General features: G+C 43.8%; 4 protein-coding genes and 1 pseudogene across 6 annotated transcripts; 4 read left to right on the forward strand and 1 right to left on the reverse strand.

Annotated features, from left to right (window-relative positions):
• Positions 1-22,644: 22,644 nt before the first annotated feature.
• Positions 22,645-24,041, forward strand: LOC123447476 (BTB/POZ and MATH domain-containing protein 2-like). The gene has a single exon (XM_045124082.1). It carries the CDS (start codon positions 22,734-22,736, stop codon positions 23,793-23,795), a length of 1,062 nt encoding a protein of 353 aa, XP_044980017.1. The 5' UTR covers positions 22,645-22,733; the 3' UTR covers positions 23,796-24,041.
• Positions 24,042-29,925: 5,884 nt separating this feature from the next.
• On the forward strand, positions 29,926-33,691 carry LOC123449939 (disease resistance protein Pik-2-like). The gene has a single exon (XM_045127311.1). It carries the CDS (start codon positions 30,210-30,212, stop codon positions 32,988-32,990), a length of 2,781 nt encoding a protein of 926 aa, XP_044983246.1. The 5' UTR covers positions 29,926-30,209; the 3' UTR covers positions 32,991-33,691.
• A 379-nt stretch (positions 33,692-34,070) lies between these two features.
• On the forward strand, positions 34,071-35,748 carry LOC123449941 (BTB/POZ and MATH domain-containing protein 2-like). Its single transcript, XM_045127313.1, has one exon. It carries the CDS (start codon positions 34,550-34,552, stop codon positions 35,594-35,596), a length of 1,047 nt encoding a protein of 348 aa, XP_044983248.1. The 5' UTR covers positions 34,071-34,549; the 3' UTR covers positions 35,597-35,748.
• Positions 35,749-36,840: 1,092 nt separating this feature from the next.
• On the forward strand, positions 36,841-39,712 carry LOC123449940 (annotated as a pseudogene). Its single transcript, XR_006632053.1, has one exon. The product of XR_006632053.1 is annotated as a BTB/POZ and MATH domain-containing protein 1-like (transcript).
• On the reverse strand, positions 39,560-46,958 carry LOC123449938 (paramyosin-like). 2 transcript variants are annotated; one of them, XM_045127310.1, is made up of 9 exons: positions 46,528-46,958; positions 45,489-45,686; positions 45,230-45,352; positions 45,040-45,077; positions 44,708-44,876; positions 41,412-44,540; positions 41,211-41,314; positions 40,377-40,602; positions 39,560-40,216 (listed from the first exon to the last, which is right to left on the reverse strand). In XM_045127310.1, exons 1-8 carry the CDS (start codon positions 46,612-46,614, stop codon positions 40,425-40,427), a joined length of 4,026 nt encoding a protein of 1,341 aa, XP_044983245.1. In that variant the 5' UTR covers positions 46,615-46,958; the 3' UTR covers positions 39,560-40,216; positions 40,377-40,424. The 2 variants fall into 2 exon arrangements, with proteins under 2 accessions (XP_044983245.1, XP_044983244.1); XM_045127309.1 differs by having other exon boundaries at positions 39,560-40,200; positions 46,528-46,957.
• Between the last annotated feature and the right edge of the window lie 25,131 nt (positions 46,959-72,089).

Here is a 72,089-nt window from a genome sequence, read left to right on the forward strand (position 1 = left end):
CAAGCACAAACATTAGTTTAAAGACAACCCTATGGCTCCTGCCGGTTGCCGTACCATCGACGTGCAAGTCAATATTAACTATTACAACATGATCATCTCATACATCCAATATATCACATCACATCGTTGGCCATATCACATCACAAGCATACCCTGCAAAAACAAGTTAGACGTCCTCTAATTGTTGTTGCATGTTTTATAAGCGTACGAGTAATGTCGGTCCGAGCCGCTTCGATCCAACAATACGGCGGAATCAAGAAAAGACTAAGGAGGGCAGCAAAACGCACATCACCGCCCACAAAAACTTTTGTGTTCTACTCGAGATTACATCTACGCATGAACCTAGCTCATGATGCCACTGTTGGGGAACGTTGCATGGGAAACAAAAAATTTCGTACGCGCACGAAGACCTATCATGGTGATGTTCATCTACGAGAGGGGATTTCCGATCTACGTACCCTTGTAGATCGCACAGCAAAAGCGTTAGTGAACGCGATTTATGTAGTGGAACGTCCTCACGTCCCTCGATCCGCCCCGCGAACCGTCCCACGAACCGTCCCGCGATCTAGTGCCGAACGGACGGCATCTCCGCGTTCAGCACACGTACAGCTCGACGATGATCTCGGCCTTCTTGATCCAGCAAGAGAGACGGAGAGGTAGATGAGTTCTCCGGCAGCGTGATGGCGCTCCAGAGGTTGGTGGTGATCTAATCTCGGCAGGGCTCCGCCCGAGCTCCGCAGAAACGCGATCTAGAGGAAAAACCGTGGAGGTATGTGGTCGGGCTGCCGTGGCAAAAGTTGTCTCAAATCAGCCCTAAAACCCCACTATATATAGGAGGGAGGGAGGGGAGGAGGCAGCCTAAAAACCTAAAGGTTTGGCCGAAATTGGAGGTGGAGGAGTCCTACTCCAATCCTACTTGGAGTAGGATTCCACCTTCCCACTTGGAAACTCTTTCCACCTTATGTTTTTTCCTTCTCAAACCTTATAGGGCTTAGTGGGAACTTATTCCAGCCCACTAGGGGCTGGTTTATTTCTTCCCATATCTCATGAGACCCCTTGGGGCGTGACACCCCTCCTGATGGTCCCGGGCACCCCTCCCGGCACTCCCAGTACACTACCAATGAGCCTGAAACTTTTCCGGTAATGCACGAAAACCTTCCGGTAACCAAATGAGGTCATCCTATATATCAATCTTCGTTTCCTGACCATTCCGGAAACCCTCATGACGTCCGTGATCTCATCCGGGACTCCGAACAACATTCGGTAACCAACCATATAACTCAAATACGCATAAAACAACGTCGAACCTTAAGTGTGCAGACCCTGCGGGCTCGAGAACTATGTAGACATGACCCGAGTGACTCCTCGGTCAATATCCAATAGGGGACCTGGATGCCCATATTGGATCCTACATATTCTACGAAGATCTTATCGTTTGAACCTCAGTGCCAAGGATTCATATAATCCCGTATGTCATTCCCTTTGTCCTTCGGTATGTTACTTGCCCGAGATTCGATCGTTAGTATCCGCATACCTATTTCAATATCGTTTACCGGCAAGTCTCTTTACTCATTCCGTAATACAAGATCCCGCAACTTACACTAAGTCAGATTGCTTGCAAGGCTTGTGTGTGATGTTGTATTACCGAGTGGCCCCCGAGATACCTCTCCGTCACACGGAGTGACAAATCCCAGTCTCGATCCATACTAACTCAACGAACACCTTCGGAGATACCTGTAGAGAATCTTTATAGTCACCCATTTACGTTGCGACGTTTGATACACACAAAGCATTCCTCCAGTGTTAGTGAGTTATATGATCTCATGGTCATAGGAACAAATACTTGACACGCAGAAAACAATAGCAACAAAATGACACGATCAACATGCTACGTCTATTAGTTTGGGTCTAGTCCATCACATGATTCTCCTAATGATGTGATCCCGTTATCAAGTAACAACACTTGCCTATGGCCAGGAAACCTTGACCATCTTTGATCAACGAGCTAGTCAACTAGAGGCTTACTAGGGACAGTGTTTTGTCTATGTATCCACACAAGTATTGTGTTTCCAATCAATACAATTATAGCATGGATAATCAACAATTATCATGAACAAAGAAATATAATAATAACTAATTATTATTGCCTCTAGGGCATATTTCCAACAGTATGACTCACACGAGCCATCCAAAACTAGAATTTTTGTGCTTCATCTTGCTTATTGTGAGGGAACTCCCAAATCTATTGTCGCTTACCACGCGAGGACCCTTTGATATTTGATGCTTCCAATTCTACGTTGTTCTGCAACTTCTACTGGTGTCACACTATTTTTTGATCATCGGATTGCATATCAATATGGCTTGGTTTGAAGTTGTCATATATCTTCACATGTTGCTCCTCAAATGTATCTGAATTCTCAACATTAGAAATGTTGGAACTTGAAGTTGAAACAGTGTGCTTAAAAAGGGATTTGCCCCTCTAGATGTTGGTCTCTTTCGCTTCATCCTTAACTTTGAGTATAACAGAGAGCACATAATTAGTAGACTAATCCATTATTTTTATACATAACTATACTAATTAACTGAACTAAGATCATAATTCATAAAAAGACTAGAAGGGTTTGATGCGCTTTGCTGCGCTATTGACGTTGTTGGTTTTCTTAAAAAAAATACTCATTGTGTTTTCAAAATATAAGGTGTATTTGTTTTTTGAAAAATCAAATCTTTTAAGCTTGGTGAAATTTGTAAAGAAATATATTAAAATCCTTAATATCAAACTGGTATGATTTGATTCATTATGAAATGAATTTCCATACTTTTTTTAATATTATGGATGTTGATAGTGATGGAATATTTAGTTTCGCAGGTGGGAGTGATGATATAGTTAGCTTATTTTTATTTATAGTGTGGTGATTTGGTGGATCTTCATGGTGTGGTTCTGTGTTATCTGCTAACCAACTTATATTTACGTGGGAAAGTTTCCGTGTCGATGGCGTACTACATTGGTGCTACAGTATCACATGATGGTCATTCTTTCTTCTAGGTTGTGGGTGCGTACACGACATTGATATGTTTTTATAGGCCTGTTGTTGCTGCATATAGATTTTAAAAATCGTCGGCCAGGTGAAAATTTTATAACAAATCAAATATTGAATACTTCAATTAAATAAAAGAGCTTCAAAACTGAAAAATATTGTGAATTAAAATAATAGAATGAGACAGCTCCTTGATAAATTGTTGACCCGGCCAAAATCAAGCGACCCAATTTTAAATTAAAGACCTTAATTAATTATGAGACTTTAAAAATTAGGTAGCATGGTATATAGTGTAAAAAATGGATGAAAGAACTTTGACAAATTGTTGACCATGTTAAAATTAGGTGTCGCAATGTTAATTGAAGACCTCAATTAAATGTTCGCTCTTTAAAACTAAGAAGATTAATGTTATTGTAAATGTGTCCTTATATCCCACCATTTAGCCGGTGTTAGAGCATATATCTCCATATGTGGTTTTGGTAATTGATGACAATTCCTATGGACTTCATAGGATATTCAAAACAGTTGGGTACATCTCCTATCTCAGATCCGAAAGCAAAGTGTTTGTTTCTAGAAATGGATCCTTTCTCGAGGAAAGGTTTCTCTCGAAAGAATTGAGTGGGAGAGTGGTAGAACTTGAAGAGGTTATTGAACCATCACTTCAACTAGTGTGTAGCAGGGCGCAGGAAGTTGTTCCTGTGGCGCCTACACCAATTGAAGTGGAAGCTGATGATGGTGATCATCAAGCATCAGATCAAGTTACTACAAGCCTCGTAGGTTGACTAGGTCGCGTACTACTACAGAGTGGTACGGTAACCCTGTCTTGGAGGTCATGTTGTTGAGCAACAGTGAAACCTACGAGTTATGGAGAAAGCGTTGGTGGGCCCAGATTCCGACAAATGGCTGGAAGCCATGAAATCCGAGAGAGGATCCATGTATGAAAACAAAGTGTAGACTTTGGAAAGAACTACTTGATGGTCATAAGACTATTGAGTAAAAAATGGATCTTTAAAAGGAGGACAGACAATGATGGTGATAAGTCACTATTAAGAAAAGCTCGACTTGTCGCAAAGATGTTTTCGACAAGATCAAACTGTTGACTATGATGAGTCTTTCTCACTCGTAGCGATGCTAAAGGTCTGTTAGAATTATGTTAGTTGTTGATGCATTATTTATGAAATATTGCACATAGGATGTCAAAACATTGTTTTCTCAACGGTTTCTTTGAGCAAACATTGTATGTGATACAACCAGAAGGTTTTGTCGATCCTAAAGATACTAGCAAGTATGAAAGCTCCAGCGATCCTTCAATGGACTGGTGCAAGCATCTCGGAGTTGGAATATATATACTTTGATAAGATGATCAAAGATTTTGGGTTTGTACAAGGTTTATGAGAAACTTGTGTTTCCAAAGAAGTGAGTGGGAGCACTATAGAATTTCTGATAAGTATATGTGGTTGACATATTGTGGATCAGGAGTAATGTAGAATTTCTGTAAAGCATACAAGGTTGTTTGAAAGGAGTTTTTCAAAGGAATACCTAGATTGCGCTACTTGAACGTTGAGCATCAAAGATCTATGGAGATAGATCGAAAGCGCTTAATAGAAGTTTCAACAAGATGCATGCCTTGACAAGTTTTTGAAGGAGTTCAAAATAGATCAGTAAAGAAGGAGTTCTTGGTTGCGTTGTAAGGTGTGAATTTGAGTAAGACTCAAAACCCGACCCCGGCAGAATAAAGAGAATAGACGAAGGTCATCTTCTATGCCTTAGCCGTAGAAACTAAAGTATGCCATGCTGTGTACCGCACCTGATGTGTGCCTTGACTCAAAGTATGTTGAGAGGTACAGAGAGTGATCCATGATTGAATCACTAGCAGTGGTCGAAATTTATCTTTAGTAACTAAATAGACTAAGGAATTTTTCTCGATTATGGAGGTGGTTAAAGAGTTCGTCGTAAAGGGTTACGTCGATGCAAGCTTTGACACTAATCCGAATAACTATGAGTAGTGAAACGGATTCGTATAGTAGAGTAGATATTTGGAGCATTTCCGAATAGCACGTAGTAGCAGCATCTATAAGATGACATAAAGATTTGTAAAGAACGCACGGATCTGAAAGTTTCAGAACCGTTGACTAAAACCTCTCTCACGAGCAAGACGTGATCGGACCCCATAACTATATGGGTGTTGGATTCGTTGGAATCACATGGTGATGTGAACTAGATTATTGACTCTAGTGCAAGTGGGAGACTGTTGGAAATATGCCCTAGAGGCAATAATAAATTAGTTATTATTATATTTCTTAGTTCATGATAATCGTTTATTATCCATGCTATAATTGTATTGATTGGAAACACAATACTTGTGTGGATACATAGACAAAACACTGTCCCTAGTAAGCCTCTAGTTGACTAGCTCGTTGATCAAAGATGGTCAAGGTTTCCTGGCCATAGGCAAGTGTTGTCACTTGATAACGGGATCACATCATTAGGAGAATCATGTGATGGACTAGACCCAAACTAATAGACGTAGCATGTTGATCGTGTCATTTTGTTGCTACTGTTTTCTGCGTGTCAAGTATTTGTTCCTATGACCATGAGATCATATAACTCACGGACACCGGAGGAATGCTTTGTGTGTATCAAACGTCGCAACGTAACTGGGTGACTATAAAGATGCTCTACAGGTATCTCCGAAGGTGTTCGTTGAGTTAGTATGGATCGAGACTGGGATTTGTCACTCCGTGTGACGGAAAGGTATCTCGGGGCCCACTCGGTAATGCAACATCACACACAAGCCTTGCAAGCAATGTAACTTAGTGTAAGTTGCGGGATCTTGTATTACGAAACGAGTAAAGAGACTTGCCTGTAAACAAGATTGAAATAGGTATACGGATACTAACGATCGAATCTCGGGCAAGTAACATACCGAAGGACAAAGGGAATGACATACGGGATTATATGAATCCTTGGCAGTGAGGTTCAAACGATAAGATCTTCGTAGAATATGTAGGATCCAATATGGGCATCCAGGTCCCGCTATTGGATATTGACCGAGGAGTCTCTCGGGTCATGTCTACATAGTTCTCGAACCCGCAGGGTCTGCACACTTAAGGTTCGACGTTGTTTTATGCGTATTTGAGTTATATGGTTGGTTACCGAATGTTGTTCGGAGTCCCGGATGAGATCACGGACGTCACGAGGGTTTCCGGAATGGTCCGGAAACGAAGATTGATATATAGGATGACCTCATTTGATTACCGGAAGGTTTTCGGAGTTACCGGGAATGTACCGGGAATGACGAATGGGTTCCGGGAGTTCACCGGGGGGGGGGGGGGCAACCCACCCGGGGAAGCCCATAGGCCTTGGTGGTGACACACCAGCCCTTAGTGGGCTGGTGGGACAGCCCAAAAGGCTCTATGCGCCAAGGAGAAGAAAATCAAGAGAGAAAGAAAAAAAAAGGAGGAGGTGGGAAGGAAGGGGGACTCCCTCCCACCAAACCAAGTCCAACTCGGTTTGGGGGGGAAGAGTCCTCCCCCTTGGACTCGGCCAACCCCCTTGGGGCTCCTTGAGCCCCAAGGCAAGGTCCCCTCCCTCCCACCTATATATACGGAGGTTTTAGGGCTGATTTGAGACGACTTTTCCACGGCAGCCCGACCACATACCTCCACGGTTTTTCCTCTAGATCGCGTTTCTGCGGAGCTCGGGCGGAGCCCTGCTGAGACAAGGTCATCACCAACCTCCGGAGCGCCGTCACGCTGCCGGAGAACTCTTCTACCTCTCCGTCTCTCTTGCTGGATCAAGAAGGCCGAGATCATCGTCGAGCTGTACGTGTGCTGAAGCGGAGGTGCCGTCCGTTCGGTACTAGATCGTGGGACTGATCGCGGGATTGTTCGCGGGGCGGATCGAGGGACATGAGGACGTTCCACTACATCAACCGTGTTCTCTAACGCTTCTGTTGTACGGTCTACGAGGGTACGTAGATCACTCATCCCCTCTCGTAGATGGACATCACCATGATAGGTCTTCGTGCGCGTAGGAAAATTTTTGTTTCCCATGCGACGTTCCCCAACAGTGGCATCATGAGCTAGGTTCATGCGTAGATGTCTTCTTGAGTAGAACACAAAAGTTTTTGTGGGCGGTGATGTGCGTTTTGCTGCCCTCCTTAGTCTTTTCTTGATTCCGCGGTATTGTTGGATTGAAGCGGCTTGGACCGACATTACTCGTACGCTTACGAGAGACTGGTTTCATCGTTACGAGTAACCTCCTTTGCTCAAAGATGACTGGCAAATGACGGTTTCTCCAACTTTAGTTGAATCGGATTTGACCGAGGAGGTCCTTGGATGAGGTTAAATAGCAACTCATATATCTCCGTTGTGGTGTTTGCGTAAGTAAGATGCGATCCTACTAGATGCCCTTGGTCACCACGTAAAACATGCAACAACAAAATTAGAGGACGTCTAACTTGTTTTTGCAGGGTATGCTTGTGATGTGATATGGCCAATGATGTGATGTGATATATTGGATGTATGAGATGATCATGTTGTAATAGAAATATCGACTTGCACGTCGATGGTACGACAACCGGCAGGAGCCATAGGGTTGTCTTTATACTAACGTTTGTGCTTGCAGATGCGTTTACTATTTCGCTAGGATGTAGCTTTAGTAGTAATAGCATGAGTAGCACGACAACCCCGATGGCAACACGTTGATGGATGATCATGGTGTGGCGCCGGTGACAAGAAGATCGTGCCGGTGCTTTGGTGATCGAGATCAAGAAGCACGTGATGATGGCCATATCATGTCACTTATGAATTGCATGTGATGTTAATCCTTTTTTGCACCTTATTTTTCTTAGAACGACGGTAGCATTATGAGGTGATCTCTCACTAAAATTTCAAGACGAAATTGTGTTCTCCCCGACTGTGCACCGTTGCTATAGTTCGTCGTTTCGAGACACCACGTGATGATCGGGTGTGATAGACTCAACGTTCACATACAACGGGTGCAAAACAGTTGCACACGCTGAACACTCGGGTTAAGCTTGACGAGCCTAGCATGTGTAGACATGGCCTCGGAACACATGAGACCGAAAGGTCGAGCATGAATCGTATAGTTGATATGATTAGCATAGAGATGCTTACCACTAAAACTATTCTCGACTCACGTGATGATCGGACTTGAGATAGTGAATTTGGATCATGTACCACTCAAATGACTAGAGAGATGTACTTTTTGAGTGGGAGTTCTTAAGTAATATGATTAATTGAACTAATTGTCATGAACATAGTCTAATGGTTTTGCGAATTACGATGTAGCTTGCGCTATAGCTCTACTGTTTTTATATGTTCCTAGAGAAAATTTAGTTGAAAATTGATAGTAGCAAAACTTTGCAGACTGGGTCTGTAAAACCGAGGATTGTCCTCGTTGCTGCACAGAAGGATTATGTCCTTAATGCACCACTCGGTGTGCTGCACCTCGAACGTCGTCTGTGGATGCTATGAACATCCGACATACACGTTTCTGATGACTACACGATAGTTCAGTGCAAAATACTTAATGGCTTAGAAGCAAGGCGCCGAAAAACGTTGTAAAACGTCACGGAACATAAGTGATGTTCTAAAGAGATGAAATTGTGATTTCATGCTTGTGCCCTTGTTAAGAGGTACGAGACCTCCGACAAGATTCTTTGTCCACAAAGTAAAGGAGAAAGGCTCAATCGTTGAGCGTGTGCTCAGATTGTCTGAGTACGACAATCGCTTGAATCAAGTGGGAGTTAATCTTCCAGATGAGATAGTGATAGTTCTCCAAAGTCACTGCCACCAAGCTGTGAGAGCTTCGTGATGAACTATAACATATCAAGGATACATACAATGATCCTTGAGCGATTCGCGATGTTTGACACTACGAAAGTAGAAATCAAGAAGGAGCATCAGTAGTTGATGGTTTGTAAAACCACTAAGTTTCAAGAAAGGCAAGGGCTAGAAGGGATACTTCATGAAACGGCAAAACAGTTGCTGCACTAATGAAGAGACCCAAGATTAAACCCAAACCCGAGACTAAGTGCTTCTGTAATGAGGCGAACAGTCACTGAGGCGGAGCAACTCTAGATACTTGGTAGATAAGAAGGCTGGCAAAAGTCGAAAGAAGTGTATTTGATATACATGATGTTGATGTGTACTTTACTAGTACTCCTAGTAGCATGAGGGTATTGGATACCGGTTCGGTTGCTAAGTGATTAGTAACACGAAATGAAAGCTTCGGCATAAACGAAGACTAGCTAAAGGCGAGGTGACGATACGTGTTGGAAGTGTTTCCAAGGTTGATATGATCAAACGTCGCACGCTCCCTCTACCATCGGGATTGGTATTAAACCTAAATAATTGTTATTTGGTGCTTGCGTTAAGCATGAACATGATTGGATCGTGTTTATTGCAATACGATTATTCATTTAAGGAGAATAATGGTTACTCTGTTTTCTTGAATAAATCACCTTCAATGGTTTATTGAATCTCGATCGTAGTGTTACACATGTTCATGATATTGGTGCCAAAAGATACGAGTTGATGATGATAGTACCACTTACTTGTGGCATTGCCGCTTGAGTCATGTTAGTATAAATTGCATGAAGAGGCTCCATGCTGATGGATCTTTGTACTCACCTGATTTCGAACCACTAGTGACATGCAAATCATACCACATGAGCAAGGCCTTGTTTTCATTGAGATGAAATAAGATAGTAACTTGTTGGAAGTGATACATTTTGATGTATGCAGTCCAATGGGTGCTGAGGCACGCAGTGGATATCATTATGTTCTTACTTCACTCACGATTTGAGTAGATACTAGAGTATTTACTTAATGAATCACAAGTCTGAAATATTGAAAAGTTCAATTCTGTTTCGGAGTGAAGTTCGTCGTAACAAGAGGATAAACTGTCTATGATATGATCATAGAAATGAATATCTGAGTTACGAGTTTTGGTACGCAGTTAAGACAATGTGGAAATTGTTTCGCAGTTCATGCCACCTGGAACATCATAGTGTGATGATGTGTCTGAACGTCATAGCCACGCACTATTTTGGTATGGTGCATACTATGATGTCTCTTATCGAATTACCACTATCGTTTATGGGTTATGCATTAGAGACAACCGCACTCACTTTAAATAGGGCACCGCGTATTTCCGTTGAGATGACACAGTATAGAATGAGGTTTAGAGAAATCTAAACTGTCGTTTCTTGAAAGTTTGGGGCTTCGACACTTATGTGAAAAAGTTTCAGTCTGATAAGCTCGAACCCAAAGCGGATAAATGCATCTTCATAGGATATTCAAAACAGTTGGGTACATCTCCTATCTCAGATCCGAAAGCAAAGTGTTTGTTTCTAGAAATGGATCCTTTCTCGAGGAAAGGTTTCTCTCGAAAGAATTGAGTGGGAGAGTGGTAGAACTTGAAGAGGTTATTGAACCATCACTTCAACTAGTGTGTAGCAGGGCGCAGGAAGTTGTTCCTGTGGCGCCTACACCAATTAAAGTGGAAGCTGATGATGGTGATCATCAAGCATCAGATCAAGTTACTACAAGCCTCGTAGGTTGACTAGGTCGCGTACTACTACAGAGTGGTACGGTAACCCTGTCTTGGAGGTCATGTTGTTGAGCAACAGTGAAACCTACGAGTTATGGAGAAAGCGTTGGTGGGCCCAGATTCCGACAAATGGCTGGAAGCCATGAAATCCGAGAGAGGATCCATGTATGAAAACAAAGTGTAGACTTTGGAAAGAACTACTTGATGGTCATAAGACTATTGAGTAAAAAATGGATCTTTAAAAGGAGGACAGACAATGATGGTGATAAGTCACTATTAAGAAAAGCTCGACTTGTCGCAAAGATGTTTTCGACAAGATCAAACTGTTGACTATGATGAGTCTTTCTCACTCGTAGCGATGCTAAAGGTCTGTTAGAATTATGTTAGTTGTTGATGCATTATTTATGAAATATTGCACATAGGATGTCAAAACATTGTTTTCTCAACGGTTTCTTTGAGCAAACATTGTATGTGATACAACCAGAAGGTTTTGTCGATCCTAAAGATACTAGCAAGTATGAAAGCTCCAGCGATCCTTCAATGGACTGGTGCAAGCATCTCGGAGTTGGAATATATATACTTTGATAAGATGATCAAAGATTTTGGGTTTGTACAAGGTTTATGAGAAACTTGTGTTTCCAAAGAAGTGAGTGGGAGCACTATAGAATTTCTGATAAGTATATGTGGTTGACATATTGTGGATCAGGAGTAATGTAGAATTTCTGTAAAGCATACAAGGTTGTTTGAAAGGAGTTTTTCAAAGGAATACCTAGATTGCGCTACTTGAACGTTGAGCATCAAAGATCTATGGAGATAGATCGAAAGCGCTTAATAGAAGTTTCAACAAGATGCATGCCTTGACAAGTTTTTGAAGGAGTTCAAAATAGATCAGTAAAGAAGGAGTTCTTGGTTGCGTTGTAAGGTGTGAATTTGAGTAAGACTCAAAACCCGACCCCGGCAGAATAAAGAGAATAGACGAAGGTCATCTTCTATGCCTTAGCCGTAGAAACTAAAGTATGCCATGCTGTGTACCGCACCTGATGTGTGCCTTGACTCAAAGTATGTTGAGAGGTACAGAGAGTGATCCATGATTGAATCACTAGCAGTGGTCGAAATTTATCTTTAGTAACTAAATAGACTAAGGAATTTTTCTCGATTATGGAGGTGGTTAAAGAGTTCGTCGTAAAGGGTTACGTCGATGCAAGCTTTGACACTAATCCGAATAACTATGAGTAGTGAAACGGATTCGTATAGTAGAGTAGATATTTGGAGCATTTCCGAATAGCACGTAGTAGCAGCATCTATAAGATGACATAAAGATTTGTAAAGAACGCACGGATCTGAAAGTTTCAGAACCGTTGACTAAAACCTCTCTCACGAGCAAGACGTGATCGGACCCCATAACTATATGGGTGTTGGATTCGTTGGAATCACATGGTGATGTGAACTAGATTATTGACTCTAGTGCAAGTGGGAGACTGTTGGAAATATGCCCTAGAGGCAATAATAAATTAGTTATTATTATATTTCTTAGTTCATGATAATCGTTTATTATCCATGCTATAATTGTATTGATTGGAAACACAATACTTGTGTGGATACATAGACAAAACACTGTCCCTAGTAAGCCTCTAGTTGACTAGCTCGTTGATCAAAGATGGTCAAGGTTTCCTGGCCATAGGCAAGTGTTGTCACTTGATAACGGGATCACATCATTAGGAGAATCATGTGATGGACTAGACCCAAACTAATAGACGTAGCATGTTGATCGTGTCATTTTGTTGCTACTGTTTTCTGCGTGTCAAGTATTTGTTCCTATGACCATGAGATCATATAACTCACGGACACCGGAGGAATGCTTTGTGTGTATCAAACGTCGCAACGTAACTGGGTGACTATAAAGATGCTCTACAGGTATCTCCGAAGGTGTTCGTTGAGTTAGTATGGATCGAGACTGGGATTTGTCACTCCGTGTGACGGAGAGGTATCTCGGGGCCCACTCGGTAATGCAACATCACACACAAGCCTTGCAAGCAATGTAACTTAGTGTAAGTTGCGGGATCTTGTATTACGAAACGAGTAAAGAGACTTGCCGGTAAACGAGATTGAAATAGGTATACGGATACTAACGATCGAATCTCGGGCAAGTAACATACCGAAGGACAAAGGGAATGACATACGGGATTATATGAATCCTTGGCACTGAGGTTCAAACGATAAGATCTTCGTAGAATATGTAGGATCCAATATGGGCATCCAGGTCCCGCTATTGGATATTGACCGAGGAGTCTCTCGGGTCATGTCTACATAGTTCTCGAACCCGCAGGCTCTGCACACTTAAGGTTCGACGTTGTTTTATGCGTATTTGAGTTATATGGTTGGTTACCGAATGTTGTTCGGAGTCCCGGATGAGATCACGGACGTCACGAGGGTTTCCGGAATGGTCCGGAAACGAAGATTGATATATAGGATGACCTCATTTGATTACCGGAAGGTTTTCGGAGTTACCGGGAATGTACCGGGAATGACGAATGGGTTCCGGGAGTTCACCGGGGGGGGGGGGGCAACCCACCCCGGGGAAGCCCATAGGCCTTGGGGGTGACACACCAGCCCTTAGTGGGCTGGTGGGACAGCCCAAAAGGCTCTATGCGCCAAGGAGAAGAAAATCAAGAGAGAAAGAAAAAAAAAGGAGGAGGTGGGAAGGAAGGGGGACTCCCTCCCACCAAACCAAGTCCAACTCGGTTTGGGGGGGAAGAGTCCTCCCCCTTGGACTCGGCCGACCCCCTTGGGGCTCCTTGAGCCCCAAGGCAAGGTCCCCTCCCTCCCACCTATATATACGGAGGTTTTAGGGCTGATTTGAGACGACTTTTCCACGGCAGCCCGACCACATACCTCCACGGTTTTTCCTCTAGATCGCGTTTCTGCGGAGCTCGGGCGGAGCCCTGCTGAGACAAGGTCATCACCAACCTCCGGAGCGTCGTCACGCTGCCGGAGAACTCTTCTACCTCTCCGTCTCTCTTGCTGGATCAAGAAGGCCGAGATCATCGTCGAGCTGTACGTGTGCTGAAGCGGAGGTGCCGTCCGTTCGGTACTAGATCGTGGGACTGATCGCAGGATTGTTCGCGGGGCGGATCGAGGGACGTGAGGACGTTCCACTACATCAACCGCGTTCTCTAACGCTTCTGCTGTACGGTCTACGAGGGTACGTAGATCACTCATCCCCTCTCGTAGATGGACATCACCATGATAGGTCTTCGTGCGCGTAGGAAAATTTTTGTTTCCCATGCGACGTTCCCCAACAAGATTGTTGTACTATCAAGGGGGGCTCTCAAGTGAGTATCTTGATCGTATCTTTCGTTGAGAGCTCAAACCATTTGCATCCTTGCATCATACTTCTTGGTTCTTGTTTGGTGTTTCTCTTTGTGAGTTTTAGAGCTTATGGTCATCTTCGTGACAAGCTCGAGTTCATCGAAAACGGAGTCCATATGCATCTACTATGATGTTTTCGTTGTTGGAGTTTTTGCCGGTTCTTCAGTCATAGAGGACTCACATCTCTATATCATTGGCATTTTCATATCTGTTTGGATAGCTCTTGTCGTCCTGAATCCAACAAGCTTGGGTTTGCTCGATTCGGAGCTCGTATGCGAAAGTTATGGCTGTTTCAGTGGCGAGCGGTAGTACCGCTGGACCTAGCGGTAGTACCACTAGAGTTGGCGGTAGTACCGTTGGCCCTAGCGGTAGTACCGCTAGAGCTGGCGATAGTACCGCTGTCCCAGCGGTAGTACCACCCCTGGCCAGCGGTAATACCGCTCCAAGTTTTTAGTACCGTCATCTTTGCGGTTGTACTGCGTCGGACCTTTTTGCGAAGACTTTCTTGGCGGTGGTAGTGGCTTTGCACTACCAGGGGCCCAGCGGTGGTACCGCTGGAGTGCCAGCGGTAGTACCGCTGCAGCCAGCGGTAGTACCGCCCCTGGTCAACGGTAGTACCGCTGGAGTGCCAGCGGTAGTACCACTGCAGCCAGCGGTAGTACCGCTGGGCTCGGGCTGTAAGTGGGGGTAACGGTCTGATTCCTTCCCCCACTATATAAAGGGGGTCTTCTTCCCCCTTGGCCTAATCTATCCGTTGAGCTCTTGTTCTACCTCCATTGTTGACATTCTTAGAGCTTGCTAACTCTCAATCCCTCCAATGATTCTTGCTTGTTCTTGAGGGAAAAGAGAGAGGAGATCTAGATCCACATCTCCACCAATCACTTTCTCCTCTATGTGAGGGGAACCCCTTGGATCTTGATCTTGGAGTTTTTTGTGAGCTCCTTGTTCTTCCTCTCATATTTCTCCATAGCTTTCGTTGTTGTGGAGGGATTTGAGTGTGAGGGACTTGACCACTTCGTGTGTTCTTGCCATTGCATTGGTTGCATCGGTTTGAGTTCTCCACGGTGATACGTGGAAGTGAAGGTTGAGAAGCTTATTACCTTTGGTATTGTTCTTCGTGGATGCTTTGGCATCCTAGAAGCTTGGTGGTGTCTCGGAGCTCAATCATTGTGGTGTGAAGCTCCGGGCAAGCGTCGGGGCCTCCAATTAGGTTGTGGAGACAGCCCCGAGCAATTTGTCCGGGTACCGGTAACCGCCCCCAAGGGTTGCCACGTGTACGGGTTCGGTGACCGCCCCCAAGGTTTGCCATTTGTACGGGTTCGGTGACCGCCCTCAAGGGTCCCTTAGTGGAATCACGGCATCTTGCATTGTGCGAGGGCGTGAGGAGATTACGGTGGCCTTAATGGCATCTTGAGGAGCATTGTGCCTCCACACCGCTCTAACGGAGATTACATCCGCAAGGGTGTGAACTTCGGGATACATCATCGTCTCCCCGTGCCTCGGTTATCTCTTACCCGAACCCTTTACTTATGCACTTTACTTTGTGATAGACATATTGTTTATTGTAATATATCTTGCTATCACTTAGTTGTTTATCTTGCTTACATAAGTTGTTGGTGCACATAAGTGAGCCTAGTTGTTTGTAGGTTTTGTGCTTGACATATTAAACGTTAGTTTTATTCCGCATTTGTTCAAGCCTAAACCTTAATTATTTTAAAGCGCCTATTCACCCCCCCCCCCCCCCGCGCGCTCTAGGCGACATCCACGTCCTTTCAGCTGGCCACCTGCTTGTATCCTGCCGACGTCATCGTCAGAGGGAGCTCCTATGCAGCGTTGCACGCGCCCGTTAACGATCTGTCGCCTGCAGCGCTGCTAGCATGGGCCGGCCCATTAAAGCGTTTTTTTCCTGTTTTGAGTTTTTTTACGAAAAGAAAAATAAAAATCAAGTTTTACAGATTTAAAGAAAAATATTCATCCATTCAAAAAAGGTTCATCAATTTTAAAAAAATCATTGAAAATGAAAAAAAAACTTCATGAATTTAAAAAACTTCATCCATTTTTAAAAAGATGTTCATTAAATTTCAAAAAAGATCTTCAATATTCAAAAAAGTTTGTAAATCTTTAGAAGTATTCGTTGAAATTTTAAAAAGTACATCAATATTCAAATAACTCATAGAATTTGTTAAAAAATATCACAAGCCTCTAGATGGGCCGGCCCAATTCCAACGCCACAGAACGTCAGTTAACAAAAATGTACGTTACCTCGCCTGTCGCGCTAAAGAGGAAATGTCGTGGTCAGCTGCAAGCGGGAGCTCCTCCCGTTGGAGAAGTGGCCCCTACAGCGCCTAGCAGTGGGCCTCGCTCGTTATAGTAAAAATATCAAGTTCGAATTTTTAAAACTTTGAATATGTTGTCTAAATAAAACAATTCATAGATTCATTAAGAAAATAAAAAAAGGTTCACCTATTTTGCAAAAAAGTTTACAAACCTGAACAAAGTTTATCATTTTGAAAAAGGTTAATTGGATTTGAAAAAAAGATCACTGATTTTGAAAAACGTTCATCGAATTTCAAAAAAGTTAATGGATTTTGGCAAAAGTTTATCAGATTTCAAAAAATGTTCAATTATTTTGGAAAACGTTCATCGAATTTTAAAAAAGTGAATGGATTTTGTAAAACATTCATCGATTTTTAAAAATAATTAATTTATTTTTAGAAAAATTTCATGGAGTTTAGAACAAAATCAAAAAAAGTTCATCAAATTTGAAAAAAGTTCACCGCATTTAGAAAATGTTCATAATACTTTTAAAAATGTTCTTCAAATTTAAAAAAAATAATGGGATTTTAGAAAAAATCATCTAGATTGAGAAAGAAAATTAGCTATTTTAAATAAAAATTCATTATTTTCTAAAAACCAATCGATCTTTAAAAAAGTTCACCAGTTTTTCAAAAACCAAATTCATTGAATTTAGAGAAAGAAACGAAAAAAATCGCCCGACAAAGAAAAGAAAAATTAATTAATAGGAAAAAGGATATAAGAACAAAGGGATGAAAAGATGAAAGTGAACATGTGAGTTAACTGCAGCCAGTTGGTTAGTGTACTGAGCGCATCGGGCTATTGGTTACCAGGTCGCCACTTGTCGTAACCAGGGACTTTTCCTTTTTTTGTAGATCCGTATTTTAAAAAAAAATTATCTCTTAAACCGTGCGTTCAAATCTCGAACTTTTCCTTCGTTCGCTTCCTCGCGTCGAGATCTTTAAAACAAGATCCCATGTCGAACTTTTTCTTGATAGGTTTTGATGAACTTTTTTTATGAAAAAAAAGGAAGAAAAAATCGGACAAAAAACCGTGCCTTACGTGATAGAAAAAAAACAGAATACGCGGTTTTTTCTTTCCGAGAGGCATGGGTCTCTCAGAGAAGCAAAACCGTGCCTCTCGCGAAGGCAAAGCCGTGCCTCTCAGGGAAGCAAAACCGTGCCTCTCGCGAAAAAAAGCAGAAAACGTGTTTTTCCTTTTCGGGAGAGGCACGGGCGTGTCTCTCGCAAAGACAAAACCGTGCCTCTCCCAAAAAAAAACAGAAAACGCGTTTTCCTCTTTCGGAAGAGGCACGGACGTGCCTTTCGCGAAAGCAAAACCGTGCCTCTCGGCAAAAAAAACAGAAAACACGTTTTTTTCCTTTCCGAAAGGCACGGGCATGCCTCTTGCATAGGTAAAACCATACCTTTTGTGAAAGCAAAACCGTGCCTCTCGCAAAAAAATAAAAACGTGTTTTTTTTCCTTTCCGAAAGGCACGGTTGTGCCTTTCGCGAAGGCAAAACCGTGCCTCTTGCTGAAACAAAACCGTGCCTCTCGTAAAAAAACAGAAAACAAGTTTTTTCACGCAACAAGAAACGCGTTTTTTTCGCGAAAAAATAAAAAAAATCGTACAAAAGTTACGAAAGACAGGTGAAAAACCATAACTCCAAAAAAATTCGGGAAAAAAACACTCAAAAAACGCGAAAACGTGTGCGAAAAAAAAATCAAAGGAAACGCTCGAAACGCGACACGTGGCGGCGCGCGGAAGCGATCGCTGGAAGGCTCACGAGGGAGCGCTCACTGACTAGTTACTCTCGAAATGCCGTTGCAATCGCCCTATGCAAGTACGCGGCACGGATGCTACTATCTAGCGCTAACAGCGAGCACTAGCAGCACACTGCTCCCTTGGGTTCAGCCCACCATAAGCTCACACCATTGCCTACAAATGGGCCTCAATCGTTCGGGTCAGTGAAACTTAATATTTCTTTTATTTTTAGCAATTTCATTTCAAACTTAAATACAATAAAAAAAACTAATAAAAGGGGTAACAATATTTAAGGATTGTATATATTCGGAAAAATAAAAATAAACAGTTAGTATACATCTGAAAAAAATCATGTCTTCAAAAAATTTATTCACTTATTTTGAGAAACTAATATAGTGTCTATATATATACTTAAATTTTCGTGTAATTTCAAAAAGTGTTCACGTATTTTTTAATGAATATTTTCAAAAGTTTCACGCAATTGAAAAATATCCTTAAAATTTACTAAATTGTTCATGTAAATACTAAGTCCTCGTGTACTTAAAAAATTATTATTTTACTTAACATTAAAAATCTCTTTAAACAAGGAATAGGAAAACTTTCAAAAATAAAGGAAAAAAGAATAACCGAATGTGTTACATGGGTTACTAGGTTAGCCTTTCTCAGTTTGCTGAGCACTTATCCAATTCATCTTTTTCTAGGCTAATCCGATAGGTCAAGCACTAGTACAAATGCCCGTGCGTTGCACCGGGTGAAAATAATATGCAAACATTTATTTCTATATTAACTGGTGTCCCTGTTGGAACATGTCAAAAAATGAAGCTTTTTATGATGCCCTGTACTACTGGTAACACTGTTGGATTAGGCAAACTAACCTGGATGGTTAGAGGGAAAGTGGTACCCAGCCCATCAGGATTTAAATTCTGGTGCTTGCATTATTCATGAATTTATTTCAGGATTTCCGGTGATACATTTTCAGTGGAAGGAAACGTTTCCGTCGACGACGAGGCGCCTACGATGATTTCGTAAATCTCAAGATGACATGCCGGCTCAATCTCTCGGAGGTGCTCATATGGGTAGGGTGTGCGTGTGTGCGTTCATAGATATGAGTGTATACGCGTGTATATAAGCGCTTGCGTGTATATTGTGTTAAAAAACACTGATGGATTATGCAGAAGTGACACAAAAATGTACAGGTTTTCACTTGAAGAAATGCACATTTGAGGACCTATTCTTTTACTACAAAATCATTAGCACATCAAGAATTTTGCAGCCATATGGAAAAAAGGAAAAGAACATGTATGGAATTGTCGCTAAATTTTAGCTGAAGCTTAGCAGCTTAATTGAACCAAAGGTATCTACGAGTGAAACTGATTTTTTTGGTTGAACTGAAGACTTGGGATTGTGTAAGAATCACGTGGAGATATAGGTCTATTTGTAGCACCTGTAATACCTGCCTCCAAGTAGGTTTCGGGCTCTTGTGTGTATCTAAGTAGTATTCGGACTGCTGTATGTATTTAAGTAGGATTCAAACTTTTTTTAATTTAACTGGAGAGATGAGACTATGTAAGAATCACGTGGAGATATGAGTTGGAATTATGTGGGGTTCGGTTGGTTCTTAGATCGTGGTTTGTATGGGAAGGTCGTGGGTTCGAATCCCACTGGATGCACCCTTTATTTTGTCACTTATTGAAATCCATGGTTTGATTATTAAAATCTAAATCTTTTTTCCAACTAAAACAAGTACCACGGGTTATTTAAAAAATTAAGGATTTATTTTATCACTTATTAAAATCCGTAGTTGGATTATTAAAATCCGAATTCTTTTTTCCAAGTAAAACCAGTACCACGGGTTTATTTAAAAAAATGAGGGGGATCTTGCAAAATGCCACGACGGACTAAAAATACATATTTCCTTTATTAGTAGGTATAGATTATTAAAATCCGTGGTTTGATTATTAAAATCTGAATCGTTTTTTCCAAGTAAAACCAGTACCACGGGTTTATTTAAAAAAATTAAGGAGGATTTTGCAAAATGTTATGACGGACTAAGAATACCTATTTCCTTTATTAGTAGGTATAGATTATTAAAATCCGTGGTTTGATTATTAAAGTCTGAATCCTTTTTTTCCAAGTAAAACCAGTAGCACGGGTTTATTTAAAAAAAATAAGGAGGATTTTGAAAAATGTCACGGCGGCCTAAGAATACATATTTCCTTTATTAGTAGGTATAGATGACCTAAAAGTCGTACCACACCCAAACCTCGCCTGGAATAGGGGCTCATCCACAATAGTGCTCCCCCAAATGGGCCAGGCCTAGTACCATATGCTTTCCTCTTTCGTTTTTCTTTTCTTCCTTTCTACCCTTTTTATTATGGTTGAAATACACAAATATTTTAATGAAATAGATGGAATATTTAATTAACAAGTGAGAATTCTTATTAAAATTTTACTATATTCTCGAGATATATAAAACTTTAATTTTATATATATTCTCGAGGTTGTAATTGCATTAGTTTGTGCAATGGTATTCTTAGCTTTGCCAAACAAGACTGCAAGCAGCTAGCATCAAAAGTACAAGTTGAAGCTCAAATTTTTTGATATTCTTAGCTTGCCAATGAAGACTGGAATGGAAGCAGCTAGCATCAAAGGTACAAGCTAAAGCTCAATAACTTTGATATTCTTACTTGCCAATTAAAACTGGAACGGAAGCAGCTAGCATCAAAGGAACAAGCTAAAGCCCAACAACTTTGATATTGTTACCTTGAGAATTAAGACTGGAAGCAGCTAGCATTAGTTTGTGTAGTGATATTCTTAGCTTGCCAAATCTGTCTGGATTGGTTATGGCCAAAGATTACCTTACCTTTTTTTTTCATGACCAAAATTTTGATCCTTGTTTGGACGACAAGCACCAGTAATACCTGCCTCCAAGTAGGTTTTGGGCTCTTGTGTGTATCTAAGTAGTATTCGGACTGTTGTATGTATCTAAGTAGGATTCAGACTTTTTTTTAATTTAACTGGAGAGATGAGACTATGTAAGAATCACGTGGAGATATGAGTTGGAATTATGTGGGGTTCGGTTGGTTCTTAGATCGTGGTTTGTACGGGGAGGTCGCGGGTTCGAATCCCACTTGATGCACCCTTTATTTTGTCACTTATTAAAATCCATGGTTTGATTATTAAAATCTGAATCGTTTTTTCCAACTAAAACAACTACCACGGGTTTATTAAAAAAAAAGGATTTATTTATCACTTGTTAAAATATGTGGTTTGATTATTAAAATCTGAATCATTTTTTCCAAGTAAAACCAGTACCACGGGTTTATTTTAAAAAAAAGAGGGGGATTTTGTAAAATGCCACGACGGACTAAGAATACCTATTTCCATTATTAGTAGGTATAGATTATTAAAATTCGTGGTTTTTTATTAAAATCTGAATCGTTTTTTTCCAAGTAAAACCAGTACCATGGGTTTATTTTTAAAAATTAAGGGGGATTTTGTAAAATGTCACGACAGACTAAGAATACCTATTTCCTTTATTAGTAGGTATAGATTATTAAAATCCATGGTTTGATTATTAAAATCTGAATCGTTTTTTTCCAAGTAAAACCAGTACCAGGGTTTATTAAAAAATTAAGGAGGATTTTGCAAAATGTCACGACGGATTAAGAATACCTATTTCGTTTATTAGCAGGTATAGATGACCTAAAAGTAGTACCACCCGCAAACCTCGCCTGGAATAGGGGCTCATCCACAATAGTGCTCCCCCAAATGGGCCAAGCCTAGTACCATATGCTTTCCTCTTTCGTTTTTCTTTTCTTCCTTCCTACCCTTTTTATTCTGGGTGAAATACACAAATATTTTAATGAAATAGATGGAATATTTAATTAACAAGTGAGAATTCTTATTAAAAATTTACTGTATTCTCGAGGTTATAATTGCATTAGTTTGTGCAATGGTATTCTTAGCTTTGCCAAATAAGACTGCAAGCAGCTAGCATCAAAAGTACAAGCTGAAGCCCTAAAAAGAAAAAGTACAAGCTGAAGCTCAAAAACTTTGATATTCTTAGCTTGCCAATTAAGACTGGAATGGAAGCAGCTAGCATCAAAGGTACAAGGTAAAGCTCAATAACTTTGATATTCTTACTTGCCAATTAAGACTGGAACGGAAGCAGCTAGCATCAAAGGAACAAGCTAAAGCACAACAACTTTGATATTGTTACCTTGAGAATTATATGACCGGAAGCAGCTAGCATTAGTTTGTGTAGTGATATTCTTAGCTTGCCAAATCTGTCTGGATTAGTTATGGCCAAAGATTATCTTACCTTTTTTTTTTTGTCATGACCAAAATTTTGATCCTTGTTTGGACGGCAAGCAACCTGGTATCAGCTCTGGGATTAGCAGCAAGCAAGTATATACAAGATGTGCTTAATCGAAGCAAAGCAAAGGATCTATCGTAGAAACTTGCAAGTCTAATCTGAACATATTACCTTCCTTCCTTCCACCGGAGGATCCAAAAAATATATTATTTCATTAACTAACTTTGCATGTATATATTCCCACCATGGATCATTGCTGCCGCTGCCGCAGTTTGCATACCCATTGTATTCCCCTTGTATGAGATAGCCATAATAACCCAGTATCACTAGCCATCAAGCCGTGTGGGCACACGGGGTTCATATATACAAGATGTCATCCCGCTCTACCTCTGCCATCATCGCCAGAGCGGTGAGCGGGCGCCACTTGCTCAAGATCGACGGGTACTCTCACACCAAGGTGGTCACCAATGCTAGCTACATCCAATCCTGCACTTTTGACGTCGGAGGTCACAGCTGGCGCATCAACTATTACCCCAACGGCCTTCGATCAGATAGTACTGATTACATATCTGTCTTCATTCAGCTTGTCAGTATTAGCAGGGATTTGCCGGTCGTGCCAATCTTACAGGGCATCTCAGCACAAGGCTCGCTCAGTTTACTGGACCTGGATGGGAAACCAGTGCCATCATATACCAACACCTTCAATAGAAGTTTCACAACCTCTGAAGGAAGCTGGGGCTGGTACACTTACATCGCAAGGTCGGCGCTGGAGAACTCAGGTTACCTCAAGGACGATTGCTTCACTCTCATGTGCGACATCAACGTCACGGAGCTGCGCGCCAAGGAAACAAGGGATTCTGATTTCGCCGATCTCATGTGGAAGAAGGGGGAAACAGATGTGACCTTTGAGGTGCGCGGTGAGACATTCACCGCCCATCGATGGGTGCTGGCTTCCCGAATTCCCATCTTGAAGTTGAAGGCAGCAGAAGCAGAGCTCCTTGGCGTGCCAGAAAGGGAGAAGAAGAATACGCCCATGACCACCGTAAGGATCGACGACATGGAGGCAAAAGTGTTCAAGGCTTTGCTCCACTACATATACACCGATGCATTGCCTGATGAGATGAACAAGGTAGATGAGGCGGCAACAACAATGACGCACGGATTGCTTGAAGCGGCGGATAGGTACAAGATGGAGAGGCTGAAGATTATCTGCGAGGACATGATGTGCAAACATGTCTCCACGAGCACGGTGATAACCACGCTGGTGTTAGCGGAGCAGCACCGCTGCCCGAGGCTCAAGGCCGCGTGCATCAACTTCCTCATCTCTCCCAAGAATATGAGCGTCGTCTTGGAAAATGGCGGTTTCAAGCATTTACAGAGGAGCTGCCCCTTTGTCCTGATGGACCTCATAGAAAGGGCAGAAGCGGCCTGAGACTCGGAGAGGCAATGAGTACCACTCTTCTAGTTGTCAATGCAGTGTTGGTCAATGTCAGAAGTACTACTGGTGACAATCAACTATGCTCCATACTACTAATAATATACTGTTAGGTTGATCTCTTTCGTATGGGCCCAACGGCCCACCGGGCCCTTGATCCATGCGCCCTGATCGGGGACGCCCAACCCGTTATGGTTGGTGGGCTCCTGTGACAATCAACTATGCTCCATACTACTAATAATATACGAGTACACTATTATACATTTGTTTATGTCTGGAATTGTAGATGTATTTGGCTGTGTGCTGCTCCTACCGTTTTTCTTTGGTTTTGTTGGAACCAGGTGCGCTTTGTATTTTCTGTCTCACTGTCTTTAACTACACCTCAGCCAAGTCTAAAATAGAGGGGAAACACATCTAGGTTTTGAAAATTTTATCAATTTCTTCTATAGGTTTTTTTTTTTTGGAAAATGAGGTTAAACCTCCGGCCTCTGCATCAATCGATGCATGCAGCCATTTTTATTAATTATTCCACAGAGGTCTAACAAGAGTATACATCAATCCACCCAAAACCACCATTCACACCTACAAACTCGATAATGTGGAGTGCTCTCACTCCACATATCTAAGACCGGTGTTGTTGCCAATCCATCCACATAACGTACCGGGAGCAACAGCCAGTGCAGCACACCTAAAACGCACACCTCACGCACATGTTTTACAAGCCGCCATCATCATCGAACCACTGACCATCTTCAGGAAAGAGATCCGCATCATCCATGCCAGTCCAAACATCCGTCGACGCCACCACGGCGCCCAACGGCGCCACCGCCCTGCGCTCATCCGTCCAGATGCGAAGACTCCGGAAGATCTGTCGTGCGTAGCACCTGCCAACCAGGCATGACTCAGCGTAGCACCTGTCGGCCAGGCATGACTTGACAGCTCCACCGAAATTCCGTGCAAGACGAAGCCGCTCCACCTCCTGCCTCAGTCTGCCAGCGGTGCTCCACAAACGATGCTCCCAAGAGAGAAACGGCAACGCAGTACCGCCATCGTCCGATCTGGAAGACCGGATCCTAGGGTTTCCCCCGAAGCAGTGCCCACCACCAGCAACCGTTCACGACCCATGCAGTGCCCACCACCACTCAGCCCTCTAGGCGACGCCTTCAGGAAGGTCACGACGTCAAGGACGCCGCCGCCGCCCACCGGAGTTAGGGTTTTCACCCGAGAGGCAAGGAAGGGGAGCAGAGGAGCAGATGTATACCGACGTCTTCAAAAAGAATAACGACGCCCTTGAGTGTCGTCGGCGGCGCGGCCGGCCTGGGCCAACCAAGGGGTTTCCCCCAATCCGAATCTCCTTCGCCGGCTTCACCCGCAGGTAGGGCCCCGGCAACCACGCCGGCACCGCCAAGAATTCGCAGGAGAGAGGCCCACATCAGGGCCGAAGGACATTGTCGATATCTGGCGTCGCCGGCCGCCATAGCAGCCACGTGAAGGTTGACCAGCATTGAGGGGGTGAAATATGAACCTACAAATTTTGGTCAAAAAATATGTCCATTTGTGGGCTGTGCACTTACGGGCTCTATTTTAGACCATCCTCTCCCTTTTTTCTGTATATCCCACAAAAGGGCATATTTGTGGGCCAGAAGTTAAAAGTCTTAAACATTCACACTTTATCAGACAATGTACATGTAAAAGTAATTCAAACAATTAAAAATATCAACATGCATGCTTTTCTATTTTTCAGAAAAAAAAGGGGGCACAAGATTAACTGAATTAGTTTGTGCGATGATATTGATAGCTTTGAAACTCGAAGCAGCTAGCATCAAGGGAAAGGCCCAAAACCTCTTGCTAATTAAGTCTGGAAGCAGCTAGCATCAAGGGAACAAACTAAAGCCCAAAAACTTTGATATTGTTAACTCGCCCATTAAGACCGGAAGTAGCTAGCAACAAAGGAACAAGTAAACCTCCAAAACTTTGATATTCTTAGCTTGCCAATGGAGACTAGAAGCATCCAGCATTAGTTTGTGAGAAACTTAAGCTTGCCAATTATGTTTGAATTAGTTATGGCTAGATGACCTAAAAATAGTACCACCCGTAAACCTCGTCTGAAATAGGGGCTCATCCACAATAGTGCTCCCCCAAATGGGCTAAGCCTAGTACCATATACTTTCCTTTTTTGTTTTTTTTTCTTCCTTTCTAACCTTTTTATTCTGGGTGAAATACACAAATATTTTAATGAAATAGATGGAATATTTAATTAACAAGTGAGAATTCTTATTAAAAATTTACTATATTCTTGATATGTATAAACTTTAATTATATATATATATATAAAAAAGAATTGTTCTTACATATTTATGAAAAAGTTACACACGCATTTATTTTCACATGCATAAACAATTATTCTTGAAATATCCAAAACTTGTATCACACGCATTTTATAAAAAGATATGAATCTTCTATTTCTAAATAGCTGCTATCCACTAGCTATTTTTTCTAGACATGCACTATGCCACAAAAGTAAGTCATGCATGTAAGTCGTAAAATACATTGTTTTTGCATTACTCTATGGATGCAAGCACCATATCATGAATTCATGCATGTTACTCACAAGTTATTTTTTGCATTAGATATTTTATTGAAAATATATGTGTTTGTCACTTGCACCATACCTATGTAGTTTACATTTACATTGACGTTCTTTTAACAGTAATTCATTTTTATACCCTTTTTATTTTCTTCTTTCTTAAACTTGCATTTTCTTCACATTAGTTATAGATATTTTTTAGCAACTTTTATGCATTCTTTTAGCAATTTTTCCGCAACAACGCGTCGGGGCATCATCTAGTATTTCTAATACGTGTGAACATTTTTCCCATGCAATTTAAAAGACTATGATATAATAAAAAATACAGATAAATCCGCTAATTGTAGACTTTTTCTGAAAAATGGACTCAACTCTATTAAGAAGTTCACCATAAGTACAAAGCATCCAAAAATTATAACGAGCACTACCACTAAAGCGCCCGTGTCGCCGCTCCCACCGAAGCCAGCCTAGCCTTGTCGATGACGGACGGAAAGTCTCCGTGCACGTATCTCTAAGGGCCTGTTTGGGACTGCTTCAATTCACCAAAATCAGTTTCACTTCATCAAATTCATTTTGGAGCAGTTTCATACAGAAGCTATAGCATTATCAAGAGAATGTTTGGCTTCCATCTAGCTCCAGCTTCAAGAATAAAAAAATTGATGGAAAGAATCTATTTGATTGGTTGAGGGGAAAGAAATGGAGGGATATCCACTTACTGATGGTAGTGGTGGGTAATTTCCCCCAACTCCAGCTTCTAAAGTTTTTTGGAGCATCCTCTGAGAAGCTTCATAAATTTTTTGAAGTTGTACCCCAGATTCTAGTTTTTTTCGAAGCGGCATATCATGGAGTTACCCCATTTGGCTTGTCTTTTCTGAAGCGGAGCTTAATTTTAAATAGCAGAGCAGTCCCAAACTGGCTCTAAGAACCAGCGTCTCAGAGCCGTAGTCATTGTTGACTCGTTGTTGAACCTTTGAAACGGTCTAAAGAACCTGAAATCAAATCTTGCCATAGAGTACGCACGACAAGGAGAAACCATAACCTTGCTGCCCGGAGGAGCTGGCAGGGATCTATGTCTGAGTTCTGTCTAATCAGTGCAAATGGATGAACTTCAAGAGAATTAGAGTCCAGAAAACAAACTCAAAGAAGAAGCACCATCATCTGCCTAAAAGTCACATGTGCAAGGACTAAAAAAACCCTAACCTAAACTACTAGCCGAAATAGAGGCACATGGATTCTCCTCTTTGCCACCGTCCACAGGAGCGGCAGGAGAGGGGAGGCAAATCCTGGTCATGTTGACGAAGCATGGAGAAAAATGTTTGCCCTGGCCACTGAGAGAAGCAGAGTAAACCTTGCTAATTATAGACTCGAGAAAGCACAATACATTTGTCAAGGTCAGGTCCTCCTATGACAGCCCAACAATTCATCACAAGTGAATCTTGACCTGACTATAGATTTTGTAAGGGTAGTTAACAACTTAAGTTTTTTTTTTTTGGACTGAGATGGTTAGGTTTTGAGGTTGAATCAGTCCACCAGGGTTCAATTCCTAAAGATGGCACTGGTTCTCGAATTTTTTCTGGATTTATTTCAGGCTTTTCAACAATGTTCGTTCTGTGAGAGGAGACATTTCCGTTGACTATGAAGACATATGTTATGACTTTTTAAATCGTAAAGTTATGTGTTTGTATTGTATAAGAAAAATGAACCGGGGTTCTTTTGTTACATCCAACATCACGTTTCTGTGAATAATCCCATACAAGGATACCCATGGTAAAAAAATCAAAAGTATCTGGAAGTCACGCAAGCAATGTTGGCAAGACAGTTGCAAACCACCAAGAGTGATTTTGTCACCTACGCCCTCCGTAAAATTATACAAAAGTGTTTCGATCACTATTTTAGTGATCTAAATATTTTTATATTAATTTACAGAGGGATTTTTTTTTGGTTTAACTTTTAATTTGTATGAGCGTGTTTTGTCTCGTAGGTGTATATGCATCAATTGGCCAATTACACATTTTAGCAAGTTCAAAAATTTTGAGAAAAAATCTCACGTATAAATCCGGATATTATATGTGCGTACGCAAAGTTTCGATGAAAAGGGACATTTTATTGGCTTGTGTAAAAAAATATTTTTTTATGCTTGATTACAGCTATTCATTAGATAATTTTTTATCTTCTTTATACATGCCACCAAAAATGTTTTTTTTTCACCGAAATTTTGTGTGCGAACATAAGATGTCCGGATGTAAACATGGGGTTTTTATTGAATTTTTTTAACATTTTGAAATGTATTTTTATATATATTTCATAATAGGTGTATTTATACCTATGAGCCAAAACGCCACTCTTGTTTGTAAAGGCACTTTTGCTATTAGTATATGATCTTTTCTTCTTTTCATAAAAATGAAAACTAACCAAATGAACAATCTTTGCCTCTTTTATTTTGACAGAATCACAGAGTCTCGAAAGAAAGAAAAAACAGAGCAAAAACAAAGCTTCGGCTTTGCGGTCGTTGGGCTTTTCTCCTCCCCACCGCACTGCAGCGCCGCCACCAATATCCTCCCGCTCGCTCCTATTGCGGCAGCCCCAAACGGAGCAGCGCATGCATGGCACGATCCTCTCCTCTCCACCGATGAATCGGAGGGGACGAAGTCCTGGATCCTCACCGCGTCCACGTTTCTACCGGCGACTGGATGAGATGAGCCCTACTTCCTCCGTCCGAAAATACTTATCGCAAAAATGAATAAACATAGACATATCTAGAACTAAAACATGTCTACATACATCTATTTTTTGACAGGTATTTTCAGACGGACTGCCATATGTTCTTCCTTTTCAGGGGAATAGCATAATACCTCCCTTGTTCCAGACTAAAAATCATGCCTTGCTTCGAGCACGACGTTTGTTTTTCTGTCTTTCCAAGGTTCTGTGGCATCAGAAGCAGAAGAAGAAAGAAATCATCCAATGCGCAATGTCCAGTACCATATAGTTTTGCTAACGACGAGTAGTTTATCCTCTCAGGAGTCCCACTGCTGTTCTGCAATAATAAACCTACCGCGTGTCTTCTGCCGCCATTCGGGTAATAAATCTATCTTACTTGCTCCCTCCATCACAGTATATTGGGTGTATCACACAGGGTTCTGGGACCTAGATGTTTTTCTATTGATGAGAAAAACCGAGCCGACGAGCTGTAGAAGCGCCTAATTAATCGCAAAACTGACGCATTAGTAACTCTCCGTCCACTAAACGAATGCATTGGTGAAGACGGTTTTCAAAACACTTCAATTAATAGGCTAATTAATGCCATGCGCCTTATTTTCTTTGTCCGCAGACGATGAGGCCATCCCCGGTTGCTAGTCAGGTCGATCGCCCCGCCGATGAGATCGACGGGCGCCGTCAGGTTCACCTAACCCTAATCGCCAGAGGGGTTTTAGGGTTTAGAGGAAAACTTGCGCGCCGAGTGCTTTTCTCCCTACCCTAGCTTGCAAAGGTCACTGGAACTAGAGACATATGTATCCTACTAGTACACGAAACGAACAAGGGAATTAAAGAAAAATCGAACGAGAAGAAGTAGCTAGGCCCCTTGGCACAATCACAGTCCCGGCTTTTTTTCCTACATGCACACTAAACTAACAGCTTGCAAGGACTAGAGACATACTATATGCACCCTTCTACAACAAGAAACGAATCAGGAAATTAAACAAGAAGAGAAACACACATCACGTACGCTCTCCTCCTCGTCTCTTGCTCCCGTCCATCACCACCATTATCGTTTCCTGCCGAAACTGAGAAAGAAACATCTCGACTCAGATATACAGTAGAGAGAGATGGCTGAAGCTGCCCGGCGAGCCGTCTCCGACTCATCCTCAGGCGACATCTCGCCGGACATCTGCAACGACATGCAACCACTCGCTGATGGCGTCCAACACGACGCGAACTTCATCCAGGATGAGATGGAGGTCGTGAACGGCTTCCTCCGCCACCTTGCCAGGAACCAGCAGCTGCTGACTCCTAGCGGCGATGACGAGGAGGTCCAGGTGTGGGTTAGGCAGATCAGGGATCTCGCCAACGACTCCCGGGACTGCATCAACCTCTACCGTCACACAGCACCCCGCCGTGCAAAGGGGCTCCTGCGCTACCTGCAAATGCCATGGTTCCTTGGAGGATGCACCACCATCCCTCGTAGCCGCAGCACCATCGCCAGGCGTATCCGGGAGCTCAAGGTCCGGGTGCAAGAGGCCGGCGAGAGACGGCTGAGATACAGCATCGCCGTGCCACCGCCGCAGCCTGCCATCACACAAGCTTCTACTATCATGGCGATGGTCAACAGCAGCAGACGGCCGCTTCTCCGCAATGTCCAAGAATCAGAAGACCACGGCGATAACGACGAGAGAGGTGCTTTCAGGAGAGCTCTGGTCGATGCTGAGCCCAATATCCTGCAGGAAAGTGCAGCAGAGCTGATTGCCTGGCTGGGCAAGAAAGAAGAAGGTGACGAGGCCGGAGGGCGGACGTTCAGACTCACTGTCATTCTAGCACCAGATGATGCAGAAGGTACCGGTCTAGCTCAGCAAGTGTACCAAGATCCTTCCGTGTCCGACGGCTTCGATGTCAAGGTATGGATCACCATCCAGAGGCCTCCAATCCTCTGGCAGATATTCCATGACCTGCTCTGCCAGCTCCTTCCTGACCAAAACCAGGACATGCTGGACGACACGTCATCAGACAACATGAAGCTCCTGTGGAGCATTCGAGGCTGCTTGGAAGGCAGAAGGGTCCTGATTGTTCTCGATGACCTCGACGATTACACGGGCCTCTGGGACCAGATCAGAATTGCTCTCAACTTCATAAGCCTCCCTGCTGGCAGTGCCATCGTAGTGACCACAAAGGATGATGGGCTTATCAGGTCATCCTCTCCGGATAAAGTGATATCATATTCCCTTGTGGATTTCTTCTTCAAGAAAGCAGTGGCCCTTGTGGCCAGCAATTTTCAGGATGGCGATGTGCGGGGCATCATGCGTGGCATTCTCAAGAGATGCGACCCGGGTGTCGCTCCCATGAAAATGTTCCTCCATGCCTTGTATGGCAACCCTAACAGGACAAGACAGGAGCTGGAGAAGCTGCAGGAAAGCCTATGTTCAGAGGCCCACGGCGTTATCAGCTATAACTTCAAGCAGATGGTTATGTTTTCCTACAGTGACATGGCTAGAGAGTGTCAGATGTGCTTCATGCACCTATGTATTTCCCTCCCACGAGATCACAGCATCAGGAGGACATCCCTAGTAAGAAGATGGGCAGCCCAAGACCTGATATCTGCGGAAGGCGGTCATGGTTCAGCTGAAGTGGCAGCTGAGCGCTGCTTCGGTGCATTTGTCAGCCGAGGTCTCATTTGCCCTGTTGACATTGGTGATGCAGGCAAGATCAAGACTTGTGTGGTGCCTCCTCTGGTGCATCGCCTCATCACTGAGGTTGCAAAAGAAGAGAGTGTTTATGTCGGCTCCATGATCAATGCACATCTTGGTGACATCAAGAGGTGCCTGGGATCACTGCCCACGTCTTCTCAACTACTGCTGCTGAAGGTGCTCGATCTAGAAGGCTGCAAAGGCTTGGAGAAGCGCCATCTGAACAACCTCTGCAAGCTGTTCATGCTCAAGTATTTGAGCCTCAGGAACACGGATGTTTCTGCGCTGCCCAAGCGAATCCACAAGCTGCAGCAGCTAGAGACGCTGGACATTCGGCAAACCAAGATACAAGCCTTCCCCGCAGATTTCACCAAGCTCCTGATGCTCAAGCATCTGCTCGCAGGCTGCGCCCCGATCAAGGACACTGTCAACTCCAAGGAATCATTTTCCACGCCACAGATGCCCCGCGGCCTCGGGGCCATGGGGAGGAACCTGGAGATACTGTCACACATACAGGTCTCCAGGAGTGGCAGTGAGTTGATGCTGATGGATGTTGGGCAGCTACTCAAAGTACGGAAGCTAGGGGTTGTTCTCCATGGCAAGAAGGTTGGCAGCTCCTTCCAGCATCTGCTCCAAGCAATCAGCAAACTGCACAAATGCCTTCGCTCTTTGTCGATCCGAATTGGACGTCCTGGAAATGAAACCGATCCTCTTACATTCAGCATGGATCAAGAGAATCCATTTTCACCTCCCAAGATTCTTGAGAGCCTGTACATCAGCGGCCTCACAGGAGGTGGGCTGCCTCCATGGATCACAGAGCTCCACCAGCTTGCCAAGGTAACCCTGCGTGACACCTCCCTGACAGGCCATGCCATACGACCCCTCGGCAAACTCGGTGGCCTGCGATGCCTTAGGCTCCGACAAATGTCCTACGCCGAAATGAAGATCACTTTTGGAAAGGAAGAATTCCCAAGCCTCAAATTTCTCATCATCGAGGGCACCGACATCACCAACATCATCTTCGAGAGTGGAACAACACCTAGGCTGGAGAAGATAACTTGGGCTTTCAAGAGCATGCAGTTCATCTCCGGAATCGGCCATCTCCCAAGGCTGAAAGATCTCGAGCTCAGTGGGAGCTGCAACCCAGACCCGGTGAAGCAGGCCGTCGCAGCACATCCGAACCATCCCGTCTTCAAGCACAATGCCTGAAGTTAGCCACTGCTGGAACTGATCAGTACGAACATGCATGCTCTGGAGTGATGATTGTGCTTGTATGTGTGTACTTCTATATTGTCAGTGTGTGTGTTGCATGCTTGTGTGTTCCTGCCTCCGATTATGTTCCTCGTTCTGCCATGGGCTGTGATATGCATGTACCGTGTGGCCGTGTGGAGTTGTATACACTTGTGTTCTGCCATGGGCTGTGATATGCATGTACCGTGTGGCCGTGTGGGATTGTATACACTTGTGTGTTGGCTATGCAATAAGACTTGTATTTTTACCGTGTACTACAAATTTTCTTTGGTTTTCCTGGAACCGTTTTCACATATATTTTTTTCTATTTCAGTGTCTTCAATGCTATATTCCATAGAAAAATGGAAAATATGTCCTGTGCACCTAAGTGAAAAGATAAGCACATTGAGATTTTGAAAGATTGTAAAAAAAATGTAGGTACATTGTGGGGTTGAAATGAAATATGAATCTATAAATTTTGGTCAACAAATATGTCCAGACTGTGCACAGTTATGGTTTCTATTTTAGACCATCATCTCCCGTGTTTTCTTCCTGTGCATCCCACAAAAGGACATATTTGTGGCCCAAAATTTGAAGATCCACACTTGACACTTCATCAGGAAATATACATGTAAAAAAAAAGAATCAGAATCTTTCAAAATATGAACATGCATTCTTTTCTATTTTAAAAAAAAATGGATGGCACACAAAATCTGTTCTCTGTCTAAATGACCCTATATTGAGATATAGAAGTAGTATTGCATTAGTTTGTGCCATGATATTCTTAGCTTGCCAATTAAGACTAGAAGCAGCTAGCATCAAAGGTACAAGCTAAAGCCAAAAACTTTGATATTGCTACCTTGCCAATTAAGACTGGAAGCGGTAGCATCAAAGGAACAAGCTAAAGCCCCAAAACTTTGATATTCTTAGACTGCCAGTTAAGACTGGAAGCAGCTAGCATTAGTTTGCACAATGATTTTTTTAAACCTTAGTTTGCACAATGATATTCTTAGCTTTCCAATTATGTTTGGACTAATTATGGCCAAAGGCTACCCTACCACTTTTTTTGTCATGACCACAGACTTCGATTCTTGTTTGGATGGTTGCCAATTTTTGTGGCATGCACATGCTCCTTTGGCTATTCATTTTCCTTGTCCGCATTGGCCAAATCATGGGCAGGTAAAACCTTTGGCACAAGACACCCACGGCACGCAACCCGGTATCAGCTCTGGGATTAGCAGCCAGCAAGTTATTCCAGGATGCGCTTAATCGAAGCAAAGCAAAGGATCTGTCATGGAAACTTGTAAGTCTTGTCCGAACATATTACCTTCCTTCCACGGTTCCTCCAGCGGAGGATCCATGCCCATTGACTAATTTGCTTGTACATATTCGCACCATGGATCATCGCTGCCGCTGCCGCAGCCGCAGTTTCCATTAACCATTGTATTCTCACATACACTCCTTTCTCTGAGCTAGCCATGATAGCCTACTATCACTAGCCATCAAATCGTGCAGACGCACGGGTTAGTATATCTAAGATGTCGTCACGCTCTACCTCTGTCATCATCGCCAAAGCGGTGAGCAGGCACCACTTGCTCAAGATCGACGGGTACTCGCAAACCAAGGTGGTCACCCATGGTAGAGGCATCAAATCCTACACTTTTAAGGTCGGAGGCCACAGCTGGCTTCTCCAGTATTACCCCAACGGCGAGCCCTTGGGTCCTGACACTTACATAGATGTCTTCATTCAGCTTGTCAGTGTTAGCAGGGACATGCCGGTCGAGCCTGACAAGGGCATTGCAGCTAAAGGCTCGCTCAGTTTACTGGACAGGGCTGGGAACCCAGTGCCATCATATACCAGCACCTTCAATAGAAGTTTCACAACCACTGGGGTCTTGGTCTGGTACACCAAAAGGACAATGCTAGAGAACTCAGGTTACCTCAAGGACGACTGCTTCACTCTCAGGTGCGACATTACTGTCACGGAGCTGCGTGCAGAAGAAACAGAGGATTGCAATTTCACCGATCTCCTGTGGAAGTACGACAGGGCAGATGTGGCCTTCGAGGTGGACGGCGAGACACTCACCGCACATCGATGGGTGCTGGCTGTCCGGTCTCCGATCTTGAAGGCAGCAGTAGAAGCAGAGCTCCTTGATGTGCCGGAAAGGGAGAAGAAGACGACGTCCATGGCCACCGTAAGGATTGACAACATGGAGGCAAAAGTATTCAAGGCTTTGGTCCACTACATATACACCGATGCATTGCCTGATGAGATGGACAAGGGAGATGAGGCGACGACAGCAATGGCCCATGGATTGCTTGAAGTGGCGGATAGGTACGAGATGGAGAGACTGAAGCTGACCTGTGAGGCCATGCTGTGCAAACGTGTTTCCACGAGCACGGTGATAACTACATTGGTGTTAGCGGAGCAGCACCACTGCCAGAAACTCAAAGTGGCGTGCATCGAGTTCCTCGTCTCTCTGAAGAATATGAAAGTCGTCTTGGAAAATGGTGGTTTCAAACATTTACAGATGAGCTGCCCCTCTGTTCTGATGGATCTCATAAAATGGTCAAAAGCGGCCTGAGACTCGGAGAAGCAAGGATTGGTCATCACGGTGATCGTGGTACCATTCTTCTATTTGTCAATGCCGTGTTGGTCAATGTAAAAAGTACTACCGGTGACAATCGACTATACTCCATAGTCCATACTAATAATATACTAATGTACATTGGTTTATGTTTGGAATTGTAGTAGCATTTGCTACACAAGTATAATGCTTATGATCTCTTTTAATGTGTTATGTCAACACTTAGAAGACTGCCAGATGGAAAACCTCGCCACCTTCCACGGCTCCACTAGCTGCGATGCTTGGAAGCTGACCTGGAAGAGTTGGGTGCCGCCACGCGTCAAATTCTTCCAGTGGCTGGCCAATCTAGACAGGTGCTGGACTGCGGACCGTCTGCACCGCCGCGGCCTTCAACACCATCCACGCTGCGTCCTCTGCGACCAAGAGCATGAAACGATGCGCCACCTACTAGTCACTTGCCCCTTCTCGCGGCAGGTGTGGCATGACACGCTCTCCTGGCTACGTTGGACATGCCGGCCGCCAGACCAAGAGGCCTCCCTGAATGACTGGTGGATGCAAATCAAGCTAGACACGCCTAAAGCTATGCGCAAGGGCCTAGCAACGGCAACCCTCCTCACGGCATGGATGCTTTGGAAGCATCGCAACTCCTGTGTGTTTGACGGCGAGCAGCCCTCCACTGCCATGCTTTCGGCTAAGATCAGAGAGGAAGCCTCCCTTTGGGTTCGGGCTGGGGCCACTGGCCTTGGGACGATTATGCCGCTAACCTAGGATGTTCACTAGTCTTGGGTAGTCCTTTTTTCTTTTCCTTTTTCTTTTGAGCCCCTGTAGCCTCCTTCTCGAAGGCATATACTGTTCATATCCTCTCCCTTTTCAATGAAAAGAAACGCAAATCTTTGCGTTTTCCCGAAAAGAAAAAAACCTGGCTCTAGCCTCCATGGTGGCACCCTCTAGCTCTGGAGTGATGATTGTGTTGTGACCTGTGAGTGTTTGCAATGTGTGTTTCTATATGAACCCTACTGACCAGTGTATGCTGCATGCTTGTGTATTCCTACCTCTGATTGTGTTCCTCATTCTGTCATGGACTATGTCATGCATGTACAGTGGCTATGCAATAACAATTGTATTTTTACTGTGTGCTACAATTTTTCTTTGGTTTTGCTGGAACCGGGTTCGCTTTGTGTTTTCTGTTTCACTGTCTTCAACTACACCTCAGCCAGGTCTAAATGAGGAAAATGTAGTGTGTCTAGGTGGGGGAAAACACATCTAGTTTTCGAAAAATTGTCAACTTTTTTTATAGGTATACATTTGAGGGGATGAAATAAGTACCTATAAATTTTGGTCAAAAAATATGTCCATTTGTGGGCTGTGCACTTACGGGCTCTATTTTAGACCATCCTCTCCCTTTTTTCTGTATATCCCACAAAAGGGCATATTTGTGGGCCAGAAGTTGGAAGTCTTGAACATTCACAGTTTATCAGACAATGTACATGTAAAACTAATTCAAAATATCAATGTGCATGCTTTTCTATTTAAAAAAAAGGGGGGCACATGGGTAAATGAATTAGTTTGTGCAATGTTATTGATAGCTTTGAAACTGGAAGCAGCTAGCATCAAGGGAAAGCCCCAAGACCTTTGATATTCTTAGTTGTCTGGAAGCAGCTAGCATCAAGGGAACAAACTAAAGCCCAAAAACTTTTATACTGTTAACTTGCCAATTAAGACCGGAAGTAGCTAGCAACAAAGGAACAAGTAAACCCCCAAAACTTTGATATTCTTAGCATGCCAATGGAGACTGGAAGCAACTAGCATTAGCTTGCCAATTATGTTTGGATTAGTTATGGCTAAATGCTACCCTACCAATTTTTTGGTCATGGCAAACTTTGATCCTTGTATGGATGGTTGCCAAAAAAATTGGCATGCACATGCCCCTTTGACTATTCTAGTTCATTTTTCTAGTTATTGGTCAAATCATGAGCAAGTAAAACCTTGACTAAAATAGCTAGCCACTTTTTTAGTACGGTAAACTTGAGTTCAAACCAAACACACCATAAATCCCAGAAAACCCACGGCCACGGCACGCAACCTGATATCAGCTCTGGAATTAGCAGCAAGCAAGTTTATACTAGGATATGCTTAATTGAAGTGAAGCAAGGCAAAGCGAAGGATCTGTCATAGAAATTTACAAGTCCTGGGTCTACCCTCCTTTTTGAAAAAATAAATAAATTTGCAAGTCTTATCCGAACATTTTACGTGCTTAACCAAAGCAAAGGATCAGTAATAGAAGCTTGCAAGTCTTATCAGAGCATATTACCTTCCTTCATTTGGAGGATTCATAAAATATATTCACCCATTAACTATTCTTGCTTGCATATATTTGCAGCATGGATCGTTGCTGCTGCTACCGCAGTTTCCATACACACTGTATTCTCATATAAACTGGACTACCCTTCTCTGAGGCTGAGAGACTCAGTATATCTAAGATGTCGTCATGTTCTACCTCCGCTATCATCGCCAGAGCGGTGAGCGGGCACCACTTCCTCAAGATCGACGGGTACTCGCAAACGAAGGTGGTCACCGTTGCAAGCTGCATCCAAATCCTGCACTTTTGACATCGGAGGCCATAGCTGGCGTATCAAGTATTACCCCAGTGGCTACAACTCAGGTGCTACCAGTTATGTATGTGTCTTCATTCAGCTTGTCAGTGTCAGCAGGGACTTGCCGGTGGTGCCTGACAAGAGCATCTCAGCTCAAGGATCGCTCGGTTTACTGGACCGGACTGGGAAACCAGTGCCGTCAGATACGTACACCTTCAGCAGGCGTTTCACGACCAGCGAAGAGGGCTGGTACAAATTCTTCACAAGGTCGACGCTAGAGAGCTACCTCAAGGACGACTGCTTCACTCTCAGGTGCGACATCACCGTCACGGAACTGCACGCCAAGGAACCAAAGGATTGTGATTTCGCTGATCTCCTTTGGAAGGAGGGGGGAGATGTGGCCTTCGAAGTGGGCAGTGAGAGACTCACCGCCCATCGACGGGTGCTGGCTGCCAGATCTCCAATCTTGAAGGCAGCAGTGGAAGCAGAGCTCATTGGCGTGCCAGAAAGGGAGAAGACACCCATGGCCACCGTAAGGATCGACGACATGGAGGCAAAAGTGTTCAAGGCTTTGCTCCACTACATATACACCGACGCATTGCCTGATGAAATGGACAAGGGAGATGAGGCGGCAAGGGAGATGAGGTGGCAACAGCAATGGCGCACCGATTGCTTGAAGCGGCGGATAGGTACAAGGTGGAGAGGCTGAAGCTGATCTGCGAGGACATGCTGTGCAAACGTGTCTCCACGAGCATGGTGATAACCACACTGGTGTTAGCAGAGCAGCACCACTGCCAGAAACTCAAGGCAGTGTGCATCAAGTTCCTCATCTCTCCGAAGAATATGGAAGTCATCTTGGAAAATGGCGGTTTCAAACAGTTACAGAGGAGCTGCCCCTCTGTTCTCATGGACCTAATACAAAGGGCAAAAGTGGCCTGAGAGAAGCAAGGATACAGTCGGTTCTTCTATTGTAAATGCAGTATTGGACGATGTAAGAATGGAAGTAGTGTGCTTCAGTGGTGTTAAACAACTACTGATAATCAACTATGTGCCATACTAATGTACTTTCATAATATTTGGAATTGTAGCTGCACATGTTTGCTATACAACAATAATGCTTATAATTGTTGATTTCTTTAAATGCTATACAACTATACAATTATAGTTATATACCGCCCCCTAGAGGCTGCGTTCCCGCAGTTATGCTTCGTGGTCATGCTACTAGCTTGGTCATGGTTGAGCACCAGCTCAACCATGAAGCCGGCACCAGAGGCTTGTCTTGGATACTTCAGCTCTTCAAGTAAATAGTAATCCTTAAGATCACGACATGATAAAAAATGTATACATAGCAGGCTTGAAGATGATCTCACAAAAAGCAATAAGCAGTTTTTCAATTTACGACAAAAGTAACAAAAGTTAAGTAGCTAAACCTTTAATATTGTACATATTGAATTACAATAATGTACGAGAGTGCGGTGACTGTACTATTAGCTTGACCTCATCAAGCTGGTCTCACAAACAAGACGACGAAGAACTACATTTATCGACAGTTAAAGTGAAATTTTTCATGTAATCATGTAAATCCCCTTGTAAATGGTGAGTGATCCAAGTAACCATATGAACAGGTAACAATCACCCTCCCGATCAAATTGAGAAACAGGCCGGCATACTGGATGAAGAAAACATGGCATTGCATTGCATAATTGATTGGTTAAATCAGGATTATCATAGTGAGGCTTACAGATGGAGGTGCCTTTTTCTTCCAGGAATTAGTCAGACTCAATTTCCACCTCTTCGGGGGAGACCATCTCTTGCAGGTGGCTTTTTCTTCCAGGAAATAGTCACAGACTCACAATCCTCCAGTACCAATTAGTAAGTCCAGCACATCACATGTGGTTCTGCACTTGCTTGTTCTCACATCATGATAATCTGGCATCAGTGCTATTGTCATGGCTTGTATTGTCATGGCGCTGACATGACGGATGATGCTGATTGGTCATGGGTCATCTACAAAAGCAGAAGGCTTTACACTATCCATAAGAAGCGGACAGAAAGTATCGTGCACCCAAGAAGTACATAATGAGACCCCACTATAACAAACCTAAAACAGTTTCCCAAGAAATGTTGCTCTACCCATCCAAATTATCATATCAATTATTGGCAAGAAAATAGCATACATGTACCTGTGTCATCAGTCTTATGTTTACGGCAGGTAAAAGGTCTCCATCATGCTAGAACCATCGCCCCCCTTTCTTGACAGATTTCAGCTCCATCACTAACCGTTCCCGCTGGGCCTCTACCTCTGCATACTCTAAGCTCATGTTGAGTAAACGCTCCTTCATATCTCTTAGATCTCCTTCCAGCTGCAATATCCTGTCCCCACCAGCAGATTGCTCCTCTGAAACGGGACTGTACAAGGAAAAAAATTATAAAGATGTGAATATTTTGATCTTCTGAATATAGATAGCTGAAAACTAACAAACCAGCAATAAAAGATGGTTTTATTACAATGTAGTGCTCTCCCCTACAGTTTTCCCTTAAAAGACTGCTAGGGGATGTACAGTCTGTTAATATATCTACAGTATGGGTAATCTCTCAGCCAGTAAGATGAAATGTTCTTCACAAACAGTATGGGCAACCAGTTCGCCATCTTGTGATGTGTTAAGTCAAAGTTAGTCAACTCACATGATCCCAGTTCATATGAAGGAGCAGTTAATATAGGGAGAGAGATAAGAACATACTGCAATGTATAAAAGATTGTAAAAGCTATTTCCTTGCCCAAACTAATAGGCAATCCAGTCTGCGGTTGCATATCGTCAAAATTTGATTTAAAGGTTGCATCAATATTTATATCACATTACAATGAAAAAGGAACTTTTGGGAGGGCTGTCACTTGTCAATGCTTAGACTGACTAACTCGTAAAAGCAAATTGTAGTAGCACATATACACCATTTCTATGTATAGTGACACCTCACTGTGGAACATTTAGGTTAAGACTTCAGAGTGCAAGGGATACCTCTTTTGTTGAGCCCTGTACATCTTATTTTCCTCCAAAGCCTCTGCAAGCTTAGTTTCCAGTATTTGAATCTTCGACTGAATATCTGTAGAATCTCCAATCTCCTGAAAATACAAGGAAATACATGGGATGCCCAGACATTAGGAATATCTATGCAGTGATTTTTTTTAATCATCACTGTAAGTACTGTATGTAGCTAACCTGCTTTCTAGTGAGATCATCAATTTCCTGCTCAAGGGATTGTATCTTCCTCTGGTATTCACTATTTGACCTTCTAATCCTACTAAGTTCGTTCTTTAACTCTGCTTCATGTACATGTGATGCTTCCGATGCTGATAGATCACTCTCCAATCTCACAAGCTTTGCTTGCATAGATATTCTGCTTCGTTTTTCTTCTTCACCATTCTCCAAAGTCTCTTGCATATCAGAAACTTTATCTGTTAGCATAGCTTTCTGTGCCTTCAGTTCTTCACATTCCTCAGTCACAGACTCTAGTAGAGCCTTTAATTTTCCCTTTTCAAACTTAGTCTCATCAAGTGAGATTCTAAGTTTGGAAACTTCGTCTTGAAGACTTGTTATTTTCTGGACCTGAAGTTTCAGGTCAGATATTTCTTCCATCATTTGCTGTCTCTCATAGTCACTGGCTTTAAGCTTTAATTCTAGTTCACCAGAGGACTTCCGTAACTCATCTTCATTGGATTTAGCAGCTTCCATCAACTTCTTCATATGTTCAGCATCTGCTGTTAACATTTCCTCGCTCTGTTTGGATGCATTAAGGGAATCAACCAAACCTTTAATCTTGCTTTTGGACTCCTTGCGGAGGTCGTCTAGTTGAGACTCATAATGTCTCAACTGTGCACTGACATTTTCGAAATTAGCCTCAAGTTTAGCCTTTTCAGCTCGCAGGACAGAGACCTCCCGGATAGCATCTACTGTGGCATTTTCTCTCTCCTCGTGTGTGGAGGAGACCTGTGCAGTGAGGCTCACAAGCTCCCTCTCAAGATTCTCTACTTCAAGAGTCTTTTCTTTCTCGATCTTATTTAACATGAAATGAGCACGACTTATCTGTTCTTCTTGCTCTGTGTGCTCCTGGAATATACTCTCCAGCTCTGACAGTAAAGATTGCTCTTTGGAAGATATGTCCTTCTGAAGAGAAGAAAGCTTTGCTTCTAGGAACTCCACTGTTTTACAAAAATCAAGGATCCTTTTTTTCGAGTTATCCAATTCCTGCTCTTGTTGCATAAAACGGCCATGCAATTCCAGCTTCTGCCTCTTGAGATCTGCAGTTAGATTTTGAAGAGAACTGCACTCTTCAATAAGGTTCTCAACTGTAGATTGCAGATTAGAATTAGATCTTCTCAGAACTTCTGAATCATCCTGTGCTTCAGACAGTTTTCTTTGCGTTTCTTGCTGTTTTTGCTTAAATTCAACCCTTTGAGTATCCATCTCTACTTGTTGTCGCTCCACTTTATCTTTGAGACTGATGACAAGTGATTTTGAGTCATGCATCTGAAGCTCGCTTGACTCCTTTTCATTTGTCATGTAAGATAACTGGGCTTCCAGTCCAGATATGCGCTCTGACAACTCTATATTTTCCTGTTCAAGCTCTGATATATGTAACTCTAGTTCTGCTTTGCAGCTCTCAAGTTCAGTTATCTTTCTTTCAAGAACCTTATTAGCAGACACATGGGAATCCATGCTGCTAGAAAGCACCAAAATGTCCTGTTGCAATTCATCCAAGCATTTGGAAGTGATGCTACTTTCTTTAACCGATGCTGCCAAGCGTTCCTCTAACAGACTCTTCTCTGCCTGAATTTCAGACATCAAATTTTCTGTTTCGACTTTGTAGCGCCGCAAGTCATCATTTTCCTGCTGTTGTAGCTGGACAGTCTTCAGTATATCTGTCTCAGATTCATTATCCTGTAGATCTTCTCTTCTAAATTGGTATCCTCTAGCACCACCAGTTTCACCACCTTCCAAGCCTTCAAGCTCCTCTCTCAGCTTACACAACTCAAGATTTTTTTGCTCTAGTTCTTCTTGGCTTTTTCGAAACTTCTCTTCTAGCTCAAAGCCTTGAGACCTAAAACGTAGCAGCTTCAGCTCAAGGTCAGCACACTTCCTCTGCAACTCTTTGGCATTAGACACCGATGGCTCATCATGCATCATTTCCTTATCTCTAAGTTCCTCTTCCAGTTGATATATTTGTGATGTGAGCTTTTCAATTTGCAATTCACTGTTGTTTGAATCACGAGAATCCTGCCCTTTTCCCACACCGCTTTCTTTCAGCTTATATATAAGCTCCAGATTTTCATCTGTTAGTTCAGAACAATCTTTCTCAAGTTCTTGTATTTTTACCCTTAGAGTTTCATTTTCTTTCTCCAATTCAAGATAAACGATATCAGAACCTGCGGCACCTGCATTTTCAATACTGAGAAGGCGATCTAGTTTCTGCCTCAAAGTATTAATTTCATCCTCTTTCATTGACAGATTCCTAGCCCATTCTGTGTCTTCTTTGACTAACAACCCATTCTTCAATACATCTGTGTTAGTGACATCCTTGGCCTCAGAAATTTTAGATATCTCCGCTCTCTGTTCTTCTATGGTCTCTTCCAGTTCCTGGAGAATAGAGACAAGCTCTATATTTGCCTCTTGAATGTTCTTCAGCTGTACCTGTAAGCTTGCATTTGATTCTTTCAGAAACTTCATCTCGTCTTCTACTTCCTTCTCCATGTTGATCCAGTCCCCGCGTTTGGGTGTTACAGATTTTATTTGCCGTCTGCTTAACTCTGGCCGAAATGACTCTTGCCGAGATGAGTCTTGCCGTGATGACTTCAATTCTTCAATTTCGTGCCTGTAGGAATCCCGCTCAGCATGTGCAGCAGACAGTTCAAGTGCTAGCTCAGTCTGTTGCTTCGATTTCTCAGAACATTCCCTCTTCAGCGCCTCTAGATCAGCCTTCAATTTGCGAGAATGTCGTTCCCACATTTTTGCCTCATCGCGGAGTTCTTCAATTGTTTCTTCAGCAGCTTCAAGAAGATCTTTAGATGAATCAGTTGTCCCCAATGATGACTGAGCAATCCCATTTGAAAAGGATTTTGGAGTATTTCCTTGCAGCGTGTTTGGACCTGAAGCCCGTGAACTGAAAGATGAATTGTTTGATCGCAATCCTTCATCACCACGGCCAGCGCTAACATAGGAACTACCTGAATCCTGCCTTCCGACATACAATCCACCATTAGTGTTGTCTATCGGAGACAAGTTTGTTCTATCTTGGGTACTATCTCCAGAATTGGAACTCCGGTGAGACCCTGATGCTGAGAAACTCATTTCCTGAAGGGAAAAAAGGAGACAACAAACCAGCATTTACACATAAATACTCTGACAGGGCATCACTAATAGAAACATAACTCAAAGCATGCATTGCACGCTTGTTAAAGGAAACACTGTTCGAAAAAATGAATTTAGGATGGAGAGAATTGTTCTAAATATCAGCATACCCTGTTTCCAGGCTCATCTTGATAAGTGCCCCCTAAAGGAGTTCCTGACGAAGAACGAACACTCCTGTTGGCCGTATTATCAGAGCCATCTGATTTGTTATCCATGTCATCATTTATTAGACAACGGTCACCGATACGAGGAGGCATGTCCTTTGAAGATCTCACACCGCTGTATAGATATGCCACGATTATAATAAAATATCAAGACTTGCAGACAGCAAAAACAATGGGAGAGCGATATACAGAGATTGCAGGGTCTTCAGTGTGAAGTGTGCACATTGGAGCTATAAATGGGAAATAAGGAAAGAGAAAACTGAAGTTAAATTAGTTACCCCGACTTAGGCTTTGTGCCAAGAGATTGAACCTTAAGCTGCACAGAGGAAGCAACCAATGTCACCATAAGCAGAATAAATGGAAAAATTATAAACACTAAGAGTTGAGTGAGTTGGCACCATTTTCAGGTTACAGGATCATATACACGAGGACCCAAAAAATCTTTAAAGTTGCATGGAACTCGCTTACCTGCAAAACTGTTCCAGAGTTGCATCTCTTCAATGGCATAGAAATAGCAGTTGGGTCCGCCAAATTCAGAAAGTTGGACAGGTTTAGGAAAATTTCGCCAAGAATACCAGTTCTTATTGATCCCTGCAACGGCGGATTGAATTGTTCAGCAAAACAAATACTAGTAATCCACAAATATCCATACATCCACGTTGGTGAGATTGGAAAGCAAAGGTGGCTAGATAGAACACAGTAGTACTCTCTGAATACCCATACATACCACAGAAACAACAATCTTGTATTGGCACTCATCGAACTCTTTCGACACTGCGTCTCGAGAAAACCATATCGGTTCCGATATGGAATCGGGCCATTGGCAGATTCCACTGCGGGCAGCTGCTTTGCTGGATTTGGCGATGGTTTTCCCGGTATCCACAGAGACTATCGAAAGGAACATCCTGTCCGAAACTGCAGGGACCTGTAGAATGCAAGTGAAATCAATCAGAGTCATTGAAAATCCAGTAAATACATGTACCGCGTGTAGCCGTGTACCACAGGGAATGTGCCTGAAACCCTGAGCATACTGAACAGAAAGAAAAAGGAAGTAGAGAAAGTCGTTATCGCAGATTTTCACAGGTTCGGTACACTCCCCCGTGGTGGAGTGTTGCTTGAATGGTATTTCCGACAAAAGTAAGAATCGTAAGAAGACAGGTTCACCGGCATTTCTTCCAGAACCCTGCCACTGGAGAAATGGAACACCACGCGGCGGTGTTCTATCTATTAATAGGAGATTTTATGTGAAGCACCAACCAGAAAGGAGAATACTAGTGCCATGTTTTTTTCTTTCCTAGACTAGAGTAGAAAGAGGCAATTGCCTGGCTGGCAGTAGGAATTGCCCGTGCGCTGCTGGTTTGATCTTGTGCCATGGTGGTCCAGTTCTACCAAATGTAAGACGCACAGGTAGGCTTGGGTTGGGCACTGGGGGATCATCATAACATTAACGGCCAGATCACGCAGCAGCCATTAACCACAGGTTACTACTACTAGTGCAGTGCAGTAGTGGCTAGGTTAGGCCACAGCCACCAGCCCTGCGCCTAGAGCGGGCGTGTGTGCAGCGAGTGTGGCTTGCTCTAGCTAAACTAGTGCTCGTAGACAGATCAAGCGGAGGAGCAAAGCGGTTGGTAGTTCCGGGGCGCGCGCGCGATCTCCCCAATGATGCCGCCGCCGCTCGAATCAGCAGCGGGCGCAGGTACTAGTATAGTAAGCTAAAGGGGGGAAGGGGGGGAATCTGGGCGGGGTGGAAGTGGTGACGGGCTTACCATGACGGCGCGGAAGCTGGAGAACCTGAACTCGAAGCGCTCGCCGACGCTCCGGTCCGAGGACCGGTGGCGGTGGAGCTTGAACATGATCCCGCCGCCGCTGCCGCTGTCGCTTAACCCCCGAACCGAAATCGATCCTCCTCGATACGGCCGCCTGGGAGCGGCAGGTGGCGCGGACCACCTGGGGGCAGATTCGGTGGGAGCTCCTCCTCCTCCTCCGCCGCCGCCGCCTCCTGGTAGCGCTACCTGCTAGCTAGTGTACCGTCGACCGGAACCGGAACCGGAGCAGGAGGAGGGGGGCGGAAATCATTGCGCCGCAAGCGACGCGGAGGCGGAGGCGAAGGCAGCACGGAGAGAGGGGAAAAGGGGAATCTTAATTAGGAAGCCGGCGGAACTGCACAAAAAGAAAAAATGGATGCCGCGTTGGCGTTACTACTAAATAAATCAGCTGTTGCGAGGTTTCTAAGGCGACTCTGCTTGTCCATTTGCTCCTCTCCTCTCCACCGGACGGTGAGGTGGGGTGAGGAGAGATTAAAGAACAGCAGAATAATAATGAAGGGCGATGACGAGGAGAGGTAGGGTGGTTGACCGGTGGGGCCCCCGGCATAGTGTCGCCCGCCTGGCCCCGGCCGGCTCTTCTCTCCTCTTCTCCAGCAAACTACGGTTGGCTTTGCGTTTTTACTCTCTCTCTCCCCGCTAATTATCTCTGCTGGTGCTAATTAACCATGGGGTGGTTTCAAAGACCATATATAAGTAACACAATCCTGGAAAAAAAATTAAGGTGCTTGCAGTTTTCTGGATTTATTGCAGGTCTTTCGATGGCGTGCGTCTAGTAGGAGATGTTCCCGTCGACTATGAAGGCGTCTATGACGACTTTGCCAGTTTCAAGATGATGTGTCAGCTCGGCCTCTCAAAGTGTTCATATGTGATAGGATGTGTATGATGCGTTTATAAGGATGAGCGTATGGAAACGACTTTGATTGTATTGTGTTCAAAAAAACGCAAATATTTAGAAAATACATATAAACTAGCAAGCTGCAAAAGTATTATTTCTTCTGTACCCATCAACAGTGTGTCGTGAGCAAATCTCATTCTCGTCCCTCGGGCTTTGTCTCAACAAAGCAAACTTTTGAACTCAAACGTCTGTAGAAGCGCAGAAAATCACTAATGCACATAGATACGTCGATGGCTGTGAACTGCGTAGCAAATCCTTACCAAGCGGAAAAACAATGTCGAAGAGGGCATGCGGAACTCCCTCGTCCTATCCGGATGGGGTCGACGAACACAAACCTCGCATGCTCCTCGACGAGGCCAAGGTTGGCCAGCCCTCGTTGATACAAAAAACATGGCGCCCAAAGACCTAGACGTAACCATGATGTTTGACCCGCACGACAACGTCACAAGACAAGCCTACGAACAAAAAGGACATACCGAGAGAATCACACTGAAGGACACATCATTTTTCACACGCCTCTCGGATATACGAGAAAGCACCACTGAAAAAGAGGACAAGTTAGGGAGGCGTAATTCCACATTGATTGTAACGTATCATCAACTCGGCGCCGTCATTCGACAACAAAACTATTATCTCTGGCTTACTCTAACACCATCAAAACGAAGCCATGGGCTTTCACCTCTCCCCTCGTGTTAGCAACAAACAAAGTGATAGGGGGCATGCATGTAGTCTCACCGGAAAAGAGGATAGATCAGCGGTTGTCCTGATCGCGAAGGAGAAGAAAAAAGTTATTGAAATGGATGAATGTTTTTCTCAACGAACCCATTGGATAGGTGACGTGTGTGATGACGATTCCATTGGAGGGCTTTAACAGGCTAAAGCTTGCCCTCTAAAAATATTATTAGTTCAGCTAAACATATCACTTCACAGTTATATTGAGGTGCTTTGAATGCAACAAAGTGTAGCATTGGTTGTGTGTGCGACTCTATGTACAGCTAGGCACATAGCAGTAAAGGTGCCATAAACTGGAATTTTGTTCAAATTCACATCAAATTTATTTATTTATATTAAATTCCATTCGAAATGTCTTCACACATTTGCGGCTACAAGTAAATGGCTGGCTCTCGCTCCAGTGTTTGTGCGAGGATACGGTGATCGGTTTGCGGGTCAACGTTGCAGTTGCCCTTACTACTTAGTCAGCTAAACAAATCAATTAACAATTATATTAATATCTTTTTTGCGGGTATGTCATTAATACCCTCTGAATTACACAATGTAGTGTGCCGACGTTTTCCAAGATCTAAATTTGAACATACATTTAACGAACGAGATCGGTTATTTATACCACTTAATTCATATATTTCTTTTGCAATTGCAATGCACATCAACTCAGAAAAAATTGCAATGCAGGAACGAGAAATTGATGATGCCACGAGAGAGCGCAAGGCGGGGATAGGGGAGGGAGAAATCTCGAGGAGAAACGGGATCAAATCAAGGACTCAAATGTGGATCAAACCCTAGGAACCATCGTCGCAGGAGCACCACGATGCCTTGGGAGAGAGAACACAGAGGACGCAAAAAACTCTCATAAATTCTTCAAATCAAATTTCAGATGTATTTCTTTTTGAACCAAAGGAGCCTTTAAAGTGGGCCTTGTAAAAATGCCACTACAGCTGAACATATCAATTGACAATTACATCCCCCCCTAAAAGGATTAACAATATATTGAGATGTCTTTTGCATATACTCTCTTCGTTCTTAAATATAAGTCTTTAAAAAGATTTTATTAATGAATCACATACGGATGTATATAGACATACTTTAAAGTGTAGATTCACTCATTTTGATTCGTATGTAGACTTCTAATGAAATATCTTAAAAGACTTATATTTTTACGAATATGCAAAGTTTACGTATGCATTGTCGACACGCATTGAACGAGTCGGTAATCAAACACGTGTGTAGTACGTACGCACCACGCGGCGTCCACACGTGGTGTGAGGATGAGGACAAGGGGTTGGTGAGCGAGCCCGCATGCGTGGCGTAACGTTAATTAACATTTTCTTTCTTGACGTTAACTAAAAAAAATCTTTGGTTAACGTAGCGCATAGTACAGATGAACGACAGCCAAATACTAGTATAGTATAGTCCTGGAGGGACGAATGGAACTGTGCCCTCTCTACATACAGTAAAGTGAGCATAGTAGTACGAAAGTGAGAAGTAAAAGATGGGAGCAGTGGGATTTCCCAGAGAGACAGAGAGAATCAAAGGAATCACCTGGCCGGCCGGCCGGCTCCGTGATGTCTTTTTTTGTGTTTTTGCTTTGTCCCGTCTGAGAAGTAAAAGAAAATCTATGATCTATCGACGTGCGGTTTAGCCGTTTAGGTTGTCGTGTGCGTTGTGCTGCCTGCCTGGCTCTACCGTCCTCCACACCACCACCGCCTGCCGGCGCTTGTTAATTTATTTAATTAATTATATATAAGTGGTTGATTAATAAGCACAACAAAGTAATTAGCTCAGCACATACTGTCAAGTAAAACTGACCATTACCCGGATCGGGCCGGGCTCGGGCTTGGGAAGGCCCGGCCAAGAAATCAAATATTCAGCCTCAACCCGGCTTAAATGAACGAAAACGATGAATTTCGGACCGGGCTGGGTCGGGCCGGGCTCGGGCTTGGATAGGCCTGGCCAAGAAATCAAATATTCAGACTCAAACCCGGCTTGAATGGACTAAAACGATGAATTTCGGACCGGGCTGGGTCGGGCCGGGCTCGGGCTTGGATAGGCCTGGCCAAAATAAATAAATATTCATGCTCAAACCCGACTTGAATGGACTAAAACGATGAATATCGGACCGGGATGGGTCGGGTCGGGCTCGGGCTTGGGAAGGCCCGGACAAGAAATCAAATATTCAGCCTCAACCCCGGCTTGAATGAACGAAAACGATGAATTTCGGACCGGGCTGGGTCGGGCCGGGCTCGGGCTTGGATAGGCCTGGCCAAGAAATCAAATATTCACACTCAAACCCGGCTTGAATGGACTAAAACGATGAATTTCGAACCGGGTTGGGTCGGGCCGGGCTCGGGCTTGGATAGGCCTGGCCAAAACAAATAAATATTCATGCTCAAACCCGACTTGAATGGACTAAAACGATGAATTTCGGACCGGGCTGGGTCGGGTCGGGCTCGGGCTTGGATAGGCCTAGCCAAGAAATCAAATATTCAGCCTCAACCCCGGCTTGAATGAACTAAAACGATGAATTTCGGACCGGGCTGGGTCGGGCCGGGCTCGGGCTTGGATAGGCCTGGCCAAGAAATCAAATATTCAGACTCAAACCCGGCTTGAATGGACTAAAACGATGAATTTCGGACCGGGATGGGTCGGGCCGGGCTCGGGCTTGGATAGGCCTGGCCAAAATAAATAAATATTCATGCTCAAACCCGGCTTGAATGGACTAAAACGATGAATTTCGGACCGGGCTGGGTCGGGCCGGGCTCGGGCTTGGATAGGCCTGGCCAAGAAATCAAATATTCAGCCTCAAACCCGGCTTGAATGGACTAAAACGATGAATTTCGGACCGGGCTGGGTCGGGCCGGGCTCGGGCTTGGATAGGCCTGGCCAAGAAATCAAATATTCACACTCAAACCCGGCTTGAATGGACTAAAACGATGAATTTCGGACCGGGCTGGGTCGGGCCGGGCTCGGGCTTGGATAGGCCTGGCCATAATAAATAAATATTCATGCTCAAACCCGACTTGAATGGACTAGAACGATGAATTTCGGACCGGGCTGGGTCGGGCCGGGCTCGGGCTTGGATAGGCCTGGCCAAGAAATCAAATATTCAGCCTCAAACCCGGCTTGAATGGACTAAAACGATGAATTTCGGACCGGGCTGGGTCGGGCCGGGCTCGGGCTTGGATAGGCCTGGCCAAGAAATCAAATATTCAGACTCAAACCCGGCTTGAATGGACTAAAACGATGAATTTCGGACCGGGCTGGGTCGGGCCGGGCTCGGGCTTGGATAGGCCTGGCCAAAATAAATAAATATTCATGCTCAAACCCGACTTGAATGGACTAAAACGATGAATTTTGGACCGGGCTGGGTCGGGTCGGGCTCGGGCTTGGATAGGCCTGGCCAAGAAATCAAATATTCAGCCTCACCCCCGCTTGAATGGACTAAAACGATGAATTTCGGACCGGGCTGGGTTGGGCCGGGCTCGGGCTTGGATAGGCCTGGCCAAGAAATCAAATATTCAGACTCAAACCCGGCTTGAATGGACTAAAACGATGAATTTCGGACCGGGCTGGGTCGGGCCGGGCTCGGGCTTGGATAGGCCTCGCCAAAATAAATAAATATTCATGCTCAAACCCGACTTGAATGGACTAAAACGATGAATTTCGGACCGGGCTGGGTCGGGTCGGGCTCGGGCTTGGATAGGCCTGGCCAAGAAATCAAATATTCAGCCTCAAACCCGGCTTGAATGGACTAAAACGATGAATTTCGGACCGGGCTCGGGCTTGGATAGGCCTGGCCAAGAAATCAAATATTCAGACTCAAACCCGGCTTGAATGGACTAAAACGATGAATTTCGGACCGGGCTGGGTCGGGCCGGGCTCGGGCTTGGATAGGCCTGGCCAAAATAAATAAATATTCATGCTCAAACCCGACTTGAATGGACTAAAACGATGAATTTCGGACCGGGCTGGGTCGGGTCGGGCTCGGGCTTGGATAGGCCTAGCCAAGAAATCAAATATTCAGCCTCAACCCCGGCTTGAATGAACTAAAACGATGAATTTCGGACCGGGCTAGGCCGGGCCGGGCTCGGGCTTGGATAGGCCTGGCCAAGAAATCAAATATTCAGACTCAAACCCGGCTTGAATGGACTAAAACGATGAATTTCGGACCGGGCTGGGTCGGGCCGGGCTCGGGCTTGGATAGGCCTGGCCAAAATAAATCAATATTCATGCTCAAACCCGACTTGAATGGACTAGAACGATGAATTTCGGACCGGGCTGGGTCGGGCCGGGCTCGGGCTTGGATAGGCCTGGCCAAGAAATCAAATATTCAGCCTCAAACCCGGCTTGAATGGACTAAAACGATGAATTTCGGACCGGGCTGGGTCGGGCCGGGCTCGGGCTTGGATAGGCCTGGCCAAGAAATCAAATATTCAGACTCAAACCCGGCTTGAATGGACTAAAACGATGAATTTCGGACCGGGCTGGGTCGGGCCGGGCTCGGGCTTGGATAGGCCTGGCCAAAATAAATCAATATTCATGCTCAAACCCGACTTGAATGGACTAGAACGATGAATTTCGGACCGGGCTGGGTCGGGCCGGGCTCGGGCTTGGATAGGCCTGGCCAAGAAATCAAATATTCAGCCTCAAACCCGGCTTGAATGGACTAAAACGATGAATTTCGGACCGGGCTGGGTCGGGCCGGGCTCGGGCTTGGATAGGCCTGGCCAAGAAATCAAATATTCAGACTCAAACCCGGCTTGAATGGACTAAAACGATGAATTTCGGACCGGGCTGGGTCGGGCCGGGCTCGGGCTTGGATAGGCCTGGCCAAAATAAATAAATATTCATGCTCAAACCCGACTTGAATGGACTAAAACGATGAATTTCGGACCGGGCTGGGTCGGGCCGGGCTCGGGCTTGGATAGGCCTGGCCAAGAAATCAAATATTCAGCCTCAAACCCGGCTTGAATGGACTAAAACGATGAATTTCGGACCGGGCTGGGTCGGGTTGGGCTCGGGCTTGGATAGGCCTGGCCAAGAAATCAAATATTCAGCCTCAACCCCGGCTTGAATGAACTAAAACGATGAATTTCGGACCGGGCTGGGTCGGGCCGGGCTCGGGCTTGGATAGGCCTGGCCAAGAAAACAAATATTCAGGCTCAAACCCGGCTTGAATGGACTAAACCGATGAATTTTGGACCGGGCTGGATCGGGCCGGGTTCGGGCTTGAAAAGGTCCGGCCTAAAATAAATTCATGCTCAAACCCGGCTTAAATGGACTAAACCGATGAATTTTGGACCGGGCTGAGTCGGGCCGGGCCCGGGCTTGAAAAGGTCCGGCCAAAAATAAATCCATGCTCAAACCCGGTTTGAATGGACTAAACCGATGAATTTTGGACCGGGCTGGGTCGGGTCGGGCTCAGGCTTGAAAAGCTCTTCGTTTTGCTTTTCCATTCCTTCTTTCTTCTTTTGTCGTGATGGACAAATTTGAGTGACGACGGAGAAAAACAAAGAAGGATGGTGTCGTAGGTAGCGGATACAAAGCTGAGGGCATGCACGCGTACGAAGCGAAGCATGCAGCTCGCAACCCTGTCCTGCATGCAGGCCAGGCCGCATCCCAGGCCAGCCACGGTGCGTGTGCTACTAGCACGGACCATCGCTCACCCTGCTTTTTGAAAAACACTAGTAGTGTGGTACAGTAGTACCAGGACTTTCTTTATGGTGGATCGGTTGGAGTTGGAGGTCCCTTTTTGCGCTTTGCAAAAGCCTACTACTAGCTTCTTTATTTCTTTCCTGTACGATGATATTCTGGGCCTGCCTGCCTCGATCGCTTTCTCTCTTCTTCTTTTTTAATCGAAAGAGAAATGCTACATCCATGGGTTCGTAGATGTAGCTAAGGATTATTGTTTTCGATTTTCGAAACGGAGCCTCGATCGTTAGCGGGCGGTCCAGTCCGCAGTCCAGTCGAGGTGGCGCCCGCGCGCAGACAAGCAAGTTGTTGTTGAGCGAGGGATGCTCGGTCCACATGTGCATGTGCATGTGCCGCTTAATTTCTTCCTCTTCTTCTTGTGCTACCGGGCTGCCGTTGGACTGTCCCCGTCAGCGAGCAGAATCGTACGTCCGTCAACCGATAGATGATACACTTATCTGGAGTTGGTGTGATTCCGAAATGCATGATCCACATGCCCAGCTCATTCAACGTCCATCAACCATCAACTACGATCCATCCAGAAGCCCATGAACGAATTAGTTGCACAGCAAATGCATACGTGTACGTGTACGTGCATCTGATCTGGGTACGTATGTGTGATTAGCTGAGGCATCGCCATCCATGTTCACTATCTGTGTCAAGTTTCGGGTGCCTGTATATTACTACTGCTAGTGGCAACGCTAGCTTTGCTTGGCTGCCATGTGGCTTCGTCAAGTCACAGATTGAAAGATACCACTACGTCCATAGTGTTAGAGTAAAACGAGATTGAATGAAAGTGAATGGACGATTAGTCCTGATTTGTATTGATTCTTAAGTATATGTACATCTGAAATAGGTGAGAAGAAGAGGTGTCTGTTCGAAGGCATCCCTCCAGAACAGGTGCATGTTGGCAATAAAGAGAGAGGAGACACGACTGTTTGGGGTTGGACACATCCCTTGGATTAATCTACTAATTAATTTCTAACACTCCCCCTTGTACAACACCGCTCCTTGAATGTTTCATCGTTGAAAGCTTCTTGCATATAGATCTTCCATCTTGAGAAATCTTTCAGATAATCTTCAAAGTCTCCCAAAAAAAACCATGTGGAAAAATATGAGGAGAATAGAGTAGATATGTTGCTAAAACTCCTTCAAACCCAATGAAAAAAATAAGGAGAAAATGATGCAACATATGATGATCATTGTCTCTTGATAACTCATATGAGAAAACCTTTAAAGAAGGAGAAAGCTCATTGATAAGTTTAGAGAACAATTAATATGTCTTGGGTACTTCCTTTAAAAAACCCGGTCGGGAAAATAGAAAGTATGACATATGATCTTTGAGAAGATATTGCCTCACTAAAACCATTATGAGAAACTTGAGAGAAAACTCATAAGGGAAAAGAGTGCAATCGTACATGCCATTGAAAACTCCTTTAAAACACAGTGGAAAAAATACAAGGAGAAAATGATATGGCATATAAAGACACTTGTGTTTATATTATCTCGTTAAAAACCTTTTATGAGAAACCATTATGGAAAAACTCATCAAGGGAAAAGGAGTACAATATATGCAATCTGATGATTGTTAATAGGTTATAGTCTAGGAGATTACTCCCCCTGAACTTTCCAAATATGGAGGATGTCTCATACCAATGCCATTGACATGAACATGAGATTGTGTACAATATGTTGGATTATCACAATATTTTGTTTGCAAATTATTTCCTCAACTTTCTATAATCCATGAGGATAATTAATTTCTGAGCAATGTGATTTATGATATTGCTCTTCATATAACCTGTAGGTATTGAGTAACACAAGTGGAAGTATCTTGATAAATCAAGTTATGTGATTCTGATGAATCTCAACCACATGATTTTGAGTGTGGTTAATCATTCTGCCAAGCCATACATATTTTTGCAATGCTTTAGGATAAAGCAATTATGTCAGAATGATAACTGGAAATAACCATTAAAATCCATTTATATGACTTCCATGTGAAGGCTATTCCAGCAAATTCAGTCATTGATATGGCGTCGTTGGGATCAAATAAAGAGCCAATATCATTACATCATATCATGGTCATATCTTCTATTTCTTGATGGAAATATTCAAGACTTACTGTAATCTTTAGATATAAGATGATAGTATTTATATCAACCATATTACCTTTTGTCTGGAGTTGCACTCCGAATAAAGATAGCAAATATAGTGTGAGGCCTGACGTAGTTTGCAAGTATATGAGTGCTTTGGCATTAGTGAGATATAGAACTTCAAATCCTAGTATCACTTCATTATCACCCCTAGGTATGAATGGTTTGTACCTTATCAAAGGTAGTATGACCATACATGTCTTTTGTTGATATGATATATCCAAATTGAACTTCTCGTATATGTTTGGATATATGTTGACTGATATGTATTCTTGAGAGAATGCTCAAGTTGTAAACTTAAGCTAAATTTGGTTGAATCCAAATTTTCCGTCTTGAGATGATATTATGTATGTTTAGGTCTTGTAGAGACATTGATGATGAAATCATCATATACGCTGAGATGATGTAAGGAAATAAAATTTTGGTATTCCTTTATTAACACGTAAACAATTATCATCCTTTGTGTGATCCTCTGAAGAAGGATCTCGTCTAGTCGGTAGTACCATATGATTCACGACTATTTCTAGTCATAGAGTGACTTATGAAGTTTTACACAATACATGTTGCGATTTGTTTTTGGATTCGGAAATGAAGCCCTTCAGGGACTTTAATATAGATTTCCGAAATGAGTGACTCATATGAGTGTGTAGCCACTCCATCCATTAATTGCATGAATAATATTATTTGTACTACCAATGATATTTATTATCGAAACTTAATTCCACTCATACCAAGAGTGTATGTTACATTGTAATCGATGTCGGATCTCTGCGTGAACCCTTTTGCTACAACCTCGCTTTCTCAGCACTTCATTGACTTTGTCTATGAATGAGAAGTTTTTAGTATTCCATGCAGATGCAAGAGGCACTCTACCATGGATTTTGGTTCAGGGCCCAAAAGGTTTTAGCAATTTTCTGAAGAAATATATGTCGACAAATGTAGACTTATGTTATATGATTCGGGATGAATCGGTGAAATTTGTGGAAATGTATTTATTCCTTTTAACTCCTTGTGATTTCCTACAACAATGGAGTCAAGGTGTTTCAATGTCCCGGCACCAAAACATTTGTGCACATCTATGCCGGGCTTTGGATGATGAGCATCCAGTGAGGTGTCTTTCAACTTGATGTTGAATTACATTTACTGGTTAAGGATTTGATTTCCGCTATTTCCGTGGAAGCATATGCGAGATTATATCTCGTGTGGTCAGATTTCTCCCCCTATTGCTCTCATTTGAGGAGAAGAGTGGTTTATCAGGTACCTCCACTCTTTCTGACACTTTACTGAAGGAATATAATTGAGTAACACCTTTGTCATCAGTAAATATATGTGGCAGATTTGCAATGTGTTGCAAATATGTGATTCTAAACTTCTTGTTCAGATTCTTTGAGTACATGGATATAAGGACTGAATTTGAATAACATTTCTAATTTATTTCTTGGCATTTTTTGTGGTACTAATCTTCCCCTAATGCCAGAAATGTCCTTATTGCTGATGCAATCAGCATACGGGCTATGAATAATTTTGATTGACGGATAAATTTTTATTCCTCACATAGATCCCTATTTTTTTTGTGAGAGCCCATTGATGTATGTTGGAGTGGTGATATTGGTATGTAACCAAATTATCACAGATAGGAAATACTTTGTTGATTTCCACGTAATTACTACAAGGGGGAAGTAGTATGATATGCAGTTGGTATGATTTAGATCATACTTACGGTGTGTAAGGTCGTAGTTGTCGAGCAAGAGGCTGGTAAATTTACAGTTCTTTAAGATTGGTCATGTAATAAGTTTCACTATCTTTGATAAGATATTGAACTACACCATTCTGGGTATGTACATAAGGTACCATTGCTAATGAAATGGGTTCAACAACATTGTCCATTTGAATGGGTATATCCGTTGTCCATGATAATTGGCTCTTACTTTGATAAGTTGAGCTATTAATTTGGTAAGGTCATTCATGGTTGTGTGTGACAAGGGATACACTTGAAATCATTTTGTAAATGTTTCCATGAGTGCCGTGAAGTATCTATATAAGACAACATAATGGTTGAGTAATCCACATATCTCCTAAATGTGTTCAAGGAAGAATGAGTGGCTCATTTAGAATTGTAAGGTGAGAGTGCATTAAATTAATTTCCCCTATCACACATGTGGTGGACATAAAAATCTGGTGATCGGGAAATTTTGCGACTTGTTAAGTTGTGACCAACAGAATTGTCAATAATTTTTCTAATCAACCCCAAACCAGGATTCTAAGGCTTAAAGCCAAATATTTTGTAAGATTTAGAAAATTATTTTGTACGCAACAAAATTGAGTATGATTTGATTCATACATTCAAAAAATTATCAAATATAATGTCCAAGAAATAGGATATTGGATATTGCGCTACATGTAGTAGTACAAGTATAGGCAAACTATATTTTGGAAATAATCAGGATATTACATGAGGTCTCCCATATTACTGAAAAATGAATTACGCAAACATATCATAGGCACAAAAGAATTGATCATTCTTTTGTTGCACTATATTTTTGGTTCTCCTTCTGATGAAGATTCGAGAACATCATTTACCAGAATAGTTTCTGGTCGTATGTTTTCAAATTTTCAAATACCCCAATGAACTTATTTGCCTTTTAATAAACTCATGGTGTGGTTTGACCATATGTTTGAGGGTTTGGTAATCATATGTACGATATTTATGTAACCACACATTTGACAAACTTAAGAGTTGTCTTTGTGATCATTTGGAAATGACCAGTTTCCAATTAAAAAACAATTCTCTCATTGGTTGTCTTTATCCTCCACTTTACTTTGAATTCCTCATCGTTCTATTTTTTGACCACTGACTTGCATAGTATTCTCAATGCTAGCAAATATTTGAAGCACCCGTTGGGTGAATATGATGATTTTAAGAAATAACATGTTTCTTTACCATGAAAATGGTAATACCATCATAAAAAGATGTAAAGTGTATAAAGGGCTTTTCAACCTGATCTGCATATGAAAATGTCAGATGATGAGATCTCAACTTCAAGTTGATTTTATAATTACCAAAATTGTAAGTTGCGATAGGCTTGAGGCCTTGAAAAATTATTGGGTGATCATTCCAAATGTGCTCATGGCAGCATGTTTCTCTTAAGGAAAATATTCAAGGTGAATAAATATTCATCCATTATTTTCTTAGTTTGATAACTAAGTGAAGTTGGTGATTTATAAAATGCATATGCCCATATTAGCTATTAAGATAATAGCTACGACACATTTTCCCAAGGTGGAGTTATAGTGGCAACAATGCCACATGTGGATATAATGACTCATCTCATGAATCATCTTAAAATAAATACTCCCACCAAATCATGCATTTGGTGTATTTGGAAATGTCAGCCATGTGTTACTTGAAAATGCTAATGCATTTATTTAATTTACTGCTAGGAGTAAGTGGCATCTATGAATAAATGATCTGTTTGAGAACAATCATGGCCAAGGTGATCCTTGGTGAACCTATGTGTATCCTTCAATACAACACATGCGATGAAATTATTGCTAATGTTTTGGACTTCATTCTTGAGGAAAGTGTGTGACTTTAGAGTCACTGCCAAAATGTATAGGCTTGCATGCTTAACATTGGTCAGTTAGTATAAAAGTATACCAACGGTGTGATGTGGACCATGCGAAAATGTTGAGACACTCAATCGTTGCCATAAATTATGATATCCATCTTGATGGATGGACGACACTATAATTGAAAAATAGTGACGTAGGCTCCATTGCCATGCATTTTATGAATGTAATAGAAGGTAATCACATGTATATGCAAATATTTTCATGGTTTCCTATGACATATTCAAGCAAAATGTGCAAGAACAATATTTACTATGAGAGTAAAATATTTTGGTGAACAACAACAATGAATGCTTCGGAGGAGCAAGTTCTAGTACGGTTGATGCCTTATAGCCATATGTGTAGACCTCAATTTATGTAGGATAACACTTTAAAGATAATCACCAATATGGTGTAGATCTCGCAGTAATAGAAAACATAGTTTGACTATTGTGAGTAGATGTTTATAATTATATTACCTTATGTTATGCTAAATGTATGTAATCACTTTGAAGGTAATCATTTGTCAAAGTGACATGATGTAGACCTTGCAGTAATAGTGGATAGTCTGTAATTTTTTTTACAGTAGATGCCAATATTACCTTATGATATTTGAAAGAGCACCTTGAAGGTAGTCATCTTATCAAAATGGCAAGACGCAGGCCTCATAGTATTGGTGGATAATCTGCAAATTATGCAGTAGATGTGTGACAGCCCAATGCCGACGTTCCAGAAGATTCCCCTTTATTTCCGTTTCCGTCGTGTGATTAGTTATATTTGTTGCATCATCATGTAGTTTGCATCGTCGCATCATGCATGCCATCCTGCATCGTCTGTTCCGTGTGGTGTTTTGAGTGTGTGTGCTTCAAGTTCTCTCGGTGTCTTTGCGTGCAATAGGAACTCCCCCTCTCTCCTCTTTTATTTGTTTTGTGGTTGCGTAAAAGTTTCTGTTTTAACCCCTATTTAAAAAAGGTTCGTCTTCTTTTAAAAACCTTCTATTAAATGTGGGGGCAACCCTTGGGTTTCCTTTACTTTTTCCTTTTGTTTATTTTTAAAACAAAAGACCCATTTTATTTATAAAAGGGGTTTTATTTTATTCTTTTGTTAAAAAGGGTTTATTCTAATTCTTCAAAAGGTTTTATTTTTATTTGTTTAAAAATGTCCAAGCTATTTTATAGTTGGGGTATATTTTTTTCAAAGGAGTCAAAAGCATTTATTTTTATTTTGTTTAAACCTTTTTATTTTTTTGTTTGATTTCCTGTTTTAAAAAGGAAAAAAACAAATAGGGAGAGAGGAGGAGGCCTGTCCAAGGCCGAGCCGGCCAAGGCCCAAGCCTCCCCCCCCCAACCCTAGCGAGCCTGCCCAATCCCCTCGTCCTCCCCGTGCGCGTTCCTCCTCCCGATCCCCTCTATTCTTCCCCTTCTCCCTCCTCGAACCCCCTCCAGGGCCCGATCCTCTTGCCCTAGCCTCGCCGCCGGCTTGCCTGCCCCGCGCTGCTAGCTCCAGGCCGCCGAGCTCTTCCCGCCCCTGCGCGCCGCGCTGGCCTCGACCTCGCCGCCCGAGCCGCCATCTCCTCTCCCCGTGCGCTCGCCTCCATGCCCGAGGTGCCGCGAGCCCCCATGCCCGCGCCGGCTTGCTGGTCGCCGGAGCCGTGCGCCCCGCGCCGACTGTGCCCTCTCCCTCGCCGCCGTTCGCCCTCGCCCCGACCTCCTCCTCCTCACCGCGTGCCCCGCCTGCTCTGCCGTGGCCGTCACCCTGCCGCTGTTCCCCGGCGCCGTGCTCGTCATGGCCAAGCCTTCAGGAACCCCGTGGCCTCCTCCTTCCTCGCCGTGGCCCCTGTCGGAGCCCGAGCTCGCGCGGCCGCCGTCTGCTGCCAGGAGCTGCTCTGTCCCGCTGCCGAGCTGCCCCTCCAGGCCCGGCCTCCTTCCCCTGCCGTTGCTGTTGCTGGCGTGCTGTTGTGCTGCTAGCCGCTATTGCTTGCCCGCTGCGCTGCTGCTTGCTGCCCATGCCGCTGCTAGCTAGCTTGCTTGCTTGCATGTAGCTGCTCCTGCTAGCTAGCTTGTGCCGTTGTTGCCTGATGCTGTGTTTGCCTGCTGTGCTCCATGTTGCTAGTAGCCGGTGCATGTTGTTGCTGCTCCTGCCGCCGTTCCCCGCCGAGTGCTCGCGAGCTGCTTGCTTGTGTTGTAGCCGCTGCCTGCCGATTGATGCTGCTGTGTTGGTTGCGCTAGCCGAAGCTTCCTTGCGTGTTGCTGTAGCTGTTGCTATTAGCTGCTAGATAGCTGCTTGCGTGGCCTTGCTAGCTGCTGCTTGCTAGTTGCTTGCTGTTGTAGTAGCTTAGTGCGTTGCTGGTCGTTGCTTAGTTGTTGTTGCTCTTGCTGTAGGTAGCTTGCTGCTATAGTTATTGTTAGTTGCTTTTGCTGTTAGATGCTAGGCTAGGTTGATGTGCTGCTTGGTGGCTTTGTTGTAGATGCCAGTTAGATGTAGTTGCTAGGCTAGTTGCCTAGCCGGTTGCTGGTAGTTAGTAATTGTTAGCTGCTGCTTGCCGAGGCTGATGCTTGCCGTTGTTTGCCGGCACCGGGGCATGTTTGTTGTTGTGTCGCCTGCCATCCCCTCCTTCATGGAACCGACAAGCTCGCCGTGTACAACTACGTCCTCGACGACCCCCGGAAACGTGTTCGACTACCGACGCCGAAGACCCGTGAACCGACGCCAAGTGTACGACTACCATCGATGAAACCCGTGTACCTCGACTTCCACGACTTCCACGACGTCTGCTACGAACCGATCCGCTCCGATATGCACGCTTCGAAGGTATACCGATGGGACGTTGCCGTGACCGTGTGCATGTTGTATGAGATGTACCGTATGTTTGCGCCTTATGTTTGCCCGTTGCATGTTGTCTCTCTTTCGTCGCGCCCTCGACACATGGGAACCCGGTAGCGGGATCACCCCATATTTATTTAGCATTCTCGCACGCGCTTCCAATTCATTGGCACGATATCTCGATGAGATATCGGGATAGGAACTTTGTCGTGGCTTCGTTTCTGGCTTGCCGCCATGGTTCCCTCTCGCTCGCCGTGACGACACATGCTTCTTTCTCTTCTTGCCGTGTTGTTATGAGCTTGCATGCATGACGCATTCATGGCATATAATCTTGTGTTGCATGTTTCTGGTGCCGTAGCTCTGTTCTATGCTCCGCGTGTTAACCGACTAGGATGACATGTAGGATCATCGCTTCACCCTTGCCATGTTAACAACAATTTAATATTGTCGTGTAAACAAACGGGAGTGAATTAAATAATTAAGAGTGGAGTTTCGTCGATACGCAACTCGTTGCATATCGAGCTTCACTTTATGTGTAGTGTTTGCGTGAGGTGAATTGCCATTGATGGGGAACGTCGCATGGGAAACAAAAATTTTCCTACGCGCACGAAGACCTATCATGGTGATGTCCATCTACGAGAGGGGATTTCCGATCTACGTACCCTTGAGATCACACAACAGAAGCGTTAAGAAACGCGGTTGATGTAGTGGAACGTCCTCACGTCCCTCAATCCGCCCCGCAAACCGTTCCGCGAACCGTCCCGCGATCCGCTCCGATCTAGTGCCGAACGGACGGCACCTCCGCGTTCAGCACACGTACAACTCGACGATGATCTCGGCCTTCTTGATCCAGCAAGAGAGACGGAGAGGTAGATGAGTTCTCCGGCAGCATGACGGCGCTCCGGAGGTTGGTGGTGATCTAATCTCAGCAGGGCTCCGCCCGAGCTCCGCAGAAACGCGATCTAGAGGTAAAACCGTGGAGGTATGTGGTCGGGCTGCCGTGGCAAAAGTTATCTCAAATCAGCCCTAAAACCCCACTATATATAGGAGGGAGGGAGGGGAGGAGGCAGCCTCAAAACCTAAAGGTTTGGCCGAAATTGGAGGTGGAGGAGTCCTACTCCAATCCTACTTGGAGTAGGATTCCACCTTCCCACTTGGAAACTCTTTCCACCTTGTGTTTTTTCCTTCTCAAACCTTATGGGCCTTAGTGGGAACTTATTCCAGCCCACTAGGGGCTGGTTTATCTCTTCCCATAGCCCATGAGACCCCTTGGGGCGTGACACCCCTCCTGATGGTCCCCGGCACCCCTCCCGGCACTGCCAGTACACTACCGATGAGCCCAAAACTTTTCCGGTAATGCACGAAAACCTTTCGGTAACCAAATGAGGTCATCCTATATATCAATCTTCGTTTCCGGACCATTCCGGAAACCCCCGTGACGTCCGTGATCTCATCGGAGACTCCGAACAACATTCGGTAACCAACCATATAACTCAAATACGCATAAAACAACGTCGAACCTTAAGTGTGCAGACCCTGCGGGTTCGAGAACTATGTAGACATGACCCGAGAGACTCCTCGGTCAATATCCAAAAGCGGGACCTGGATGCCCATATTGGATCCTGCATATTCTACGAAGATCTTATCGTTTGAACCTCAGTGCCAAGGATTCATATAATCCCGTATGTCATTCCCTTTGTCCTTCGGTATGTTACTTGCCCGAGATTCAATCGTCAGTATCCGCATACCTATTTCAATCTCGTTTACCGGCAAGTCTCCTTACTCGTTCCATAATACAAGATCCTGCAACTTGCACTAAGTCACATTGCTTGCAAGGCTTGTGTGTGATGTTGTATTACCGAGTGGGCCCCGAGATACCTCTCTGTCATACGGAGTGACAAATCCCAGTCTTGATCCATACTAACTCAACGAACCCCTTCGGAGATACCTGTAGAGCATCTTTATAGTCACCCAGTTACGTTGCAACATTTGATACACACAAAGCATTCCTCCGGTGTCAGTGAGTTATATGATCTCATGGTCATAGGAACAAATACTTGACACGCAGAAAACAGTAGCAACAAAATGACACGATCAACATGCTACGTCTATTAGTTTAGGTCTAGTCCATCGCATGATTCTCGTAATGATGTGATCCCGTTATCAAGTAACAACACTTGCCTATGGCTAGGAAACCTTGACCATCTTTGATCAACGAGCTAGTCAACTAGAGGCTTACTAGGGACATTGTTTTGTCTATGTATCCACACAAGTATTGTGTTTCCAATCAATACAATTATAGCATGGATAATAAACGATTATCATGAACAAAGAAATATAATAATAACTAATTATTATTGCCTCTAGGGCATATTTCCAACAGTCTCCCACTTGCACTAGAGTCAATAATCTAGTTCACATCACCATGTGATTTCAACGAATCCAACACCCATATAGTTCTGGGGTCTGATCACGTCTTGCTCGTGAGAGAGGTTTTAGTCAACGGTTCTGAAACTTTCAGATCCGGACGTTCTTTACAAATCTTTATGTCACGTTATAGATACTGCTACTACGTGCTATTCGGAAATGCTCCAAATATCTACTCTACTATACGAATCCGTTTCACTACGCATAGTTATTCAGATTAGTGTCAAAGCTTGCATCGACGTAACCCTTTACGACGAACTCTTTAACCACCTCCATAATCGAGAAAAATTCCTTAGTCTATTTAGTTACTAAGGATAACTTTGACCGCTGATCAGTGATTCAATCCTGGATCACTCTGTGTACCTCTTAACAGACTTGCTGCAAGGCACACATCAGGTGCGGTACTCAACATGACATACTTTAGAGTCTACGGCTAAGGCATAGAAGACGACCTTCGTCTATTCTCTTTATTCTGCCGTGGTAGGGTTTTGAGTATTACTCAAATTCACACCTTACAACGCAACCAAGAACTCCTTCTTTGCTGATCTATTTCGAATTCCTTCAAAAACTTGTCAAGGCATGCATCTTGTTGAAACTTCTATTAAGCGTTTTGTGTTGGAATTATGCCCTAGAGACAATAATAAATATAGTTATTATTATAATTCCTGTATCAAGATAATCTTTTATTATCCATGCTATAATTGTATTGAATGAAGACTCATTTACATGTGTGGATACATAGACAAAACACTGTCCCTAGCAAGCCTCTAGTTGGCTAGCCAGTTGATCAAAGATAGTCAGTGTCTTCTGATTATGAACAAGGTGTTGTTGCTTGATAAGTGGATCACGTCATTAGGAGAATCACGTGATGGACTAGACCCAAACTAATGGACGTAGCATGTTGATCGTGTCATTTTGTTGCTACTGTTTTCTGCGTGTCAAGTATTTGTTCCTATGACCATGAGATCATATAACTCACTAAAACCGGAGGAATACTTTGTGTGTATCAAACGTCGCAACGTAACTGGGTGACTATAAAGATGCTCTACAGGTATCTCCGAAGGTGTTCGTTGAGTTAGTATGGATCAAGACTGGGATTTTTCACTCCGTGTGACGGAGAGGTATCTCGGGGCCCACTCGGTAATACAACATCACACATAAGCCTTGCAAGCAATGTGACTTAGCGTAAGTTGCGGGATCTTGTATTACGGAACGAGTAAAGAGACTTGCCGGTAAACGAGATTGAAATAGGTATGGGGATACTGACGATCGAATCATGGGCAAGTAACATACCGAAGGACAAAGGGAATGACATACGGGATTATATGAATCCTTGGCACTGAGGTTGAAACGATAAGATCTTCGTAGAATATGTAGAATCCAATATGGGCATCCAGGTCCCGCTATTGGATATTGACCGAGGAGTCTCTCGGGTCATGTCTACATAGTTCTCGAACCCGCAGGGTCTGCACACTTAAGGTTCGACGTTGTTTTATGCGTATTTGAGTTATATGGTTGGTTACCGAATGTTGTTCGGAGTCCCGGATGAGATCATGGACGTCACGAGGGTTTCCGGAATGGTCCGGAAACGAAGATTGATATATAGGATGACCTCATTTGATTACCGGAAGGTTTTCGGAGTTACCGGGAATGTACCGGGAATGACGAATGGGTTCCGGGAGTTCACCGGGGGGGGGGGGGGGGCAACCCACCCCGGGGAAGCCCATAGGCCTTGAGGGTGGCGCACCAGCCCTTAGTGGGCTGGTGGGACAGCCCAAAAGGGCCCTATGCGCATTGGAAGAAAAATCAAAGAGAAAAGAAAAAAAAAGGAGGAGGTGGGAAAGGAAAGAGGGACTCCACCCACCAAACCAAGTAGGACTCGGTTTGGGGGGGAGTCCTTCCCCCCTTGGCTCGGCCGACCCCCTTGGGGCTCCTTGAGCCCCAAGGCAAGGTCCCCTCTCTCCCACCTATATATACGGAGGTTTTAGGGCTGATTTGAGACGACTTTTCCACGGCAGCCCGACCACATACCTCCACGGTTTTTCCTCTAGATCGCGTTTCTGCGGAGCTCGGGCGGAGCCCTGCTAAGATGAGATCATCACCAACCTCCGGAGCGCCGTCACGCTGCCGGAGAACTCTTCTACCTCTCCGTCTCTCTTGCTGGACCAAGAAGGCCGAGATCATCGTCGAGCTGTACGTGTGCTGAACGCGGAGGTGCCGTCCGTTCGGTACTAGATCGTGGGACTGATCGCGCGATTGTTCGTGGGGCGGATCGAGGGACGTGAGGACGTTCCACTACATCAACCGCGTTCACTAACGCTTCTGCTGTACGGTCTACAAGGGTACGTAGATCACTCATCCCCTCTCGTAGATGGACATCACCATGATAGGTCTTCGTGCGCGTAGGAAATTTTTTGTTTCCCATGCGGCATTCTCCAACAGTGGCATCATGAGCTAGGTTCATGCGTTGATGTCTTCTCGAGTAGAACACAATAGTTTTTGTGGGCAGTGATGTGCGTTTTGCTGCCCTCCTTAGTCTTTTCTTGATTCCGCGGTATTGTTGGATTGAAGCGGCTTGGACCGACATTACTCGTACGCTTACGAGAGACTAGTTTCATCGCTACGAGTAACCCCGTTGCTCAAAGATGACTGGCAAGTGTCGGTTTCTCCAACTTTAGTTGAATCAGATTTGACCGAGGAGGTCCTTGGATGAGGTTAAATAGCAACTCATATATCTCCGTTGTGGTGTTTGCGTAAGTAAGATGCGATCCTACTAGATACCCGTGGTCACCACGTAAAACATGCAACAACAAAATTAGAGGACGTCTAACTTGTTTTTGCAGGGTATGCCTGTGATGTGATATGGCCAACGGTGTGATGTGATATATTGGATGTATGAGATGATCATGTTGTAATAGATAATATCGACTTGCACGTCGATGGTACGACAACCGGCAGGATCCATAGGGTTGTCTTTATACTAATGTTTGTGCTTGCAGATGCGTTTACTATTTTGCTAGGATGTAGCTTTAGTAGTAATAGCATGAGTAGCACGACAACCTTGATGGCAACACGTTGATGGAGATCATGGTGTGGCGCCGGTGACAAGAAGATCGTGCCGGTGCTTTTGGTGATGGAGATCAAGAAGCACATGATGATGGCCATATCATGTCACTTATGAATTGCATGTGATGTTAATCCTTTTATGCACCTTATTTTGCTTAGAACGATGGTAGCATTATGAGGTGATCTCTCACTAAAATTTCAAGACGAAATTGTGTTCTCCCCGACTGTGCACCGTTGCTACAGTTCGTCGTTTCGAGACACCACGTGATGATCGGGTGTGATAGACTCAACGTTCACATACAACGGGTGCAAAACAGTTGTGCACGCGGAACACTCGGGTTAAGCTTGACGAGCCTAGCATGTGCAGACATGGCCTCGGAACACATGAGACCGAAAGGTCGATCATGAATCATATAGATGATATGATTAGCATAGGGATGCTCACCACTGAAACTATACTCAACTCACGTGATGATCGGACTTGAGCTAGTGTAAGTGGATCATGAACCACTCAAATGACTAGAGAGATGTACTTTTTGAGTGGGAGTTTAGCGTATAATTTTGATTAAGTTAAACTCTAATTATCTTGAACATAGTCTAAGTCCACTTTGAATATATTTGTGTTGTAGATCATGGCTCACGCGACAGTCACCCAAATTTTAATACGTTCCTAGAGAAAGCTAAGTTGAAAGATGATGGAAGCAACTTTGTAGACTGGGCTCGTAATCTTAAGCTAATCTTACAAGCTGGGAAGAAGGATTATGTCCTTAATGCTGCGCTAGGAGATGAACCACCCGCTATGGCTGATCAGGATGTTAAGAACGCTTGGTTAGCACGTAAGGAGGACTACTCAGTAGTTCAATGTGCAGTCTTGTATGGCTTAGAACCGGGACTTGAACGTCGCTTTGAGCATCATGGAGCATTTGAGATGTTCCAGGAGTTGAAGTTTATCTTTCAGAAGAACGCCCGGATCGAGAGGTATGAGACCTCCGATAAATTCTATGCTTGCAAGATGGAGGAAAACTCGTCTGTCAGTGAACATGTGCTCAAAATGTCTGGGTACTCAAACCGTTTAGCTGAGCTGGGGATTGAACTCCCGCAAGAGGCTATCACTGACAGAATCCTTCAATCACTGTCGCCAAGCTATAAAGGCTTTGTGTTGAACTACAACATGCAAGGGATGAACAAGTCTCCCGGCGAGTTGTTTGCGATGCTGAAAGTCGCAGAGTCTGAACTCCGTAAAGAGCATCAAGTGTTGATGGTGAATAAGACCACTAGTTTCAAGAGAAACGGCAAAGGCAAGAAGGGTAATTCAAAGAAGAGCGGCAAACCTGTTGCCAATCCGACGAAGAAACCCAAAGCTGGACCTAAGCCTGAAACGGAGTGTTACTATTGCAAGGGTATGGGTCACTGGAAGCGCAATTGCCCCAAGTATCTGGCAGATAAGAAGGCGGCCAAAGAAAAATCAGGTATATTTGATATACAAGTTATTGATGTGTACTTAACCGGCTCTCATAGTAGTGCCTGGGTATTCGATACCGGTTCTGTTGCTCATATTTGCAACTCGAAACAGGAACTGCGGAATAGACGAAGGCTGGCGAAAGATGAAGTGACGATGCGCGTAGGAAATGGTTCCAAGGTTGATGCAATCGCCGTCGGCACAGTTTCACTTCAGTTACCATCAGGATTAGTTATGAACTTAAATCATTGTTATTTAGTGCCTGCGTTGAGCATGAACATTATATCTGGATCTTGTTTATTGCGAGACGGTTACTCTTTTAAGTCAGAGAATAATGGTTGTTCTATTTCTATGAGTAACATCTTTTATGGTCATGCACCCAATGTGAGAGGATTGTTCATATTGAATCTTGATAGCGATACACACATACATAACATTGAGACCAAAAGAGTTAGAGTTAACAATGATAGCGCCATATTTTTGTGGCACTGCCGCTTATGTCATATTGGTGTAAAGCGCATGAAGAAACTCCATGCTGATGGACTTTTGGGGTCACTTGACTTTGATTCACTTGACATGTGCGAACCATGCCTCATGGGCAAGATGACTAAGACTCCGTTCTCCGGAACAATGGAGCGTGCAAGTGACTTGTTGGAAATCATACATCCCGATGTGTGTGGTCCGATGAGCGTGGAGGCATGCGACGGATATCGTTATTTTCTCACCTTCACTGACGATTTGAGTAGATATGGTTATGTCTACTTGATGAAGCACAAGTCTGAAACATTTGAAAAGTTCAAGCAATTTCAGAGTGAAGTTGAAAATCATCGTAACAAGAAGATCAAGTTCCTACGGTCTGATCGTGGGGGTGAATATCTGAGTTTCGAGTTTGGTGCTCACTTAAGACAATGTGGAATTGTTTCACAGTTGACACCGCCTGGAACACCACAGCGTAATGGTGTGTCCGAACGTCGTAATCGTACTTTATTAGAGATGGTGCGATCTATGATGTCTCTTACCGATTTGCCGTTATCGTTTTGGGGTTATGCATTAGAAACAGCTGCATTCACTTTAAATAGGGCACCATCAAAATCCGTTGAGACGACACGATACGAACTGTGGTATGGCAAAAGGCCAAAGTTGTCGTTTCTTAAAGTTTGGGGATGTGATGCTTATGTCAAAAAGCTTCAGCCTGAAAAGCTGGAACCCAAAGCGGAAAAGTGCGTATTCATAGGTTACCCAAAAGAGACAGTTGGGTACACCTTCTATCTCAAATCCGAGGGCAAAGTGTTTGTTGCTAAAAACGGAGCTTTTCTCGAGAAGGAGTTTCTCTCGAGACAATTGAGTGGGAGGAAGATAGAACTTGACGAGGTTGTCGAACCTCTCATCCCTCTGGATGGTGGCGCAGGGCAAGGTGAAACCTCTGTCGTTGCGACGCCGGTTGAGGAGGAAGTTAATGATGATGATCATGAAACTCCGGTTCAAGTTTCTGTCGAACCACGCAGGTCGACGAGACCACGTGCTGCTCCAGAGTGGTACAGTAATCCCGTCTTGTCAATCATGTTGTTGGACAACAATGAACCTACAAATTATGAAGAAGCAATGGTGGGCCCAGATTCCAACAAATGGCTAGAAGCCATGAAGTCCGAGATAGGATCCATGTATGAGAACAAAGTGTGGACTTTGGAGGTACTGCCTGAGGGCCGCAAGGCTATTCAGAACAAATGGATCTTTAAGAGGAAGACGGACGTTGACGACAATGTGACTGTTTATAAAGCTCGACTTGTGGCAAAGGGTTTTTCACAAGTTCAAGGAGTTGACTACGATGAGACATTCTCACCCGTAGCGATGCTTAAGTCTGTCAGAATCATGTTAGCAATAGCTGCATTTTTTGGTTATGAAATCTGGCAGATGGATGTCAAAACGGCGTTCCTTAACGGTTTCCTTAAGGAAGAATTGTATATGATGCAACCCGAAGGTTTTGTCGATCCTAAGAATGCTAACAAGGTGTGCAAGCTCCAGCGATCCATTTATGGACTGGTGCAAGCATCTCGGAGTTGGAACAAACGCTTTGATGAGGTGATCAAAGCATTTGGGTTTATACAAGTGGTTGGAGAATCTTGTATTTACAAGAAAGTGAGTGGGAGCTCTGTGGCGTTTCTAATATTATATGTGGATGACATATTGCTGATTGGAAACAACGTAGAGTTTTTGGAGAGCATAAAGGATTACTTGAATAAAAGTTTCTCTATGAAGGACCTAGGAGAAGCTGCTTACGTTCTAGGCATTATGATCTATAGGGATAGATCAAAACACCTGATAGGACTTTCACAAAGCACATACCTTGATAAAGTTTTGAAGAGGTTCAAAATGGAACAGTCCAAGAAGGGGTTCTTGCCAGTTTTACAAGGTATGAGATTGAGTAAGACTCAGTGCCCAGCAACTGATGAAGATAGAGAGCATATGCGTTCCGTCCCCTATGCTTCAGCCATAGGTTCTATCATGTATGCAATGCTGTGCACTAGACCGGACGTTAGCCTGGCCATAAGTATGGCAGGTAGGTTCCAGAGTAATCCAGGAGTGGATCACTGGACAGCGGTCAAGAATATCCTGAAGTACTTGAAAAGGACTAAGGAGATGT

Source organism: Hordeum vulgare, chromosome 4H, assembly GCF_904849725.1.
Source record: "Hordeum vulgare subsp. vulgare chromosome 4H, MorexV3_pseudomolecules_assembly, whole genome shotgun sequence".
NCBI classification, from domain to species: Eukaryota; Viridiplantae; Streptophyta; class Magnoliopsida; order Poales; family Poaceae; genus Hordeum; species Hordeum vulgare.

Coding starts and splice junctions, on each gene's coding strand:
- LOC123447476 (XM_045124082.1), top strand. CDS start 22,734: ATGTCATCCCGCTCTACCTCTGCCATCATCGCCAGAGCGGTGAGCGGG.
- LOC123449939 (XM_045127311.1), top strand. CDS start 30,210: ATGGCTGAAGCTGCCCGGCGAGCCGTCTCCGACTCATCCTCAGGCGAC.
- LOC123449941 (XM_045127313.1), top strand. CDS start 34,550: ATGTCGTCACGCTCTACCTCTGTCATCATCGCCAAAGCGGTGAGCAGG.
- LOC123449938 (XM_045127310.1), bottom strand. CDS start 46,614: ATGTTCAAGCTCCACCGCCACCGGTCCTCGGACCGGAGCGTCGGCGAG. Junction 45,353..45,488: donor ACAAGATTGTTGTTTCTGTG/GTATGTATGGGT, acceptor CCGCCGTTGCAG/GGATCAATAAGAACTGGTAT. Junction 44,877..45,039: donor GGCACAAAGCCTAAGTCGGG/GTAACTAATTTA, acceptor ATATCTATACAG/CGGTGTGAGATCTTCAAAGG.